Source organism: Mesoplodon bidens, assembly GCF_964165515.1.
Source record: "Mesoplodon bidens genome assembly, contig: HAP1_SCAFFOLD_144, whole genome shotgun sequence".
NCBI classification, from domain to species: Eukaryota; Metazoa; Chordata; class Mammalia; order Artiodactyla; family Ziphiidae; genus Mesoplodon; species Mesoplodon bidens.
In genome coordinates, this window is record NW_027671255.1 from 141,479 (window position 1) to 197,813 (window position 56,335).

The window sequence follows — 56,335 nt, forward strand, 5'->3', positions numbered from 1 at the left end:
TTTTGGAGTTGTATGGTTTCCTTTATTTGAGAAAGTAGGAATTGCCTCTCTAGGGAAGGATCCAAGCCAACCGGGGCTTTGTCTACCTCCCAGTGGTCATGTGTGAGCCTTGTTGCTGAATGGGGAATGACTGAAGCGCCTAAAGACGGAGAGGATCTCACTGGCGGTCTTACTTAGAGTCCCCGAACTGGTGGCGGGCTGGCTCTTCCTCCATCTGTGAGCTGTCCTCCCCTCCTTTGTCAACTTTGGGGTATTCATGGCCGCATGAGGGCCAGTGGGAGGATGCTTTCTGGGTCTTGTCCCCTCGTGTCCTGTGGTGACCTTCACCTGTCCTGCGGTGATGGGAACTTTTCCTCGATGAAGACGTGTCCTTCTTTCCTTTTTTTCCTTCCAGGCTTCATCCCTGGGGTGGGAGACCTTCTGGCTTCCATCCCGTTCAGACGTGTAGCCTTCGCTCTGCAAGGTGGAGACCATTGGGGCTGCGACCTTCCCTTCAGCTCTTCCAGCAGCAGGCTTGCTGGTTGTGACTGCAGCTGGCAACACCATGCTCATGCTGCTCTCTGGACCATCTGCCCCAGTCGAGGATGTGCTGGCAACACCCGCCGAGACCAGGTTCGTGTCCTGCAGGGATAGGCTGGCAGCACCTGCAGTGGCCTGGACGGATCCGCTTTCTCCTGGATCCTCGATGGTGGCTCCCGCCAGGCCCACGGTCATCCCTGCCGCCGATCCTTCGGCGCCTTTCAGGGCTGCAGGTGACCCACGGGGGGCATGATGGATTCCCTCTCCCCCCACATAAGCACAAGACGTGGCTCCAGTCACGTCACGAAGCTTGTGAAGCCCAACCTCATCCTGATCCCTTTCTCTGTGGATCTCTGTGGTCTGAGCCAAGGGGAGGAGAGACAGGTAAGATAGAGATGACAGAAAGTGAGCTCAGAACTGTCCGCTCCTCTCTCATCCTGGAGCTGAGCAACTCAAGGCCTTATACTTAGAATAACCTTTGAAATCACCCAGTCTAAGCTCCGATTGGATGCAAGACCCCATCTACTGCACCCCTGTCAAACAGCCACTCCACTTTACTTGAAGAGTCCCAGGGTCAGGGAGAGCACTGATACAATTCTCCATGATGATATACACTTTAACTTTATACCCTTGTGCTTCTCTCTCTGCAGGACAGATTCCTAGAAGTGGGGTTCCTGGGTCAAGGGATGCACACCTTGTACATTTTGGTGACTCCACGGGTTGGGCTGATTTGAGTCAGCGTGTCGGACTCCCGGGGAGACACAATGAAGGAAGGACTTCCTAACTGTGAATGATGTTCCCCACCTGCTGAGACTACCTGGGCTGGGGTAAGTGTTCAGGAAGAGACCAGACAGTCAGGATGCTGTAGAAGGGATTACAGCCCTGGTGATGAGACCAGTGCAGCCGAGATGATACCTAAGGTCTCTCTGAAATTCGGCCTCGTGGGACAAGGTGGAGAAGCCCTCGGAACCTCTCCAGTGTGGTGACTCCCGTAGTGATAGCTCGTTTGTCCCTGACCCTTTTCAACGGTAGAAGGTATTTCCCAGGCGAGTCTCAGAGAGCACCAAAGGCTATGAAGGACCAGCTTTGGCCTGCTCTCCCGAAGCGCCCTGCCCCATGTTCTTGAGTCCCTGTCGGTGCTTACCACTAGGATTTTGGCATCCTCTGTAGTCGCTGCGTCTCCAGGTTGGAGCATCGGGGTACTGCTGTAACTGTCTACCGGTGGTCTCAGGATATAGACAAGCTTTTCCCAATAGGAAAAGAGGTCTTCTTGTGCGTCGGAAGAGGGGCACAGCTGCAGATAGAAAGTCCGGCCGGTAGCAAGATTCAGGCACAGCTGCTGTTTCTCCCGGTTGTGGATGGAGATCTTGACAAACTTCAAGGGGAGCAGCTTGGTGAGCTCTAGGGTCTTCACGGGCTTGCAACCTCTCCCCTTGGTGATCCCGGCACAGGCTTTCCTTGGTCGGGCCAGCAGCATGACCTCAGGTAGTGGGAAGAGGGGGCTGGTGGATGCGATGCCCACAGTCACCGTTCGGACGCGGTTGTCTAGGTCAATCAGTTCTCCGTCCTTGCTGACCTGGATAAAGTCGCTCTGAAACATGCGAGCATACTTGAAAATGTCATACTCTCCTCCCTCGTACAGTTGTCGTTGCAGGACCCCCATGGAGGTCCTCGACACCCCCACTGAACAGTAGCTATTGGCCGTGTAATGAGGTAAACTCTCACTGCTCATGGCTCTCTTCGTTCAAGACAGAGCCACCAGCCACAAATTGAGTCTCGGAGACAGAGAGAGAGAGGGAACGAAAGCACCTCGTCACCTCCCTGCAGGACTCTGCCAGAGTCTCTTGACCCGACCCTATTTATACTGCAAGCCCTTTGTGACCCGTCACCATCGCACCACACACACCTTTGTTGAGCCTCCAAGCCCCCACCCCCTTGGGGCAGGCTCACCAGCCTCCCCCTAAACCAACCACCACGTCCATAGGGAACAGGCTGACCCTGCCAGGGTATAGGTGTGGGTAGGCTGGATAGTCTTTCTACTCAAAAGGCTGAGGAAACCCTCCTGCTTTTGTAAATATCTGGGTGGTTTCCAGTCTTGTTGTTGTTACAAATCTCCATCATCATGGCGCTTCTGCTGAATGATGTCCTGGGGATGAAATCCTGGAAGTGGACCGTGTACTTGCTAAGGGCAGGCATCCTATGGGGATTGCTGTTTACTGTGCCCCCAGCGTATATAGCACAGTGCTGGCAGGAACTTAGAAAGAGTGCTACCTGTCAGAGTCCCATTGGTACTGTCATTTCCAGGATATGGAGAATTTTCTCACCCATTTTCTCTTTTCAAGGAGGCTAACGTTTTATATTTATATTTTTTTACAGTTTTAGAAACTGTTTTTCTTGTGAAATATAACACACAATCATGAAAGTGCACAAACCATAAATATATAGCTTAATGAGTAACAAGAAAGTGAGCAGCCTTGTAGCTGTCACTCAGAGCAAGGAATAGAACCCTGCCAGCCCCTCTTCTGCGTGCTCCCTCCCCACAAAGGGAACCCAACCTTGGCTTCTATTTTTTTCCTTTCCCCCCTTCTTTTTTATTGACGTATAGTTGATTTACAATGTTGTGTTCCTTTCTCTTGTGTTAATTTCTTCTGTTAATTTCTGATTCAGTTTCGTGTGTATTCTTTGTATATTTCATGTATAGTCTTTTTCCTATTCTTTTCCATTATGGTTGATCACAGGATACTGACTATAGTTCTCTGTGCTCTACAGTAGCACCCTGCTGTTTATCCACCCTGTAGTTTGTATCTGCTAATCCCAAACTCCCAATCCTTCCCTGCCCCCAACCCCACTGAAAACCCCAAGTCTCTCTTCTATGTCTGGGAGTCTGTTTCTGTTTTGCAGATATGGTCATTTGCATCGTACTTTAGAGTCCATGTATAAGGGCTATCATATGGTGAGAAATGTTATTTTTTAAATAGGCTTCCCAGGTGATCCTTATGCATGTGAATGTTTGAGAACTACTGTCTTCCACTGTAAAGTTATGGCATACTGGGGCTGAAAGAGGCCCCCCAGACCTCCTAGCCCAGTGGTTTTCCAACTTGGCTGCTGCACAGTAGAATTATTGGGTGAGATTTTTAAAACTCCCAGTGCTGGAGGGCTTACCCCACTTAAATGTCATCAGAATCTCTGGGATTGGGGTCAGGCTATCAATGTTTTTTTTTTTGTTTGTTTGTTTGTTTTGAAGCTCCCCAGGGAACTCCCAACATACAACCAAGGGTAAGAATCACTGCAGCGGTCCAATCCATTGGTTTTACACTTGGGGACCCCGTGGCTGCCCACCGAGGTACCATTACAGAGAGGCAGAGTGACCCAAGAGAGTCAGTGGCCCAGACAGGATAGGAAGTCAGATTTCCTGACTCCTCGTGGGTGCTGCTTCTACCATAAAGATTGTGTCCCTTTGTTGAGCCAATGACAACCCTGATCCCCCCGTGTTCTGTTTTATCCTACACAAAGTAAAATAACTCCCAATGGTTTGATTTCCTTACAAGCCAGAGAGAGTTTCTGTTTTCATAAGGTGAACCTCTGACCCCAGCTATGGCCTGAAGCTCAGCCCCGGCTGCAGACTTGTCCTCCCTCCACCCTAAGTGCCCTGGAGAAGCCTTGCTGGGAAAGCAGGCTTCTCTTTCTGGCAGTGGCTATGCACGTGTGACCTTCGAGCAAGCGACGAAAACCTTTTTCTGTGCTTATTTCCTTGCCTTCTACAGAGTGCCCATAACCAAAGCAAAGTGCTTTGCTGAGAAAAGGATGGTTGTTCAATAACATAGCCTCGTGCTAGGCACAGAACGGACAGCCAATAAATACTTGATGAGTTAAGTAATTAATTCAGCAACGCAAGTATACACATCACACAGTCACTTCCCCCAGCTTGTCTTCTCCCCAAGCTATTTACATATTAAATCTTATTTCAAAAGATTCCCAACCTCGCAATGAAAATTTCTGTAGAGTGCATCTATTTCCAGCCCTAGTGTATGGCTTAATGATACTTAATACCTATCTTGTACAACAAAATTTTGATTCTGGGGTCTCAGGCCAAAGCACAATTCGCACCACAGAAGTCACTGTCAAGTCACTACCAGGCGAGGGGACATAGAAAACACAAGATAGCATTTCTTTCGGAGTTGTATGGTTTCCTTTATTAGAGAAAGTAGGAATTGCCTCTCTAGGGAAGGATCCCAGCCAACCGGGGCTTTGTCTACCTCCCAGTGGTCATGTGTGAGCCTTGTTGCTGAATGGGGAATGACTGAAGCGCCTAAAGACGGAGAGGATCTCACTGGCGGTCTTACTTAGAGTCCCCGAACTGGTGGCGGGCTGGCTCTTCCTCCGTCTGCGAGCTGTCCTCCCCTCCTTTGTCAACTTTGGGGTTTTCATGGCCGCATGAGGACCAGTGGGAGGATGCTTTCTGGGTCTTGTCCCCTCGTGTCCTGTGGTGACCTTCACCTGTCCTGCGGTGATGGGAACTTTTCCTCGATGAAGACGTGTCCTTCTTTCCTTTTTTTCCTTCCAGGCTTCATCCCTGGGGTGGGAGACCTTCTGGCTTCCATCCCGTTCAGACGTGTAGCCTTCGCTCTGCAAGGTGGAGACCATGGGGGCTGCGACCTTCCCTTCAGCTCTTCCAGCAGCAGGCTTGCTGGTTGTGACTGCAGCTGGCAACACCATGCTCATGCTGCTCTCTGGACCATCTGCCCCCGTCGAGGATATGCTGGCAACACCCGCCGAGACCAGGTTCGTGTCCTGCAGGGATAGGCTGGCAGCACCTGCAGTGGCCTGGACGGATCCGCTTTCTCCTGGATCCTCGATGGTGGCTCCCGCCAGGCCCACGGTCATCCCTGCCGCCGATCCTTCGGCGCCTTTCAGGGCTGCAGGTGACCCACGGGGGGCATGATGGATTCCCTCTCCCCCCCACATAAGCACAAGACGTGGCTCCAGTCACGTCACGAAGCTTGTGAAGCCCAACCTCATCCTGATCCCTTTCTCTGTGGAGCTCTGTGGTCTGAGCCAAGGGGAGGAGAGACAGGTAAGATAGAGATGACAGAAAGTGAGCTCAGAACTGTCCGCTCCTCTCTCATCCTGGAGCTGAGCAACTCAAGGCCTTATACTTAGAATAACCTTTGAAATCACCCAGTCTAAGCTCCCATTGGATGCAAGACCCCATCTACTGCACCCCTGTCAAACGGCCACTCCACTGTACTTGAACAGTCCCAGGGTCAGGGAGAGCACTGATACAATTCTCCATGATGATATACACTTTAACTTTATACCCTTGTGCTTCTCTCTCTGCAGGACAGATTCCTAGAAGTGGGGTTCCTGGGTCAAGGGATGCACACCTTGTACATTTCGGTGACTCCACGGGTGGGGCTGATTTGAGTCAGCGTGTCGGACTCCCGGGGAGACACAATGAAGGAAGGACTTCCTAACTGTGAATGATGTTCCCCACCTGCTGAGACTACCTGGGCTGGGGTAAGTGTTCTGGAAGAGACCAGACAGTCAGGATGCTGTAGAAGGGATTACAGCCCTGGTGATGAGGCCAGTGCAGCCGAGATGATACCTAAGGTCTCTCTGAAACTCGGCCTCGTGGGACAAGGTGGAGAAGCACTCAGAACCTCTCCAGTGTTGTGACTCCCGTAGTGATAGCTCGTTTGTCCCTGACCCTTTTCAACGGTAGAAGGTATTTCCCAGGCGAGTCTCAGAGAGCACCAAAGGCTATGAAGGACCAGCTTTGCCCTGCTCTCCCGAAGCACCCTGCCCCGTGTTCTTGAGTCCCTGTCGGTGCTTACCACTAGGATTTTGGCATCCTCTGTAGTCGCTGCATCTCCAGTTTGGAACATCGGGGTACTGCTGTAACTGTCTACCGGTGGTCTCAGGATATAGACAAGCTTTTCCCAATAGGAAAAGAGGTCTTCTTGTGCGTCGGAAGAGGGGCACAGCTGCAGATAGAAAGTCCGGCTGGTAGCAAGATTCAGCCACAGCTGCTGTTTCTCCCGGTTGTGGATGGAGATCTTGACAAACTTCAAGGGGAGCAGCTTGGTGAGCTCTAGGGTCTTCACGGGCTTGCAACCTCTCCCCTTGGTGATCCCGGCACAGACTTTCCTTGGTCGGGCCAGCAGCATGACGTCAGGTAGTGGGAAGAGGGGGCTGGTGGCTGCGACGCCCACAGTCACCGTTCGGACGCGGTTGTCTAGGTCAATCAGTTCTCCTTCCTTGCTGACCTGGATAAAGTCGCTCTCAAACATAGGAGCGTACTTGAAAATGTCATACTCTCCTCCCTCGTACAGTTGTCTTTGCAGGACCCCCATGGAGGTCCTCGACACCCCCACTGAACAGTAGCTATTGGCCGTGTAATGAGGTAAACTCTCACTGCTCATGGCTCTCTTCGTTCAAGACAGAGCCACCAGCCACAAATTGAGTCTCGGAGAGAGAGAGAGAGAGGGAACGAAAGCACCTCGTCACCTCCCTGCAGGACTCTGCCAGAGTCTCTTGACCCGACCCTATTTATACCGCAAGCCCTTTGGGACCCGTCACCATCGCATCACACACCCCTTTGTTGAGCCTCCAAGCCCCCACCCCCTTGGGGCAGGCTCACCAGCCTCCCCCTAAACCAACCACCACGTCCATAGGGAAGAGGCTGACCCTGCCAGGGTATACGTGTGGGTAGGCTGGATAGTCTTTCTACTCAAAAGGTTGAGAAAACCCTCCTGCTTTTGTAAATATCTGGGTGGTTTCCAGTCTTGTTGTTGTTACAAATCTCCATCATCTTGGCGCTTCTGCTGAATGATGTCCTGGGGATAAAATCCTGGAAGTGGACCGTGTACTTGCTAAGGGCAGGCATCCTATGGGGATTGCTGTTCTCTGTGCCCCCAGCATATATAGCACAGTGCTGGCAGGAACTTAGAAAGAGTGCTACCTGTCAGAGTCCCATTGGTACTGTCATTTCCAGGATATGGAGAATTTTCTCACCCATTTTCTCTTTTCAAGGAGGCTAACGTTTTATATTTATATTTTTTTACAGTTTTAGAAACTGTTTTTCTTGTGAAATATAACACACATTCATGAAAGTGCACAAACCATAAATATATACCTTAATGAGTAACAAGAAAGTGAGCAGCCTTGTAGCTGCCACCCAGAGCAAGGAATAGAACCCTGCCAGCCCCTCTTCTGCGTGCTCCCTCCCCACAAAGGGAACCCAACCTTGGCTTCTATTTTTTTCCTTTCCCCCCTTCTTTTTTATTGACGTATAGTTGATTTGCAATGTTGTGTTCCTTTCTGTTGTGTTAATTTCTTCTGTTAATTTCTGATTCAGTTTCATGTGTATTCTTTGTATATTTCATGTATAGTCTTTTTCCTATTCTTTTCCATTATGGTTGATCACAGGATACTGACTATAGCACTCTGTGCTCTACAGTAGGACCCTGCTGTTTATCCACCCTGTAGTTTGTATCTGCTAATCCCAAACTCCCAATCCTTCCCTGCCCCCAACCCCACTGAAAACCCCAAGTCTCTCTTCTATGTCTGGGAGTCTGTTTCTGTTTTGCAGATATGTTCATTTGCATCGTACTTTAGAGTTCATGTATAAGGGCTATCATATGGTGAGAAATGTTATTTTTTATATAGGCTTCCCAGGTCATCCTTATGCATGTGAATGTTTGAGAACTACTGTCTTCCACTGTAAAGTTATGGCATACTGGGGCTGAAAGAGGCCCCCCAGACCTCCTAGCCCAGTGGTTTTCCAACTTGGCTGCTGCACAGTAGAATTATTGGGTGAGATTTTTAAAACTCCCAGTGCTGGATGGCTTACCCCACTTAAATGTCATCAGAATCTCTGGGATTGGGGTCAGGCTATCAATGTTTTTTTGTTTGTTTGTTTGTTTGTTTTGAAGCTCCCCAGGGAACTCCCAACATACAACCAAGGGTAAGAATCACTGCAGCGGTCCAATCCATTGGTTTTACAGTTGGGGACCCCGTGGCTGCCCACCGAGGTACCATTACAGAGAGGCAGAGTGACCCAAGAGAGTCAGTGGCCCAGACAGGATAGGAACTCAGATTTCCTGACTCCTCGTTGGTGCTGCTTCTACCATAAAGATTGTGTCCCTTTGTTGAGCCAATGACAACCCTGATCCCCCCGTGTTCTGTTTTATCCTACACAAAGTAAAATAACTCCCAATGGTTTGATTTCCTTACAAGCCAGAGAGAGTTTCTGTTTTCATAAGGTGAACCTCTGACCCCAGCTATGGCCTGAAGCTCAGCCCCGGCTGCAGACTTGTCCTCCCTCCACCCTAAGTGCCCTGGAGAAGCCTTGCTGGGAAAGCAGGCTTCTCTTTCTGGCAGTGGCTATGCACGTGTGACCTTCGAGCAAGCGACGAAAACCTTTTTCTGTGCTTATTTCCTTGCCTTCTACAGAGTGCCCATAACCAAAGCAAAGTGCTTTGCTGAGAAAAGGATGGTTGTTCAATAACATAGCCTCGTGCTAGGCACAGAACGGACAGCCAATAAATACTTGATGAGTTAAGTAATTAATTCAGCAACGCAAGTATACACATCACACAGTCACTTCCCCCAGCTTGTCTTCTCCCCAAGCTATTTACATATTAAATCTTATTTCAAAAGATTTGCAACCTCGCAATGAAAATTTCTGTAGGGTGCATCTATTTCCAGCCCTAGTGAATGGCTTAATGATACTTAATACCTATCTTGTACAACAAAATTTTGATTCTGGGGTCTCAGGCCAAAGCACAATTCGCACCACAGAAGTCACTGTCAAGTCACTACCAGGCGAGGGGACATAGAAAACACAAGATCGCATTTCCTTCGGAGTTGTATGGTTTCCTTTATTAGAGAAAGTAGGAATTGCCTCTCTAGGGAAGGATCCAAGCCAACCGGGGCTTTGTCTACCTCCCAGTGGTCATGTGTGAGCCTTGGTGCTGAATGGGGAATGACTGAAGCGCCTAAAGACGGAGCGGATCTCACTGGCGGTCTTACTTAGAGTCCCCGAACTGGTGGCGGGCTGGCTCTTCCTCCGTCTGCGAGCTGTCCTCCCCTCCTTTGTCAACTTTGGGGTTTTCATGGCCGCATGAGGACCAGTGGGAGGATGCTTTCTGGGTCTTGTCCCCTCGTGTCCTGTGGTGACCTTCACCTGTCCTGCGGTGATGGGAACTTTTCCTCGATGAAGACGTGTCCTTCTTTCCTTTTTTTCCTTCCAGGCTTCATCCCTGGGGTGGGAGACCTTCTGGCTTCCATCCCGTTCAGACGTGTAGCCTTCCCTCTGCAAGGTGGAGACCATGGGGGCTGCGACCTTCCCTTCAGCTCTTCCAGCAGCAGGCTTGCTGGTTGTGACTGCAGCTGGCAACACCATGCTCATGCTGCTCTCTGGACCATCTGCCCCCGTCGAGGATATGCTGGCAACACCCGCCGAGACCAGGTTCGTGTCCTGCAGGGATAGGCTGGCAGCACCTGCAGTGGCCTGGACGGATCCGCTTTCTCCTGGATCCTCGATGGTGGCTCCCGCCAGGCCCACGGTCATCCCTGCCGCCGATCCTTCGGCGCCTTTCAGGGCTGCAGGTGACCCACGGGGGGCATGATGGATTCCCTCTCCCCCCACATAAGCACAAGACGTGGCTCCAGTCACGTCACGAAGCTTGTGAAGCCCAACCTCATCCTGATCCCTTTCTCTGTGGAGCTCTGTGGTCTGAGCCAAGGGGAGGAGAGACAGGTAAGATAGAGATGACAGAAAGTGAGCTCAGAACTGTCCGCTCCTCTCTCATCCTGGAGCTGAGCAACTCAAGGCCTTATACTTAGAATAACCTTTGAAATCACCCAGTCTAAGCTCCCATTGGATGCAAGACCCCATCTACTGCACCCCTGTCAAACGGCCACTCCACTGTACTTGAACAGTCCCAGGGTCAGGGAGAGCACTGATACAATTCTCCATGATGATATACACTTTAACTTTATACCCTTGTGCTTCTCTCTCTGCAGAACAGATTCCTAGAAGTGGGGTTCCTGGGTCAAGGGATGCACACCTTGTACATTTTGGTGACTCCACGGGTGGGGCTGATTTGAGTCAGCGTGTCGGACTCCCGGGGAGACACAATGAAGGAAGGACTTCCTAACTGTGAATGATGTTCCCCACCTGCTGAGACTACCTGGGCTGGGGTAAGTGTTCAGGAAGAGACCAGACAGTCAGGATGCTGTAGAAGGGATTACAGCCCTGGTGATGAGACCAGTGCAGCCGAGATGATACCTAAGGTCTCTCTGAAACTCGGCCTCGTGGGACAAGGTGGAGAAGCACTCAGAACCTCTCCAGTGTTGTGACTCCCGTAGTGATAGCTCGTTTGTCCCTGACCCTTTTCAACGGTAGAAGGTATTTCCCAGGCGAGTCTCAGAGAGCACCAAAGGCTATGAAGGACCAGCTTTGCCCTGCTCTCCCGAAGCGCCCTGCCCCGTGTTCTTGAGTCCCTGTCGGTGCTTACCACTAGGATTTTGGCATCCTCTGTAGTCGCTGCATCTCCAGTTTGGAGCATCGGGGTACTGCTGTAACTGTCTACCGGTGGTCTCAGGATATAGACAAGCTTTTCCCAATAGGAAAAGAGGTCTTCTTGTGCGTCGGAAGAGGGGCACAGCTGCAGATAGAAAGTCCGGCCGGTAGCAAGATTCAGGCACAGCTGCTGTTTCTCCCGGTTGTGGATGGAGATCTTGACAAACTTCAAGGGGAGCAGCTTGGTGAGCTCTAGGGTCTTCACGGGCTTGCAACCTCTCCCCTTGGTGATCCCGGCACAGACTTTCCTTGGTCGGGCCAGCAGCATGACGTCAGGTAGTGGGAAGAGGGGGCTGGTGGATGCGACGCCCACAGTCACCGTTCGGACGCGGTTGTCTAGGTCAATCAGTTCTCCTTCCTTGCTGACCTGGATAAAGTCGCTCTCAAACATGGGAGCGTACTTGAAAATGTCATACTCTCCTCCCTCGTACAGTTGTCGTTGCAGGACCCCCATGGAGGTCCTCGACACCCCCACTGAACAGTAGCTATTGGCCGTGTAATGAGGTAAACTCTCACTGCTCATGGCTCTCTTCGTTCAAGACAGAGCCACCAGCCACAAATTGAGTCTCGGAGAGAGAGAGAGAGAGAGGGAACGAAAGCACCTCGTCACCTCCCTGCAGGACTCTGCCAGAGTCTCTTGACCCGACCCTATTTATACCGCAAGCCCTTTGGGACCCGTCACCATCGCATCACACACCCCTTTGTTGAGCCTCCAAGCCCCCACCCCCTTGGGGCAGGCTCACCAGCCTCCCCCTAAACCAACCACCACGTCCATAGGGAACAGGCTGACCCTGCCAGGGTATACGTGTGGGTAGGCTGGATAGTCTTTCTACTCAAAAGGTTGAGAAAACCCTCCTGCTTTTGTAAATATCTGGGTGGTTTCCAGTCTTGTTGTTGTTACAAATCTCCATCATCTTGGCGCTTCTGCTGAATGATGTCCTGGGGATAAAATCCTGGAAGTGGACCGTGTACTTGCTAAGGGCAGGCATCCTATGGGGATTGCTGTTCTCTGTGCCCCCAGCATATATAGCACAGTGCTGGCAGGAACTTAGAAAGAGTGCTACCTGTCAGAGTCCCATTGGTACTGTCATTTCCAGGATATGGAGAATTTTCTCACCCATTTTCTCTTTTCAAGGAGGCTAACGTTTTATATTTATATTTTTTTACAGTTTTAGAAACTGTTTTTCTTGTGAAATATAACACACATTCATGAAAGTGCACAAACCATAAATATATACCTTAATGAGTAACAAGAAAGTGAGCAGCCTTGTAGCTGCCACCCAGAGCAAGGAATAGAACCCTGCCAGCCCCTCTTCTGCGTGCTCCCTCCCCACAAAGGGAACCCAACCTTGGCTTCTATTTTTTTCCTTTCCCCCCTTCTTTTTTATTGACGTATAGTTGATTTGCAATGTTGTGTTCCTTTCTGTTGTGTTAATTTCTTCTGTTAATTTCTGATTCAGTTTCATGTGTATTCTTTGTATATTTCATGTATAGTCTTTTTCCTATTCTTTTCCATTATGGTTGATCACAGGATACTGACTATAGCTCTCTGTGCTCTACAGTAGGACCCTGCTGTTTATCCACCCTGTAGTTTGTATCTGCTAATCCCAAACTCCCAATCCTTCCCTGCCCCCAACCCCACTGAAAACCCCAAGTCTCTCTTCTATGTCTGGGAGTCTGTTTCTGTTTTGCAGATATGTTCATTTGCATCGTACTTTAGAGTCCATGTATAAGGGCTATCATATGGTGAGAAATGTTATTTTTTATATAGGCTTCCCAGGTCATCCTTATGCATGTGAATGTTTGAGAACTACTGTCTTCCACTGTAAAGTTATGGCATACTGGGGCTGAAAGAGGCCCCCCAGACCTCCTAGCCCAGTGGTTTTCCAACTTGGCTGCTGCACAGTAGAATTATTGGGTGAGATTTTTAAAACTCCCAGTGCTGGAGGGCTTACCCCACTTAAATGTCATCAGAATCTCTGGGATTGGGGTCAGGCTATCAATGTTTTTTTTTTGTTTGTTTGTTTGTTTTGAAGCTCCCCAGGGAACTCCCAACATACAACCAAGGGTAAGAATCACTGCAGCGGTCCAATCCATTGGTTTTACAGTTGGGGACCCCATGGCTGCCCACCGAGGTACCATTACAGAGAGGCAGAGTGACCCAAGAGAGTCAGTGGCCCAGACAGGATAGGAACTCAGATTTCCTGACTCCTCGTTGGTGCTGCTTCTACCATAAAGATTGTGTCCCTTTGTTGAGCCAATGACAACCCTGATCCCCCCATGTTCTGTTTTATCCTACACAAAGTAAAATAGCTCCCAATGGTTTGATTTCCTTACAAGCCAGAGAGAGTTTCTGTTTTCATAAGGTGAACCTCTGACCCCAGCTATGGCCTGAAGCTCAGCCCCGGCTGCAGACTTGTCCGCCCTCCACCCTAAGTGCCCTGGAGAAGCCTTGCTGGGAAAGCAGGCTTCTCTTTCTGGCAGTGGCTATGCACGTGTGACCTTCGAGCAAGCGACGAAAACCTTTTTCTGTGCTTATTTCCTTGCCTTCTACAGAGTGCCCATAACCAAAGCAAAGTGCTTTGCTGAGAAAAGGATGGTTGTTCAATAACATAGCCTCGTGCTAGGCACAGAACGGACAGCCAATAAATACTTGATGAGTTAAGTAATTAATTCAGCAACGCAAGTATACACATCACACAGTCACTCCCCCCAGCTTGTCTTCTCCCCAAGCTATTTACATATTAAATCTTATTTCAAAAGATTCCCAACCTCGCAATGAAAATTTCTGTAGAGTGCATCTATTTCCAGCCCTAGTGAATGGCTTAATGATACTTAATACCTATCTTGTACAACAAAATTTTGATTCTGGGGTGTCAGGCCAAAGCACAATTCACACCACAGAAGTCACTGTCAAGTCCCTACCAGGCGAGGGGACATAGAAAACACAAGATCGCATTTCTTTCGGAGTTGTATTGTTTCCTTTATTAGAGAAAGTAGGAATTGCCTCTCTAGGGAAGGATCCCAGCCAACCGGGGCTTTGTCTACCTCCCAGTGGTCATGTGTGAGCCTTGGTTCTGAATGGGGAATGACTGAAGTGCCTAAAGACGGAGAGGATCTCACTGGCGGTCTTACTTAGAGTCCCCGAACTGGTGGCGGGCTGGCTCTTCCTCTGTCTGCGAGCTGTCCTCCCTTCCTTTGTCAACTTTGGGGTTTTCATGGCCGCATGAGGACCAGTGGGAGGATGCTTTCTGGGTCTTGTCCCCTCGTGTCCTGTGGTGACCTTCACCTGTCCTGCGGTGATGGGAACTTTTCCTCGATGAAGACGTGTCCTTCTTTCCTTTTTTTCCTTCCAGGCTTCATCCCTGGGGTGGGAGACCTTCTGGCTTCCATCCCGTTCAGACGTGTAGCCTTCGCTCTGCAAGGTGGAGACCATGGGGGCTGCGACCTTCCCTTCAGCTCTTCCAGCAGCAGGCTTGCTGGTTGTGACTGCAGCTGGCAACACCATGCTCATGCTGCTCTCTGGACCATCTGCCCCCGTCGAGGATATGCTGGCAACACCCGCCGAGACCAGGTTCGTGTCCTGCAGGGATAGGCTGGCAGCACCTGCAGTGGCCTGGACGGATCCGCTTTCTCCTGGATCCTCGATGGTGGCTCCCGCCAGGCCCACGGTCATCCCTGCCGCCGATCCTTCGGCGCCTTTCAGGGCTGCAGGTGACCCACGGGGGGCATGATGGATTCCCTCTCCCCCCACATAAGCACAAGACGTGGCTCCAGTCACGTCACGAAGCTTGTGAAGCCCAACCTCATCCTGATCCCTTTCTCTGTGGAGCTCTGTGGTCTGAGCCAAGGGGAGGAGAGACAGGTAAGATAGAGATGACAGAAAGTGAGCTCAGAACTGTCCGCTCCTCTCTCATCCTGGAGCTGAGCAACTCAAGGCCTTATACTTAGAATAACCTTTGAAATCACCCAGTCTAAGCTCCCATTGGATGCAAGACCCCATCTACTGCACCCCTGTCAAACGGCCACTCCACTGTACTTGAACAGTCCCAGGGTCAGGGAGAGCACTGATACAATTCTCCATGATGATATACACTTTAACTTTATACCCTTGTGCTTCTCTCTCTGCAGGACAGATTCCTAGAAGTGGGGTTCCTGGGTCAAGGGATGCACACCTTGTACATTTTGGTGACTCCACGGGTGGGGCTGATTTGAGTCAGCGTGTCGGACTCCCGGGGAGACACAATGAAGGAAGGACTTCCTAACTGTGAATGATGTTCCCCACCTGCTGAGACTACCTGGGCTGGGGTAAGTGTTCAGGAAGAGACCAGACAGTCAGGATGCTCTAGAAGGGATTACAGCCCTGGTGATGAGACCAGTGCAGCCGAGATGATACCTAAGGTCTCTCTGAAACTCGGCCTCGTGGGACAAGGTGGAGAAGCACTCAGAACCTCTCCAGTGTTGTGACTCCCGTAGTGATAGCTCGTTTGTCCCTGACCCTTTTCAACGGTAGAAGGTATTTCCCAGGCGAGTCTCAGAGAGCACCAAAGGCTATGAAGGACCAGCTTTGCCCTGCTCTCCCGAAGCGCCCTGCCCCGTGTTCTTGAGTCCCTGTCGGTGCTTACCACTAGGATTTTGGCATCCTCTGTAGTCGCTGCATCTCCAGTTTGGAGCATCGGGGTACTGCTGTAACTGTCTACCGGTGGTCTCAGGATATAGACAAGCTTTTCCCAATAGGAAAAGAGGTCTTCTTGTGCGTCGGAAGAGGGGCACAGCTGCAGATAGAAAGTCCGGCCGGTAGCAAGATTCAGGCACAGCTGCTGTTTCTCCCGGTTGTGGATGGAGATCTTGACAAACTTCAAGGGGAGCAGCTTGGTGAGCTCTAGGGTCTTCACGGGCTTGCAACCACTCCCCTTGGTGATCCCGGCACAGACTTTCCTTGGTCGGGCCAGCAGCATGACGTCAGGTAGTGGGAAGAGGGGGCTGGTGGATGCGACGCCCACAGTCACCGTTCGGACGCGGTTGTCTAGGTCAATCAGTTCTCCTTCCTTGCTGACCTGGATAAAGTCGCTCTCAAACATGGGAGCGTACTTGAAAATGTCATACTCTCCTCCCTCGTACAGTTGTCGTTGCAGGACCCCCATGGAGGTCCTCGACACCCCCACTGAACAGTAGCTATTGGCCGTGTAATGAGGTAAACTCTCACTGCTCATGGCTCTCTTCGTTCAAGACAGAGCCACCAGCCACAAATTGAGTCTCGGAGAGAGAGAGAGAGAGGGAACGAAAGCACCTCGTCACCTCCCTGCAGGACTCTGCCAGAGTCTCTTGACCCGACCCTATTTATACCGCAAGCCCTTTGTGACCCGTCACCATCGCATCACACACCCCTTTGTTGAGCCTCCAAGCCCCCACCCCCTTGGGGCAGGCTCACCTGCCTCCCCCTAAACCAACCACCACGTCCATAGGGAACAGGCTGACCCTGCCAGGGTATACGTGTGGGTAGGCTGGATAGTCTTTCTACTCAAAAGGTTGAGAAAACCCTCCTGCTTTTGTAAATATCTGGGTGGTTTCCAGTCTTGTTGTTGTTACAAATCTCCATCATCTTGGCGCTTCTGCTGAATGATGTCCTGGGGATAAAATCCTGGAAGTGGACCGTGTACTTGCTAAGGGCAGGCATCCTATGGGGATTGCTGTTCTCTGTGCCCCCAGCATATATAGCACAGTGCTGGCAGGAACTTAGAAAGAGTGCTACCTGTCAGAGTCCCATTGGTACTGTCATTTCCAGGATATGGAGAATTTTCTCACCCATTTTCTCTTTTCAAGGAGGCTAACGTTTTATATTTATATTTTTTTACAGTTTTAGAAACTGTTTTTCTTGTGAAATATAACACACATTCATGAAAGTGCACAAACCATAAATATATACCTTAATGAGTAACAAGAAAGTGAGCAGCCTTGTAGCTGCCACCCAGAGCAAGGAATAGAACCCTGCCAGCCCCTCTTCTGCGTGCTCCCTCCCCACAAAGGGAACCCAACCTTGGCTTCTATTTTTTTCCTTTCCCCCCTTCTTTTTTATTGACGTATAGTTGATTTGCAATGTTGTGTTCCTTTCTGTTGTGTTAATTTCTTCTGTTAATTTCTGATTCAGTTTCATGTGTATTCTTTGTATATTTCATGTATAGTCTTTTTCCTATTCTTTTCCATTATGGTTGATCACAGGATACTGACTATAGCTCTCTGTGCTCTACAGTAGGACCCTGCTGTTTATCCACCCTGTAGTTTGTATCTGCTAATCCCAAACTCCCAATCCTTCCCTGCCCCCAACCCCACTGAAAACCCCAAGTCTCTCTTCTATGTCTGGGAGTCTGTTTCTGTTTTGCAGATATGTTCATTTGCATCGTACTTTAGAGTCCATGTATAAGGGCTATCATATGGTGAGAAATGTTATTTTTTATATAGGCTTCCCAGGTCATCCTTATGCATGTGAATGTTTGAGAACTACTGTCTTCCACTGTAAAGTTATGGCATACTGGGGCTGAAAGAGGCCCCCCAGACCTCCTAGCCCAGTGGTTTTCCAACTTGGCTGCTGCACAGTAGAATTATTGGGTGAGATTTTTAAAACTCCCAGTGCTGGAGGGCTTACCCCACTTAAATGTCATCAGAATCTCTGGGATTGGGGTCAGGCTATCAATGTTTTTTTTTTGTTTGTTTGTTTGTTTTGAAGCTCCCCAGGGAACTCCCAACATACAACCAAGGGTAAGAATCACTGCAGCGGTCCAATCCATTGGTTTTACAGTTGGGGACCCCATGGCTGCCCACCGAGGTACCATTACAGAGAGGCAGAGTGACCCAAGAGAGTCAGTGGCCCAGACAGGATAGGAACTCAGATTTCCTGACTCCTCGTTGGTGCTGCTTCTACCATAAAGATTGTGTCCCTTTGTTGAGCCAATGACATCCCTGATCCCCCCGTGTTCTGTTTTATCCTACACAAAGTAAAATAGCTCCCAATGGTTTGATTTCCTTACAAGCCAGAGAGAGTTTCTGTTTTCATAAGGTGAACCTCTGACCCCAGCTATGGCCTGAAGCTCAGCCCCGGCTGCAGACTTGTCCGCCCTCCACCCTAAGTGCCCTGGAGAAGCCTTGCTGGGAAAGCAGGCTTCTCTTTCTGGCAGTGGCTATGCACGTGTGACCTTCGAGCAAGCGACGAAAACCTTTTTCTGTGCTTATTTCCTTGCCTTCTACAGAGTGCCCATAACCAAAGCAAAGTGCTTTGCTGAGAAAAGGATGGTTGTTCAATAACATAGCCTCGTGCTAGGCACAGAACGGACAGCCAATAAATACTTGATGAGTTAAGTAATTAATTCAGCAACGCAAGTATACACATCACACAGTCACTCCCCCCAGCTTGTCTTCTCCCCAAGCTATTTACATATTAAATCTTATTTCAAAAGATTCCCAACCTCGCAATGAAAATTTCTGTAGAGTGCATCTATTTCCAGCCCTAGTGAATGGCTTAATGATACTTAATACCTATCTTGTACAACAAAATTTTGATTCTGGGGTGTCAGGCCAAAGCACAATTCACACCACAGAAGTCACTGTCAAGTCCCTACCAGGCGAGGGGACATAGAAAACACAAGATCGCATTTCTTTCGGAGTTGTATTGTTTCCTTTATTAGAGAAAGTAGGAATTGCCTCTCTAGGGAAGGATCCCAGCCAACCGGGGCTTTGTCTACCTCCCAGTGGTCATGTGTGAGCCTTGGTTCTGAATGGGGAATGACTGAAGTGCCTAAAGACGGAGAGGATCTCACTGGCGGTCTTACTTAGAGTCCCCGAACTGGTGGCGGGCTGGCTCTTCCTCTGTCTGCGAGCTGTCCTCCCTTCCTTTGTCAACTTTGGGGTTTTCATGGCCGCATGAGGACCAGTGGGAGGATGCTTTCTGGGTCTTGTCCCCTCGTGTCCTGTGGTGACCTTCACCTGTCCTGCGGTGATGGGAACTTTTCCTCGATGAAGACGTGTCCTTCTTTCCTTTTTTTCCTTCCAGGCTTCATCCCTGGGGTGGGAGACCTTCTGGCTTCCATCCCGTTCAGACGTGTAGCCTTCGCTCTGCAAGGTGGAGACCATGGGGGCTGCGACCTTCCCTTCAGCTCTTCCAGCAGCAGGCTTGCTGGTTGTGACTGCAGCTGGCAACACCATGCTCATGCTGCTCTCTGGACCATCTGCCCCCGTCGAGGATATGCTGGCAACACCCGCCGAGACCAGGTTCGTGTCCTGCAGGGATAGGCTGGCAGCACCTGCAGTGGCCTGGACGGATCCGCTTTCTCCTGGATCCTCGATGGTGGCTCCCGCCAGGCCCACGGTCATCCCTGCCGCCGATCCTTCGGCGCCTTTCAGGGCTGCAGGTGACCCACGGGGGGCATGATGGATTCCCTCTCCCCCCACATAAGCACAAGACGTGGCTCCAGTCACGTCACGAAGCTTGTGAAGCCCAACCTCATCCTGATCCCTTTCTCTGTGGAGCTCTGTGGTCTGAGCCAAGGGGAGGAGAGACAGGTAAGATAGAGATGACAGAAAGTGAGCTCAGAACTGTCCGCTCCTCTCTCATCCTGGAGCTGAGCAACTCAAGGCCTTATACTTAGAATAACCTTTGAAATCACCCAGTCTAAGCTCCCATTGGATGCAAGACCCCATCTACTACACCCCTGTCAAACGGCCACTCCACTGTACTTGAACAGTCCCAGGGTCAGGGAGAGCACTGATACAATTCTCCATGATGATATACACTTTAACTTTATACCCTTGTGCTTCTCTCTCTGCAGGACAGATTCCTAGAAGTGGGGTTCCTGGGTCAAGGGATGCACACCTTGTACATTTTGGTGACTCCACGGGTGGGGCTGATTTGAGTCAGCGTGTCGGACTCCCGGGGAGACACAATGAAGGAAGGACTTCCTAACTGTGAATGATGTTCCCCACCTGCTGAGACTACCTGGGCTGGGGTAAGTGTTCAGGAAGAGACCAGACAGTCAGGATGCTCTAGAAGGGATTACAGCCCTGGTGATGAGACCAGTGCAGCCGAGATGATACCTAAGGTCTCTCTGAAACTCGGCCTCGTGGGACAAGGTGGAGAAGCACTCAGAACCTCTCCAGTGTTGTGACTCCCGTAGTGATAGCTCGTTTGTCCCTGACCCTTTTCAACGGTAGAAGGTATTTCCCAGGCGAGTCTCAGAGAGCACCAAAGGCTATGAAGGACCAGCTTTGCCCTGCTCTCCCGAAGCGCCCTGCCCCGTGTTCTTGAGTCCCTGTCGGTGCTTACCACTAGGATTTTGGCATCCTCTGTAGTCGCTGCATCTCCAGTTTGGAGCATCGGGGTACTGCTGTAACTGTCTACCGGTGGTCTCAGGATATAGACAAGCTTTTCCCAATAGGAAAAGAGGTCTTCTTGTGCGTCGGAAGAGGGGCACAGCTGCAGATAGAAAGTCCGGCCGGTAGCAAGATTCAGGCACAGCTGCTGTTTCTCCCGGTTGTGGATGGAGATCTTGACAAACTTCAAGGGGAGCAGCTTGGTGAGCTCTAGGGTCTTCACGGGCTTGCAACCACTCCCCTTGGTGATCCCGGCACAGACTTTCCTTGGTCGGGCCAGCAGCATGACGTCAGGTAGTGGGAAGAGGGGGCTGGTGGATGCGACGCCCACAGTCACCGTTCGGACGCGGTTGTCTAGGTCAATCAGTTCTCCTTCCTTGCTGACCTGGATAAAGTCGCTCTCAAACATGGGAGCGTACTTGAAAATGTCATACTCTCCTCCCTCGTACAGTTGTCGTTGCAGGACCCCCATGGAGGTCCTCGACACCCCCACTGAACAGTAGCTATTGGCCGTGTAATGAGGTAAACTCTCACTGCTCATGGCTCTCTTCGTTCAAGACAGAGCCACCAGCCACAAATTGAGTCTCGGAGAGAGAGAGAGAGAGGGAACGAAAGCACCTCGTCACCTCCCTGCAGGACTCTGCCAGAGTCTCTTGACCCGACCCTATTTATACCGCAAGCCCTTTGTGACCCGTCACCATCGCATCACACACCCCTTTGTTGAGCCTCCAAGCCCCCACCCCCTTGGGGCAGGCTCACCTGCCTCCCCCTAAACCAACCACCACGTCCATAGGGAAGAGGCTGACCCTGCCAGGGTATACGTGTGGGTAGGCTGGATAGTCTTTCTACTCAAAAGGTTGAGAAAACCCTCCTGCTTTTGTAAATATCTGGGTGGTTTCCAGTCTTGTTGTTGTTACAAATCTCCATCATCTTGGCGCTTCTGCTGAATGATGTCCTGGGGATAAAATCCTGGAAGTGGACCGTGTACTTGCTAAGGGCAGGCATCCTATGGGGATTGCTGTTCTCTGTGCCCCCAGCATATATAGCACAGTGCTGGCAGGAACTTAGAAAGAGTGCTACCTGTCAGAGTCCCATTGGCACTGTCATTTCCAGGATATGGAGAATTTTCTCACCCATTTTCTCTTTTCAAGGAGGCTAACGTTTTATATTTATATTTTTTTACAGTTTTAGAAACTGTTTTTCTTGTGAAATATAACACACATTCATGAAAGTGCACAAACCATAAATATATACCTTAATGAGTAACAAGAAAGTGAGCAGCCTTGTAGCTGCCACCCAGAGCAAGGAATAGAACCCTGCCAGCCCCTCTTCTGCGTGCTCCCTCCCCACAAAGGGAACCCAACCTTGGCTTCTATTTTTTTCCTTTCCCCCCGTCTTTTTTATTGACGTATAGTTGATTTGCAATGTTGTGTTCCTTTCTGTTGTGTTAATTTCTTCTGTTAATTTCTGATTCAGTTTCATGTGTATTCTTTGTATATTTCATGTATAGTCTTTTTCCTATTCTTTTCCATTATGGTTGATCACAGGATACTGACTATAGCTCTCTGTGCTCTACAGTAGGACCCTGCTGTTTATCCACCCTGTAGTTTGTATCTGCTAATCCCAAACTCCCAATCCTTCCCTGCCCCCAACCCCACTGAAAACCCCAAGTCTCTCTTCTATGTCTGGGAGTCTGTTTCTGTTTTGCAGATATGTTCATTTGCATCGTACTTTAGAGTCCATGTATAAGGGCTATCATATGGTGAGAAATGTTATTTTTTATATAGGCTTCCCAGGTCATCCTTATGCATGTGAATGTTTGAGAACTACTGTCTTCCACTGTAAAGTTATGGCATACTGGGGCTGAAAGAGGCCCCCCAGACCTCCTAGCCCAGTGGTTTTCCAACTTGGCTGCTGCACAGTAGAATTATTGGGTGAGATTTTTAAAACTCCCAGTGCTGGAGGGCTTACCCCACTTAAATGTCATCAGAATCTCTGGGATTGGGGTCAGGCTATCAATGTTTTTTTGTTTGTTTGTTTGTTTGTTTTGAAGCTCCCCAGGGAACTCCCAACATACAACCAAGGGTAAGAATCACTGCAGCGGTCCAATCCATTGGTTTTACACTTGGGGACCCCGTGGCTGCCCACCGAGGTACCATTACAGAGAGGCAGAGTGACCCAAGAGAGTCAGTGGCCCAGACAGGATAGGAACTCAGATTTCCTGACTCCTCGTTGGTGCTGCTTCTACCATAAAGATTGTGTCCCTTTGTTGAGCCAATGACAACCCTGATCCCCCCGTGTTCTGTTTTATCCTACACAAAGTAAAATAACTCCCAATGGTTTGATTTCCTTACAAGCCAGAGAGAGTTTCTGTTTTCATAAGGTGAACCTCTGACCCCAGCTATGGCCTGAAGCTCAGCCCCGGCTGCAGACTTGTCCTCCCTCCACCGTAAGTGCCCTGGAGAAGCCTTGCTGGGAAAACAGGCTTCTCTTTCTGGCAGTGGCTATGCACGTGTGACCTTTGAGCAAGCGACGAAAACCTTTTTCTGTGCTTATTTCCTTGCCTTCTACAGAGTGCCCATAACCAAAGCAAAGTGCTTTGCTGAGAAAAGGATGGTTGTTCAATAACATAGCCTCGTGCTAGGCACAGAACGGACAGCCAATAAATACTTGATGAGTTAAGTAATTAATTCAGCAACGCAAGTATACACATCACACAGTCACTCCCCCCAGCTTGTCTTCTCCCCAAGCTATTTACATATTAAATCTTATTTCAAAAGATTCCCAACCTCGCAATGAAAATTTCTGTAGAGTGCATCTATTTCCAGCCCTAGTGAATGGCTTAATGATACTTAATACCTATCTTGTACAACAAAATTTTGATTCTGGGGTGTCAGGCCAAAGCACAATTCGCACCACAGAAGTCACTGTCAAGTCCCTACCAGGCGAGGGGACATAGAAAACACAAGATCGCATTTCTTTCGGAGTTGTATTGTTTCCTTTATTAGAGAAAGTAGGAATTGCCTCTCTAGGGAAGGATCCCAGCCAACCGGGGCTTTGTCTACCTCCCAGTGGTCATGTGTGAGCCTTGGTTCTGAATGGGGAATGACTGAAGTGCCTAAAGACGGAGAGGATCTCACTGGCGGTCTTACTTAGAGTCCCCGAACTGGTGGCGGGCTGGCTCTTCCTCTGTCTGCGAGCTGTCCTCCCTTCCTTTGTCAACTTTGGGGTTTTCATGGCCGCATGAGGACCAGTGGGAGGATGCTTTCTGGGTCTTGTCCCCTCGTGTCCTGTGGTGACCTTCACCTGTCCTGCGGTGATGGGAACTTTTCCTCGATGAAGACGTGTCCTTCTTTCCTTTTTTTCCTTCCAGGCTTCATCCCTGGGGTGGGAGACCTTCTGGCTTCCATCCCGTTCAGACGTGTAGCCTTCCCTCTGCAAGGTGGAGACCATGGGGGCTGCGACCTTCCCTTCAGCTCTTCCAGCAGCAGGCTTGCTGGTTGTGACTGCAGCTGGCAACACCATGCTCATGCTGCTCTCTGGACCATCTGCCCCCGTCGAGGATATGCTGGCAACACCCGCCGAGACCAGGTTCGTGTCCTGCAGGGATAGGCTGGCAGCACCTGCAGTGGCCTGGACGGATCCGCTTTCTCCTGGATCCTCGATGGTGGCTCCCGCCAGGCCCACGGTCATCCCTGCCGCCGATCCTTCGGCGCCTTTCAGGGCTGCAGGTGACCCACGGGGGGCATGATGGATTCCCTCTCCCCCCACATAAGCACAAGACGTGGCTCCAGTCACGTCACGAAGCTTGTGAAGCCCAACCTCATCCTGATCCCTTTCTCTGTGGAGCTCTGTGGTCTGAGCCAAGGGGAGGAGAGACAGGTAAGATAGAGATGACAGAAAGTGAGCTCAGAACTGTCCGCTCCTCTCTCATCCTGGAGCTGAGCAACTCAAGGCCTTATACTTAGAATAACCTTTGAAATCACCCAGTCTAAGCTCCCATTGGATGCAAGACCCCATCTACTGCACCCCTGTCAAACGGCCACTCCACTGTACTTGAACAGTCCCAGGGTCAGGGAGAGCACTGATACAATTCTCCATGATGATATACACTTTAACTTTATACCCTTGTGCTTCTCTCTCTGCAGGACAGATTCCTAGAAGTGGGGTTCCTGGGTCAAGGGATGCACACCTTGTACATTTTGGTGACTCCACGGGTGGGGCTGATTTGAGTCAGCGTGTCGGACTCCCGGGGAGACACAATGAAGGAAGGACTTCCTAACTGTGAATGATGTTCCCCACCTGCTGAGACTACCTGGGCTGGGGTAAGTGTTCAGGAAGAGACCAGACAGTCAGGATGCTCTAGAAGGGATTACAGCCCTGGTGATGAGACCAGTGCAGCCGAGATGATACCTAAGGTCTCTCTGAAACTCGGCCTCGTGGGACAAGGTGGAGAAGCACTCAGAACCTCTCCAGTGTTGTGACTCCCGTAGTGATAGCTCGTTTGTCCCTGACCCTTTTCAACGGTAGAAGGTATTTCCCAGGCGAGTCTCAGAGAGCACCAAAGGCTATGAAGGACCAGCTTTGCCCTGCTCTCCCGAAGCGCCCTGCCCCGTGTTCTTGAGTCCCTGTCGGTGCTTACCACTAGGATTTTGGCATCCTCTGTAGTCGCTGCATCTCCAGTTTGGAGCATCGGGGTACTGCTGTAACTGTCTACCGGTGGTCTCAGGATATAGACAAGCTTTTCCCAATAGGAAAAGAGGTCTTCTTGTGCGTCGGAAGAGGGGCACAGCTGCAGATAGAAAGTCCGGCCGGTAGCAAGATTCAGGCACAGCTGCTGTTTCTCCCGGTTGTGGATGGAGATCTTGACAAACTTCAAGGGGAGCAGCTTGGTGAGCTCTAGGGTCTTCACGGGCTTGCAACCACTCCCCTTGGTGATCCCGGCACAGACTTTCCTTGGTCGGGCCAGCAGCATGACGTCAGGTAGTGGGAAGAGGGGGCTGGTGGATGCGACGCCCACAGTCACCGTTCGGACGCGGTTGTCTAGGTCAATCAGTTCTCCTTCCTTGCTGACCTGGATAAAGTCGCTCTCAAACATGGGAGCGTACTTGAAAATGTCATACTCTCCTCCCTCGTACAGTTGTCGTTGCAGGACCCCCATGGAGGTCCTCGACACCCCCACTGAACAGTAGCTATTGGCCGTGTAATGAGGTAAACTCTCACTGCTCATGGCTCTCTTCGTTCAAGACAGAGCCACCAGCCACAAATTGAGTCTCGGAGAGAGAGAGAGAGAGGGAACGAAAGCACCTCGTCACCTCCCTGCAGGACTCTGCCAGAGTCTCTTGACCCGACCCTATTTATACCGCAAGCCCTTTGTGACCCGTCACCATCGCATCACACACCCCTTTGTTGAGCCTCCAAGCCCCCACCCCCTTGGGGCAGGCTCACCTGCCTCCCCCTAAACCAACCACCACGTCCATAGGGAACAGGCTGACCCTGCCAGGGTATACGTGTGGGTAGGCTGGATAGTCTTTCTACTCAAAAGGTTGAGAAAACCCTCCTGCTTTTGTAAATATCTGGGTGGTTTCCAGTCTTGTTGTTGTTACAAATCTCCATCATCTTGGCGCTTCTGCTGAATGATGTCCTGGGGATAAAATCCTGGAAGTGGACCGTGTACTTGCTAAGGGCAGGCATCCTATGGGGATTGCTGTTCTCTGTGCCCCCAGCATATATAGCACAGTGCTGGCAGGAACTTAGAAAGAGTGCTACCTGTCAGAGTCCCATTGGTACTGTCATTTCCAGGATATGGAGAATTTTCTCACCCATTTTCTCTTTTCAAGGAGGCTAACGTTTTATATTTATATTTTTTTACAGTTTTAGAAACTGTTTTTCTTGTGAAATATAACACACATTCATGAAAGTGCACAAACCATAAATATATACCTTAATGAGTAACAAGAAAGTGAGCAGCCTTGTAGCTGCCACCCAGAGCAAGGAATAGAACCCTGCCAGCCCCTCTTCTGCGTGCTCCCTCCCCACAAAGGGAACCCAACCTTGGCTTCTATTTTTTTCCTTTCCCCCCTTCTTTTTTATTGACGTATAGTTGATTTGCAATGTTGTGTTCCTTTCTGTTGTGTTAATTTCTTCTGTTAATTTCTGATTCAGTTTCATGTGTATTCTTTGTATATTTCATGTATAGTCTTTTTCCTATTCTTTTCCATTATGGTTGATCACAGGATACTGACTATAGCTCTCTGTGCTCTACAGTAGGACCCTGCTGTTTATCCACCCTGTAGTTTGTATCTGCTAATCCCAAACTCCCAATCCTTCCCTGCCCCCAACCCCACTGAAAACCCCAAGTCTCTCTTCTATGTCTGGGAGTCTGTTTCTGTTTTGCAGATATGTTCATTTGCATCGTACTTTAGAGTCCATGTATAAGGGCTATCATATGGTGAGAAATGTTATTTTTTATATAGGCTTCCCAGGTCATCCTTATGCATGTGAATGTTTGAGAACTACTGTCTTCCACTGTAAAGTTATGGCATACTGGGGCTGAAAGAGGCCCCCCAGACCTCCTAGCCCAGTGGTTTTCCAACTTGGCTGCTGCACAGTAGAATTATTGGGTGAGATTTTTAAAACTCCCAGTGCTGGAGGGCTTACCCCACTTAAATGTCATCAGAATCTCTGGGATTGGGGTCAGGCTATCAATGTTTTTTTTTTGTTTGTTTGTTTGTTTTGAAGCTCCCCAGGGAACTCCCAACATACAACCAAGGGTAAGAATCACTGCAGCGGTCCAATCCATTGGTTTTACAGTTGGGGACCCCATGGCTGCCCACCGAGGTACCATTACAGAGAGGCAGAGTGACCCAAGAGAGTCAGTGGCCCAGACAGGATAGGAACTCAGATTTCCTGACTCCTCGTTGGTGCTGCTTCTACCATAAAGATTGTGTCCCTTTGTTGAGCCAATGACATCCCTGATCCCCCCGTGTTCTGTTTTATCCTACACAAAGTAAAATAGCTCCCAATGGTTTGATTTCCTTACAAGCCAGAGAGAGTTTCTGTTTTCATAAGGTGAACCTCTGACCCCAGCTATGGCCTGAAGCTCAGCCCCGGCTGCAGACTTGTCCGCCCTCCACCCTAAGTGCCCTGGAGAAGCCTTGCTGGGAAAGCAGGCTTCTCTTTCTGGCAGTGGCTATGCACGTGTGACCTTCGAGCAAGCGACGAAAACCTTTTTCTGTGCTTATTTCCTTGCCTTCTACAGAGTGCCCATAACCAAAGCAAAGTGCTTTGCTGAGAAAAGGATGGTTGTTCAATAACATAGCCTCGTGCTAGGCACAGAACGGACAGCCAATAAATACTTGATGAGTTAAGTAATTAATTCAGCAACGCAAGTATACACATCACACAGTCACTCCCCCCAGCTTGTCTTCTCCCCAAGCTATTTACATATTAAATCTTATTTCAAAAGATTCCCAACCTCGCAATGAAAATTTCTGTAGAGTGCATCTATTTCCAGCCCTAGTGAATGGCTTAATGATACTTAATACCTATCTTGTACAACAAAATTTTGATTCTGGGGTGTCAGGCCAAAGCACAATTCACACCACAGAAGTCACTGTCAAGTCCCTACCAGGCGAGGGGACATAGAAAACACAAGATCGCATTTCTTTCGGAGTTGTATTGTTTCCTTTATTAGAGAAAGTAGGAATTGCCTCTCTAGGGAAGGATCCCAGCCAACCGGGGCTTTGTCTACCTCCCAGTGGTCATGTGTGAGCCTTGGTTCTGAATGGGGAATGACTGAAGTGCCTAAAGACGGAGAGGATCTCACTGGCGGTCTTACTTAGAGTCCCCGAACTGGTGGCGGGCTGGCTCTTCCTCTGTCTGCGAGCTGTCCTCCCTTCCTTTGTCAACTTTGGGGTTTTCATGGCCGCATGAGGACCAGTGGGAGGATGCTTTCTGGGTCTTGTCCCCTCGTGTCCTGTGGTGACCTTCACCTGTCCTGCGGTGATGGGAACTTTTCCTCGATGAAGACGTGTCCTTCTTTCCTTTTTTTCCTTCCAGGCTTCATCCCTGGGGTGGGAGACCTTCTGGCTTCCATCCCGTTCAGACGTGTAGCCTTCGCTCTGCAAGGTGGAGACCATGGGGGCTGCGACCTTCCCTTCAGCTCTTCCAGCAGCAGGCTTGCTGGTTGTGACTGCAGCTGGCAACACCATGCTCATGCTGCTCTCTGGACCATCTGCCCCCGTCGAGGATATGCTGGCAACACCCGCCGAGACCAGGTTCGTGTCCTGCAGGGATAGGCTGGCAGCACCTGCAGTGGCCTGGACGGATCCGCTTTCTCCTGGATCCTCGATGGTGGCTCCCGCCAGGCCCACGGTCATCCCTGCCGCCGATCCTTCGGCGCCTTTCAGGGCTGCAGGTGACCCACGGGGGGCATGATGGATTCCCTCTCCCCCCACATAAGCACAAGACGTGGCTCCAGTCACGTCACGAAGCTTGTGAAGCCCAACCTCATCCTGATCCCTTTCTCTGTGGAGCTCTGTGGTCTGAGCCAAGGGGAGGAGAGACAGGTAAGATAGAGATGACAGAAAGTGAGCTCAGAACTGTCCGCTCCTCTCTCATCCTGGAGCTGAGCAACTCAAGGCCTTATACTTAGAATAACCTTTGAAATCACCCAGTCTAAGCTCCCATTGGATGCAAGACCCCATCTACTACACCCCTGTCAAACGGCCACTCCACTGTACTTGAACAGTCCCAGGGTCAGGGAGAGCACTGATACAATTCTCCATGATGATATACACTTTAACTTTATACCCTTGTGCTTCTCTCTCTGCAGGACAGATTCCTAGAAGTGGGGTTCCTGGGTCAAGGGATGCACACCTTGTACATTTTGGTGACTCCACGGGTGGGGCTGATTTGAGTCAGCGTGTCGGACTCCCGGGGAGACACAATGAAGGAAGGACTTCCTAACTGTGAATGATGTTCCCCACCTGCTGAGACTACCTGGGCTGGGGTAAGTGTTCAGGAAGAGACCAGACAGTCAGGATGCTCTAGAAGGGATTACAGCCCTGGTGATGAGACCAGTGCAGCCGAGATGATACCTAAGGTCTCTCTGAAACTCGGCCTCGTGGGACAAGGTGGAGAAGCACTCAGAACCTCTCCAGTGTTGTGACTCCCGTAGTGATAGCTCGTTTGTCCCTGACCCTTTTCAACGGTAGAAGGTATTTCCCAGGCGAGTCTCAGAGAGCACCAAAGGCTATGAAGGACCAGCTTTGCCCTGCTCTCCCGAAGCGCCCTGCCCCGTGTTCTTGAGTCCCTGTCGGTGCTTACCACTAGGATTTTGGCATCCTCTGTAGTCGCTGCATCTCCAGTTTGGAGCATCGGGGTACTGCTGTAACTGTCTACCGGTGGTCTCAGGATATAGACAAGCTTTTCCCAATAGGAAAAGAGGTCTTCTTGTGCGTCGGAAGAGGGGCACAGCTGCAGATAGAAAGTCCGGCCGGTAGCAAGATTCAGGCACAGCTGCTGTTTCTCCCGGTTGTGGATGGAGATCTTGACAAACTTCAAGGGGAGCAGCTTGGTGAGCTCTAGGGTCTTCACGGGCTTGCAACCACTCCCCTTGGTGATCCCGGCACAGACTTTCCTTGGTCGGGCCAGCAGCATGACGTCAGGTAGTGGGAAGAGGGGGCTGGTGGATGCGACGCCCACAGTCACCGTTCGGACGCGGTTGTCTAGGTCAATCAGTTCTCCTTCCTTGCTGACCTGGATAAAGTCGCTCTCAAACATGGGAGCGTACTTGAAAATGTCATACTCTCCTCCCTCGTACAGTTGTCGTTGCAGGACCCCCATGGAGGTCCTCGACACCCCCACTGAACAGTAGCTATTGGCCGTGTAATGAGGTAAACTCTCACTGCTCATGGCTCTCTTCGTTCAAGACAGAGCCACCAGCCACAAATTGAGTCTCGGAGAGAGAGAGAGAGAGGGAACGAAAGCACCTCGTCACCTCCCTGCAGGACTCTGCCAGAGTCTCTTGACCCGACCCTATTTATACCGCAAGCCCTTTGTGACCCGTCACCATCGCATCACACACCCCTTTGTTGAGCCTCCAAGCCCCCACCCCCTTGGGGCAGGCTCACCTGCCTCCCCCTAAACCAACCACCACGTCCATAGGGAAGAGGCTGACCCTGCCAGGGTATACGTGTGGGTAGGCTGGATAGTCTTTCTACTCAAAAGGTTGAGAAAACCCTCCTGCTTTTGTAAATATCTGGGTGGTTTCCAGTCTTGTTGTTGTTACAAATCTCCATCATCTTGGCGCTTCTGCTGAATGATGTCCTGGGGATAAAATCCTGGAAGTGGACCGTGTACTTGCTAAGGGCAGGCATCCTATGGGGATTGCTGTTCTCTGTGCCCCCAGCATATATAGCACAGTGCTGGCAGGAACTTAGAAAGAGTGCTACCTGTCAGAGTCCCATTGGCACTGTCATTTCCAGGATATGGAGAATTTTCTCACCCATTTTCTCTTTTCAAGGAGGCTAACGTTTTATATTTATATTTTTTTACAGTTTTAGAAACTGTTTTTCTTGTGAAATATAACACACATTCATGAAAGTGCACAAACCATAAATATATACCTTAATGAGTAACAAGAAAGTGAGCAGCCTTGTAGCTGCCACCCAGAGCAAGGAATAGAACCCTGCCAGCCCCTCTTCTGCGTGCTCCCTCCCCACAAAGGGAACCCAACCTTGGCTTCTATTTTTTTCCTTTCCCCCCGTCTTTTTTATTGACGTATAGTTGATTTGCAATGTTGTGTTCCTTTCTGTTGTGTTAATTTCTTCTGTTAATTTCTGATTCAGTTTCATGTGTATTCTTTGTATATTTCATGTATAGTCTTTTTCCTATTCTTTTCCATTATGGTTGATCACAGGATACTGACTATAGCTCTCTGTGCTCTACAGTAGGACCCTGCTGTTTATCCACCCTGTAGTTTGTATCTGCTAATCCCAAACTCCCAATCCTTCCCTGCCCCCAACCCCACTGAAAACCCCAAGTCTCTCTTCTATGTCTGGGAGTCTGTTTCTGTTTTGCAGATATGTTCATTTGCATCGTACTTTAGAGTCCATGTATAAGGGCTATCATATGGTGAGAAATGTTATTTTTTATATAGGCTTCCCAGGTCATCCTTATGCATGTGAATGTTTGAGAACTACTGTCTTCCACTGTAAAGTTATGGCATACTGGGGCTGAAAGAGGCCCCCCAGACCTCCTAGCCCAGTGGTTTTCCAACTTGGCTGCTGCACAGTAGAATTATTGGGTGAGATTTTTAAAACTCCCAGTGCTGGAGGGCTTACCCCACTTAAATGTCATCAGAATCTCTGGGATTGGGGTCAGGCTATCAATGTTTTTTTGTTTGTATGTTTGTTTGTTTTGAAGCTCCCCAGGGAACTCCCAACATACAACCAAGGGTAAGAATCACTGCAGCGGTCCAATCCATTGGTTTTACACTTGGGGACCCCGTGGCTGCCCACCGAGGTACCATTACAGAGAGGCAGAGTGACCCAAGAGAGTCAGTGGCCCAGACAGGATAGGAACTCAGATTTCCTGACTCCTCGTTGGTGCTGCTTCTACCATAAAGATTGTGTCCCTTTGTTGAGCCAATGACAACCCTGATCCCCCCGTGTTCTGTTTTATCCTACACAAAGTAAAATAACTCCCAATGGTTTGATTTCCTTACAAGCCAGAGAGAGTTTCTGTTTTCATAAGGTGAACCTCTGACCCCAGCTATGGCCTGAAGCTCAGCCCCGGCTGCAGACTTGTCCTCCCTCCACCGTAAGTGCCCTGGAGAAGCCTTGCTGGGAAAACAGGCTTCTCTTTCTGGCAGTGGCTATGCACGTGTGACCTTCGAGCAAGCGACGAAAACCTTTTTCTGTGCTTATTTCCTTGCCTTCTACAGAGTGCCCATAACCAAAGCAAAGTGCTTTGCTGAGAAAAGGATGGTTGTTCAATAACATAGCCTCGTGCTAGGCACAGAACGGACAGCCAATAAATACTTGATGAGTTAAGTAATTAATTCAGCAACGCAAGTATACACATCACACAGTCACTCCCCCCAGCTTGTCTTCTCCCCAAGCTATTTACATATTAAATCTTATTTCAAAAGATTCCCAACCTCGCAATGAAAATTTCTGTAGAGTGCATCTATTTCCAGCCCTAGTGAATGGCTTAATGATACTTAATACCTATCTTGTACAACAAAATTTTGATTCTGGGGTGTCAGGCCAAAGCACAATTCGCACCACAGAAGTCACTGTCAAGTCCCTACCAGGCGAGGGGACATAGAAAACACAAGATCGCATTTCTTTCGGAGTTGTATTGTTTCCTTTATTAGAGAAAGTAGGAATTGCCTCTCTAGGGAAGGATCCCAGCCAACCGGGGCTTTGTCTACCTCCCAGTGGTCATGTGTGAGCCTTGGTTCTGAATGGGGAATGACTGAAGTGCCTAAAGACGGAGAGGATCTCACTGGCGGTCTTACTTAGAGTCCCCGAACTGGTGGCGGGCTGGCTCTTCCTCTGTCTGCGAGCTGTCCTCCCTTCCTTTGTCAACTTTGGGGTTTTCATGGCCGCATGAGGACCAGTGGGAGGATGCTTTCTGGGTCTTGTCCCCTCGTGTCCTGTGGTGACCTTCACCTGTCCTGCGGTGATGGGAACTTTTCCTCGATGAAGACGTGTCCTTCTTTCCTTTTTTTCCTTCCAGGCTTCATCCCTGGGGTGGGAGACCTTCTGGCTTCCATCCCGTTCAGACGTGTAGCCTTCCCTCTGCAAGGTGGAGACCATGGGGGCTGCGACCTTCCCTTCAGCTCTTCCAGCAGCAGGCTTGCTGGTTGTGACTGCAGCTGGCAACACCATGCTCATGCTGCTCTCTGGACCATCTGCCCCCGTCGAGGATATGCTGGCAACACCCGCCGAGACCAGGTTCGTGTCCTGCAGGGATAGGCTGGCAGCACCTGCAGTGGCCTGGACGGATCCGCTTTCTCCTGGATCCTCGATGGTGGCTCCCGCCAGGCCCACGGTCATCCCTGCCGCCGATCCTTCGGCGCCTTTCAGGGCTGCAGGTGACCCACGGGGGGCATGATGGATTCCCTCTCCCCCCACATAAGCACAAGACGTGGCTCCAGTCACGTCACGAAGCTTGTGAAGCCCAACCTCATCCTGATCCCTTTCTCTGTGGAGCTCTGTGGTCTGAGCCAAGGGGAGGAGAGACAGGTAAGATAGAGATGACAGAAAGTGAGCTCAGAACTGTCCGCTCCTCTCTCATCCTGGAGCTGAGCAACTCAAGGCCTTATACTTAGAATAACCTTTGAAATCACCCAGTCTAAGCTCCCATTGGATGCAAGACCCCATCTACTGCACCCCTGTCAAACGGCCACTCCACTGTACTTGAACAGTCCCAGGGTCAGGGAGAGCACTGATACAATTCTCCATGATGATATACACTTTAACTTTATACCCTTGTGCTTCTCTCTCTGCAGGACAGATTCCTAGAAGTGGGGTTCCTGGGTCAAGGGATGCACACCTTGTACATTTTGGTGACTCCACGGGTGGGGCTGATTTGAGTCAGCGTGTCGGACTCCCGGGGAGACACAATGAAGGAAGGACTTCCTAACTGTGAATGATGTTCCCCACCTGCTGAGACTACCTGGGCTGGGGTAAGTGTTCAGGAAGAGACCAGACAGTCAGGATGCTCTAGAAGGGATTACAGCCCTGGTGATGAGACCAGTGCAGCCGAGATGATACCTAAGGTCTCTCTGAAACTCGGCCTCGTGGGACAAGGTGGAGAAGCACTCAGAACCTCTCCAGTGTTGTGACTCCCGTAGTGATAGCTCGTTTGTCCCTGACCCTTTTCAACGGTAGAAGGTATTTCCCAGGCGAGTCTCAGAGAGCACCAAAGGCTATGAAGGACCAGCTTTGCCCTGCTCTCCCGAAGCGCCCTGCCCCGTGTTCTTGAGTCCCTGTCGGTGCTTACCACTAGGATTTTGGCATCCTCTGTAGTCGCTGCATCTCCAGTTTGGAGCATCGGGGTACTGCTGTAACTGTCTACCGGTGGTCTCAGGATATAGACAAGCTTTTCCCAATAGGAAAAGAGGTCTTCTTGTGTGTCGGAAGAGGGGCACAGCTGCAGATAGAAAGTCCGGCCGGTAGCAAGATTCAGGCACAGCTGCTGTTTCTCCCGGTTGTGGATGGAGATCTTGACAAACTTCAAGGGGAGCAGCTTGGTGAGCTCTAGGGTCTTCACGGGCTTGCAACCTCTCCCCTTGGTGATCCCGGCACAGACTTTCCTTGGTCGGGCCAGCAGCATGACGTCAGGTAGTGGGAAGAGGGGGCTGGTGGATGCGACGCCCACAGTCACCGTTCGGACGCGGTTGTCTAGGTCAATCAGTTCTCCTTCCTTGCTGACCTGGATAAAGTCGCTCTCAAACATGGGAGCGTACTTGAAAATGTCATACTCTCCTCCCTCGTACAGTTGTCGTTGCAGGACCCCCATGGAGGTCCTCGACACCCCCACTGAACAGTAGCTATTGGCCGTGTAATGAGGTAAACTCTCACTGCTCATGGCTCTCTTCGTTCAAGACAGAGCCACCAGCCACAAATTGAGTCTCGGAGAGAGAGAGAGAGAGAGGGAACGAAAGCACCTCGTCACCTCCCTGCAGGACTCTGCCAGAGTCTCTTGACCCGACCCTATTTATACCGCAAGCCCTTTGGGACCCGTCACCATCGCATCACACACCCCTTTGTTGAGCCTCCAAGCCCCCACCCCCTTGGGGCAGGCTCACCAGCCTCCCCCTAAACCAACCACCACGTCCATAGGGAACAGGCTGACCCTGCCAGGGTATACGTGTGGGTAGGCTGGATAGTCTTTCTACTCAAAAGGTTGAGAAAACCCTCCTGCTTTTGTAAATATCTGGGTGGTTTCCAGTCTTGTTGTTGTTACAAATCTCCATCATCTTGGCGCTTCTGCTGAATGATGTCCTGGGGATAAAATCCTGGAAGTGGACCATGTACTTGCTAAGGGCAGGCATCCTATGGGGATTGCTGTTCTCTGTGCCCCCAGCATATATAGCACAGTGCTGGCAGGAACTTAGAAAGAGTGCTACCTGTCAGAGTCCCATTGGTACTGTCATTTCCAGGATATGGAGAATTTTCTCACCCATTTTCTCTTTTCAAGGAGGCTAACGTTTTATATTTATATTTTTTTACAGTTTTAGAAACTGTTTTTCTTGTGAAATATAACACACATTCATGAAAGTGCACAAACCATAAATATATACCTTAATGAGTAACAAGAAAGTGAGCAGCCTTGTAGCTGCCACCCAGAGCAAGGAATAGAACCCTGCCAGCCCCTCTTCTGCGTGCTCCCTCCCCACAAAGGGAACCCAACCTTGGCTTCTATTTTTTTCCTTTCCCCCCTTCTTTTTTATTGACGTATAGTTGATTTGCAATGTTGTGTTCCTTTCTGTTGTGTTAATTTCTTCTGTTAATTTCTGATTCAGTTTCATGTGTATTCTTTGTATATTTCATGTATAGTCTTTTTCCTATTCTTTTCCATTATGGTTGATCACAGGATACTGACTATAGCTCTCTGTGCTCTACAGTAGGACCCTGCTGTTTATCCACCCTGTAGTTTGTATCTGCTAATCCCAAACTCCCAATCCTTCCCTGCCCCCAACCCCACTGAAAACCCCAAGTCTCTCTTCTATGTCTGGGAGTCTGTTTCTGTTTTGCAGATATGTTCATTTGCATCGTACTTTAGAGTCCATGTATAAGGGCTATCATATGGTGAGAAATGTTATTTTTATATAGGCTTCCCAGGTCATCCTTATGCATGTGAATGTTTGAGAACTACTGTCTTCCACTGTAAAGTTATGGCATACTGGGGCTGAAAGAGGCCCCCCAGACCTCCTAGCCCAGTGGTTTTCCAACTTGGCTGCTGCACAGTAGAATTATTGGGTGAGATTTTTAAAACTCCCAGTGCTGGAGGGCTTACCCCACTTAAATGTCATCAGAATCTCTGGGATTGGGGTCAGGCTATCAATGTTTTTTTGTTTGTTTGTTTGTTTGTTTTGAAGCTCCCCAGGGAACTCCCAACATACAACCAAGGGTAAGAATCACTGCAGCGGTCCAATCCATTGGTTTTACAGTTGGGGACCCCGTGGCTGCCCACCGAGGTACCATTACAGAGAGGCAGAGTGACCCAAGAGAGTCAGTGGCCCAGACAGGATAGGAACTCAGATTTCCTGACTCCTCGTTGGTGCTGCTTCTACCATAAAGATTGTGTCCCTTTGTTGAGCCAATGACAACCCTGATCCCCCCGTGTTCTGTTTTATCCTACACAAAGTAAAATAGCTCCCAATGGTTTGATTTCCTTACAAGCCAGAGAGAGTTTCTGTTTTCATAAGGTGAACCTCTGACCCCAGCTATGGCCTGAAGCTCAGCCCCGGCTGCAGACTTGTCCGCCCTCCACCCTAAGTGCCCTGGAGAAGCCTTGCTGGGAAAGCAGGCTTCTCTTTCTGGCAGTGGCTATGCACGTGTGACCTTCGAGCAAGCGACGAAAACCTTTTTCTGTGCTTATTTCCTTGCCTTCTACAGAGTGCCCATAACCAAAGCAAAGTGCTTTGCTGAGAAAAGGATGGTTGTTCAATAACATAGCCTCGTGCTAGGCACAGAACGGACAGCCAATAAATACTTGATGAGTTAAGTAATTAATTCAGCAACGCAAGTATACACATCACACAGTCACTCCCCCCAGCTTGTCTTCTCCCCAAGCTATTTACATATTAAATCTTATTTCAAAAGATTCCCAACCTCGCAATGAAAATTTCTGTAGAGTGCATCTATTTCCAGCCCTAGTGAATGGCTTAATGATACTTAATACCTATCTTGTACAACAAAATTTTGATTCTGGGGTGTCAGGCCAAAGCACAATTCACACCACAGAAGTCACTGTCAAGTCCCTACCAGGCGAGGGGACATAGAAAACACAAGATCGCATTTCTTTCGGAGTTGTATTGTTTCCTTTATTAGAGAAAGTAGGAATTGCCTCTCTAGGGAAGGATCCAAGCCAACCGGGGCTTTGTCTACCTCCCAGTGGTCATGTGTGAGCCTTGGTTCTGAATGGGGAATGACTGAAGTGCCTAAAGACGGAGAGGATCTCACTGGCGGTCTTACTTAGAGTCCCCGAACTGGTGGCGGGCTGGCTCTTCCTCTGTCTGCGAGCTGTCCTCCCTTCCTTTGTCAACTTTGGGGTTTTCATGGCCGCATGAGGACCAGTGGGAGGATGCTTTCTGGGTCTTGTCCCCTCGTGTCCTGTGGTGACCTTCACCTGTCCTGCGGTGATGGGAACTTTTCCTCGATGAAGACGTGTCCTTCTTTCCTTTTTTTCCTTCCAGGCTTCATCCCTGGGGTGGGAGACCTTCTGGCTTCCATCCCGTTCAGACGTGTAGCCTTCGCTCTGCAAGGTGGAGACCATGGGGGCTGCGACCTTCCCTTCAGCTCTTCCAGCAGCAGGCTTGCTGGTTGTGACTGCAGCTGGCAACACCATGCTCATGCTGCTCTCTGGACCATCTGCCCCCGTCGAGGATATGCTGGCAACACCCGCCGAGACCAGGTTCGTGTCCTGCAGGGATAGGCTGGCAGCACCTGCAGTGGCCTGGACGGATCCGCTTTCTCCTGGATCCTCGATGGTGGCTCCCGCCAGGCCCACGGTCATCCCTGCCGCCGATCCTTCGGCGCCTTTCAGGGCTGCAGGTGACCCACGGGGGGCATGATGGATTCCCTCTCCCCCCACATAAGCACAAGACGTGGCTCCAGTCACGTCACGAAGCTTGTGAAGCCCAACCTCATCCTGATCCCTTTCTCTGTGGAGCTCTGTGGTCTGAGCCAAGGGGAGGAGAGACAGGTAAGATAGAGATGACAGAAAGTGAGCTCAGAACTGTCCGCTCCTCTCTCATCCTGGAGCTGAGCAACTCAAGGCCTTATACTTAGAATAACCTTTGAAATCACCCAGTCTAAGCTCCCATTGGATGCAAGACCCCATCTACTGCACCCCTGTCAAACGGCCACTCCACTGTACTTGAACAGTCCCAGGGTCAGGGAGAGCACTGATACAATTCTCCATGATGATATACACTTTAACTTTATACCCTTGTGCTTCTCTCTCTGCAGGACAGATTCCTAGAAGTGGGGTTCCTGGGTCAAGGGATGCACACCTTGTACATTTTGGTGACTCCACGGGTGGGGCTGATTTGAGTCAGCGTGTCGGACTCCCGGGGAGACACAATGAAGGAAGGACTTCCTAACTGTGAATGATGTTCCCCACCTGCTGAGACTACCTGGGCTGGGGTAAGTGTTCAGGAAGAGACCAGACAGTCAGGATGCTCTAGAAGGGATTACAGCCCTGGTGATGAGACCAGTGCAGCCGAGATGATACCTAAGGTCTCTCTGAAACTCGGCCTCGTGGGACAAGGTGGAGAAGCACTCAGAACCTCTCCAGTGTTGTGACTCCCGTAGTGATAGCTCGTTTGTCCCTGACCCTTTTCAACGGTAGAAGGTATTTCCCAGGCGAGTCTCAGAGAGCACCAAAGGCTATGAAGGACCAGCTTTGCCCTGCTCTCCCGAAGCGCCCTGCCCCGTGTTCTTGAGTCCCTGTCGGTGCTTACCACTAGGATTTTGGCATCCTCTGTAGTCGCTGCATCTCCAGTTTGGAGCATCGGGGTACTGCTGTAACTGTCTACCGGTGGTCTCAGGATATAGACAAGCTTTTCCCAATAGGAAAAGAGGTCTTCTTGTGCGTCGGAAGAGGGGCACAGCTGCAGATAGAAAGTCCGGCCGGTAGCAAGATTCAGGCACAGCTGCTGTTTCTCCCGGTTGTGGATGGAGATCTTGACAAACTTCAAGGGGAGCAGCTTGGTGAGCTCTAGGGTCTTCACGGGCTTGCAACCTCTCCCCTTGGTGATCCCGGCACAGACTTTCCTTGGTCGGGCCAGCAGCATGACGTCAGGTAGTGGGAAGAGGGGGCTGGTGGATGCGACGCCCACAGTCACCGTTCGGACGCGGTTGTCTAGGTCAATCAGTTCTCCTTCCTTGCTGACCTGGATAAAGTCGCTCTCAAACATGGGAGCGTACTTGAAAATGTCATACTCTCCTCCCTCGTACAGTTGTCGTTGCAGGACCCCCATGGAGGTCCTCGACACCCCCACTGAACAGTAGCTATTGGCCGTGTAATGAGGTAAACTCTCACTGCTCATGGCTCTCTTCGTTCAAGACAGAGCCACCAGCCACAAATTGAGTCTCGGAGAGAGAGAGAGAGAGGGAACGAAAGCACCTCGTCACCTCCCTGCAGGACTCTGCCAGAGTCTCTTGACCCGACCCTATTTATACCGCAAGCCCTTTGTGACCCGTCACCATCGCATCACACACCCCTTTGTTGAGCCTCCAAGCCCCCACCCCCTTGGGGCAGGCTCACCAGCCTCCCCCTAAACCAACCACCACGTCCATAGGGAAGAGGCTGACCCTGCCAGGGTATACGTGTGGGTAGGCTGGATAGTCTTTCTACTCAAAAGGTTGAGAAAACCCTCCTGCTTTTGTAAATATCTGGGTGGTTTCCAGTCTTGTTGTTGTTACAAATCTCCATCATCTTGGCGCTTCTGCTGAATGATGTCCTGGGGATAAAATCCTGGAAGTGGACCGTGTACTTGCTAAGGGCAGGCATCCTATGGGGATTGCTGTTCTCTGTGCCCCCAGCATATATAGCACAGTGCTGGCAGGAACTTAGAAAGAGTGCTACCTGTCAGAGTCCCATTGGTACTGTCATTTCCAGGATACGGAGAATTTTCTCACCCATTTTCTCTTTTCAAGGAGGCTAACGTTTTATATTTATATTTTTTTACAGTTTTAGAAACTGTTTTTCTTGTGAAATATAACACACATTCATGAAAGTGCACAAACCATAAATATATAGCTTAATGAGTAACAAGAAAGTGAGCAGCCTTGTAGCTGCCACCCAGAGCAAGGAATAGAAACCTGCCAGCCCCTCTTCTGCGTGCTCCCTCCCCACAAAGGGAACCCAACCTTGGCTTCTATTTTTTTCCTTTCCCCCCTTCTTTTTTATTGACGTATAGTTGATTTGCAATGTTGTGTTCCTTTCTGTTGTGTTAATTTCTTCTGTTAATTTCTGATTCAGTTTCATGTGTATTCTTTGTATATTTCATGTATAGTCTTTTTCCTATTCTTTTCCATTATGGTTGATCACAGGATACTGACTATAGCTCTCTGTGCTCTACAGTAGGACCCTGCTGTTTATCCACCCTGTAGTTTGTATCCGCTAATCCCAAACTCCCAATCCTTCCCTGCCCCCAACCCCACTGAAAACCCCAAGTCTCTCTTCTATGTCTGGGAGTCTGTTTCTGTTTTGCAGATATGTTCATTTGCATCGTACTTTAGAGTCCATGTATAAGGGCTATCATATGGTGAGAAATGTTATTTTTTATATAGGCTTCCCAGGTCATCCTTATGCATGTGAATGTTTGAGAACTACTGTCTTCCACTGTAAAGTTATGGCATACTGGGGCTGAAAGAGGCCCCCCAGACCTCCTAGCCCAGTGGTTTTCCAACTTGGCTGCTGCACAGTAGAATTATTGGGTGAGATTTTTAAAACTCCCAGTGCTGGAGGGCTTACCCCACTTAAATGTCATCAGAATCTCTGGGATTGGGGTCAGGCTATCAATGTTTTTTTGTTTGTTTGTTTGTTTGTTTTGAAGCTCCCCAGGGAACTCCCAACATACAACCAAGGGTAAGAATCACTGCAGCGGTCCAATCCATTGGTTTTACACTTGGGGACCCCGTGGCTGCCCACCGAGGTACCATTACAGAGAGGCAGAGTGACCCAAGAGAGTCAGTGGCCCAGACAGGATAGGAACTCAGATTTCCTGACTCCTCGTTGGTGCTGCTTCTACCATAAAGATTGTGTCCCTTTGTTGAGCCAATGAAAACCCTGATCCCCCCGTGTTCTGTTTTATCCTACACAAAGTAAAATAACTCCCAATGGTTTGATTTCCTTACAAGCCAGAGAGAGTTTCTGTTTTCATAAGGTGAACCTCTGACCCCAGCTATGGCCTGAAGCTCAGCCCCGGCTGCAGACTTGTCCTCCCTCCACCCTAAGTGCCCTGGGGAAGCCTTGCTGGGAAAGCAGGCTTCTCTTTCTGGCAGTGGCTATGCACGTGTGACCTTCGAGCAAGCGACGAAAACCTTTTTCTGTGCTTATTTCCTTGCCTTCTACAGAGTGCCCATAACCAAAGCAAAGTGCTTTGCTGAGAAAAGGATGGTTGTTCAATAACATAGCCTCATGCTAGGCACAGAACGGACAGCCAATAAATACTTGATGAGTTAAGTAATTAATTCAGCAACGCAAGTATACACATCACACAGTCACTTCCCCCAGCTTGTCTTCTCCCCAAGCTATTTACATATTAAATCTTATTTCAAAAGATTCCCAACCTCGCAATGAAAATTTCTGTAGAGTGCATCTATTTCCAGCCCTAGTGTATGGCTTAATGATACTTAATACCTATCTTGTACAACAAAATTTTGATTCTGGGGTCTCAGGCCAAAGCACAATTCGCACCACAGAAGTCACTGTCAAGTCCCTACCAGGCGAGGGGACATAGAAAACACAAGATCGCATTTCTTTCGGAGTTGTATGGTTTCCTTTATTAGAGAAAGTAGGAATTGCCTCTCCAGGGAAGGATCCAAGCCAACCGGGGCTTTGTCTACCTCCCAGTGGTCATGTGTGAGCCTTGTTGCTGAATGGGGAATGACTGAAGCGCCTAAAGACGGAGAGGATCTCACTGGCGGTCTTACTTAGAGTCCCCGAACTGGTGGCGGGCTGGCTCTTCCTCCGTCTGCGAGCTGTCCTCCCCTCCTTTGTCAACTTTGGGGTTTTCATGGCCGCATGAGGACCAGTGGGAGGATGCTTTCTGGGTCTTGTCCCCTCGTGTCCTGTGGTGACCTTCACCTGTCCTGCGGTGATGGGAACTTTTCCTCGATGAAGACGTGTCCTTCTTTCCTTTTTTTCCTTCCAGGCTTCATCCCTGGGGTGGGAGACCTTCTGGCTTCCATCCCGTTCAGACGTGTAGCCTTCGCTCTGCAAGGTGGAGACCATGGGGGCTGCGACCTTCCCTTCAGCTCTTCCAGCAGCAGGCTTGCTGGTTGTGACTGCAGCTGGCAACACCATGCTCATGCTGCTCTCTGGACCATCTGCCCCCATCGAGGATATGCTGGCAACACCCGCCGAGACCAGGTTCGTGTCCTGCAGGGATAGGCTGGCAGCACCTGCAGTGGCCTGGACGGATCCGCTTTCTCCTGGATCCTCGATGGTGGCTCCCGCCAGGCCCACGGTCATCCCTGCCGCCGATCCTTCGGTGCCTTTCAGGGCTGCAGGTGACCCACGGGGGGCATGATGGATTCCCTCTCCCCCCACATAAGCACAAGACGTGGCTCCAGTCACGTCACGAAGCTTGTGAAGCCCAACCTCATCCTGATCCCTTTCTCTGTGGAGCTCTGTGGTCTGAGCCAAGGGGAGGAGAGACAGGTAAGATAGAGATGACAGAAAGTGAGCTCAGAACTGTCCGCTCCTCTCTCATCCTGGAGCTGAGCAACTCAAGGCCTTATACTTAGAATAACCTTTGAAATCACCCAGTCTAAGCTCCCATTGGATGCAAGACCCCATCTACTGCACCCCTGTCAAACGGCCACTCCACTGTACTTGAACAGTCCCAGGGTCAGGGAGAGCACTGATACAATTCTCCATGATGATATACACTTTAACTTTATACCCTTGTGCTTCTCTCTCTGCAGGACAGATTCCTAGAAGTGGGGTTCCTGGGTCAAGGGATGCACACCTTGTACATTTTGGTGACTCCACGGGTGGGGCTGATTTGAGTCAGCGTGTCGGACTCCCGGGGAGACACAATGAAGGAAGGACTTCCTAACTGTGAATGATGTTCCCCACCTGCTGAGACTACCTGGGCTGGGGTAAGTGTTCAGGAAGAGACCAGACAGTCAGGATGCTGTAGAAGGGATTACAGCCCTGGTGATGAGGCCAGTGCAGCCGAGATGATACCTAAGTTCTCTCTGAAACTCGGCCTCGTGGGACAAGGTGGAGAAGCACTCAGAACCTCTCCAGTGTTGTGACTCCCGTAGTGATAGCTCATTTGTCCCTGACCCTTTTCAACGGTAGAAGGTATTTCCCAGGCGAGTCTCAGAGAGCACCAAAGGCTATGAAGGACCAGCTTTGCCCTGCTCTCCCGAAGCACCCTGCCCCGTGTTCTTGAGTCCCTGTCTGTGCTTACCACTAGGATTTTGGCATCCTCTGTAGTCGCTGCATCTCCAGTTTGGAGCATCGGGGTACTGCTGTAACTGTCTACCGGTGGTCTCAGGATATAGACAAGCTTTTCCCAATAGGAAAAGAGGTCTTCTTGTGCGTCGGAAGAGGGGCACAGCTGCAGATAGAAAGTCCGGCCGGTAGCAAGATTCAGGCACAGCTGCTGTTTCTCCCGGTTGTGGATGGAGATCTTGACAAACTTCAAGGGGAGCAGCTTGGTGAGCTCTAGGGTCTTCACGGGCTTGCAACCACTCCCCTTGGTGATCCCGGCACAGACTTTCCTTGGTCGGGCCAGCAGCATGACGTCAGGTAGTGGGAAGAGGGGGCTGGTGGATGCGACGCCCACAGTCACCGTTCGGACGCGGTTGTCTAGGTCAATCAGTTCTCCTTCCTTGCTGACCTGGATAAAGTCGCTCTCAAACATGGGAGCGTACTTGAAAATGTCATACTCTCCTCCCTCGTACAGTTGTCGTTGCAGGACCCCCATGGAGGTCCTCGACACCCCCACTGAACAGTAGCTATTGGCCGTGTAATGAGGTAAACTCTCACTGCTCATGGCTCTCTTCGTTCAAGACAGAGCCACCAGCCACAAATTGAGTCTCGGAGAGAGAGAGAGAGAGGGAACGAAAGCACCTCGTCACCTCCCTGCAGGACTCTGCCAGAGTCTCTTGACCCGACCCTATTTATACCGCAAGCCCTTTGTGACCCGTCACCATCGCATCACACACCCCTTTGTTGAGCCTCCAAGCCCCCACCCCCTTGGGGCAGGCTCACCTGCCTCCCCCTAAACCAACCACCACGTCCATAGGGAACAGGCTGACCCTGCCAGGGTATACGTGTGGGTAGGCTGGATAGTCTTTCTACTCAAAAGGTTGAGAAAACCCTCCTGCTTTTGTAAATATCTGGGTGGTTTCCAGTCTTGTTGTTGTTACAAATCTCCATCATCTTGGCGCTTCTGCTGAATGATGTCCTGGGGATAAAATCCTGGAAGTGGACCGTGTACTTGCTAAGGGCAGGCATCCTATGGGGATTGCTGTTCTCTGTGCCCCCAGCATATATAGCACAGTGCTGGCAGGAACTTAGAAAGAGTGCTACCTGTCAGAGTCCCATTGGTACTGTCATTTCCAGGATATGGAGAATTTTCTCACCCATTTTCTCTTTTCAAGGAGGCTAACGTTTTATATTTATATTTTTTTACAGTTTTAGAAACTGTTTTTCTTGTGAAATATAACACACATTCATGAAAGTGCACAAACCATAAATATATACCTTAATGAGTAACAAGAAAGTGAGCAGCCTTGTAGCTGCCACCCAGAGCAAGGAATAGAACCCTGCCAGCCCCTCTTCTGCGTGCTCCCTCCCCACAAAGGGAACCCAACCTTGGCTTCTATTTTTTTCCTTTCCCCCCTTCTTTTTTATTGACGTATAGTTGATTTGCAATGTTGTGTTCCTTTCTGTTGTGTTAATTTCTTCTGTTAATTTCTGATTCAGTTTCATGTGTATTCTTTGTATATTTCATGTATAGTCTTTTTCCTATTCTTTTCCATTATGGTTGATCACAGGATACTGACTATAGCTCTCTGTGCTCTACAGTAGGACCCTGCTGTTTATCCACCCTGTAGTTTGTATCTGCTAATCCCAAACTCCCAATCCTTCCCGGCCCCCAACCCCACTGAAAACCCCAAGTCTCTCTTCTATGTCTGGGAGTCTGTTTCTGTTTTGCAGATATGTTCATTTGCATCGTACTTTAGAGTCCATGTATAAGGGCTATCATATGGTGAGAAATGTTATTTTTTATATAGGCTTCCCAGGTCATCCTTATGCATGTGAATGTTTGAGAACTACTGTCTTCCACTGTAAAGTTATGGCATACTGGGGCTGAAAGAGGCCCCCCAGACCTCCTAGCCCAGTGGTTTTCCAACTTGGCTGCTGCACAGTAGAATTATTGGGTGAGATTTTTAAAACTCCCAGTGCTGGAGGGCTTACCCCACTTAAATGTCATCAGAATCTCTGGGATTGGGGTCAGGCTATCAATGTTTTTTTGTTTGTTTGTTTGTTTGTTTTGAAGCTCCCCAGGGAACTCCCAACATACAACCAAGGGTAAGAATCACTGCAGCGGTCCAATCCATTGGTTTTACACTTGGGGACCCCGTGGCTGCCCACCGAGGTACCATTACAGAGAGGCAGAGTGACCCAAGAGAGTCAGTGGCCCAGACAGGATAGGAACTCAGATTTCCTGACTCCTCGTTGGTGCTGCTTCTACCATAAAGATTGTGTCCCTTTGTTGAGCCAATGACAACCCTGATCCCCCCGTGTTCTGTTTTATCCTACACAAAGTAAAATAACTCCCAATGGTTTGATTTCCTTACAAGCCAGAGAGAGTTTCTGTTTTCATAAGGTGAACCTCTGACCCCAGCTATGGCCTGAAGCTCAGCCCCGGCTGCAGACTTGTCCTCCCTCCACCGTAAGTGCCCTGGAGAAGCCTTGCTGGGAAAACAGGCTTCTCTTTCTGGCAGTGGCTATGCACGTGTGACCTTCGAGCAAGCGACGAAAACCTTTTTCTGTGCTTATTTCCTTGCCTTCTACAGAGTGCCCATAACCAAAGCAAAGTGCTTTGCTGAGAAAAGGATGGTTGTTCAATAACATAGCCTCGTGCTAGGCACAGAACGGACAGCCAATAAATACTTGATGAGTTAAGTAATTAATTCAGCAACGCAAGTATACACATCACACAGTCACTTCCCCCAGCTTGTCTTCTCCCCAAGCTATTTACATATTAAATCTTATTTCAAAAGATTCCCAACCTCGCAATGAAAATTTCTGTAGAGTGCATCTATTTCCAGCCCTAGTGAATGGCTTAATGATACTTAATACCTATCTTGTACAACAAAATTTTGATTCTGGGGTCTCAGGCCAAAGCACAATTCGCACCACAGAAGTCACTGTCAAGTCCCTACCAGGCGAGGGGACATAGAAAACACAAGATCGCATTTCTTTCGGAGTTGTATGGTTTCCTTTATTAGAGAAAGTAGGAATTGCCTCTCTAGGGAAGGATCCAAGCCAACCGGGGCTTTGTCTACCTCCCATTGGTCATGTGTGAGCCTTGTTGCTGAATGGGGAATGACTGATGCGCCTAAAGACGGAGAGGATCTCACTGGCGGTCTTACTTAGAGTCCCCGAACTGGTGGCGGGCTGGCTCTTCCTCCGTCTGCGAGCTGTCCTCCCCTCCTTTGTCAACTTCGGGGTTTTCATGGCCGCATGAGGACCAGTGGGAGGATGCTTTCTGGGTCTTGTCCCCTCGTGTCCTGTGGTGACCTTCACCTGTCCTGCTGTGATGGGAACTTTTCCTCGATGAAGACGTGTCCTTCTTTCCTTTTTTTCCTTCCAGGCTTCATCCCTGGGGTGGGAGACCTTCTGGCTTCCATCCCGTTCAGACGTGTAGCCTTCCCTCTGCAAGGTGGAGACCATGGGGGCTGCGACCTTCCCTTCAGCTCTTCCAGCAGCAGGCTTGCTGGTTGTGACTGCAGCTGGCAACACCATGCTCATGCTGCTCTCTGGACCATCTGCCCCCGTCGAGGATATGCTGGCAACACCCGCCGAGACCAGGTTCGTGTCCTGCAGGGATAGGCTGGCAGCACCTGCAGTGGCCTGGACGGATCCGCTTTCTCCTGGATCCTCGATGGTGGCTCCCGCCAGGCCCACGGTCATCCCTGCTGCCGATCCTTCGGCGCCTTTCAGGGCTGCAGGTGACCCACGGGGGGCATGATGGATTCCCTCTCCCCCCACATAAGCACAAGACGTGGCTCCAGTCACGTCACGAAGCTTGTGAAGCCCAACCTCATCCTGATCCCTTTCTCTGTGGAGCTCTGTGGTCTGAGCCAAGGGGAGGAGAGACAGGTAAGATAGAGATGACAGAAAGTGAGCTCAGAACTGTCCGCTCCTCTCTCATCCTGGAGCTGAGCAACTCAAGGCCTTATACTTAGAATAACCTTTGAAATCACCCAGTCTAAGCTCCCATTGGATGCAAGACCCCATCTACTGCACCCCTGTCAAACGGCCACTCCACTGTACTTGAACAGTCCCAGGGTCAGGGAGAGCACTGATACAATTCTCCATGATGATATACACTTTAACTTTATACCCTTGTGCTTCTCTCTCTGCAGAACAGATTCCTAGAAGTGGGGTTCCTGGGTCAAGGGATGCACACCTTGTACATTTTGGTGACTCCACGGGTGGGGCTGATTTGAGTCAGCGTGTCGGACTCCCGGGGAGACACAATGAAGGAAGGACTTCCTAACTGTGAATGATGTTCCCCACCTGCTGAGACTACCTGGGCTGGGGTAAGTGTTCAGGAAGAGACCAGACAGTCAGGATGCTGTAGAAGGGATTACAGCCCTGGAGATGAGACCAGTGCAGCCGAGATGATACCTAAGGTCTCTCTGAAACTCGGCCTCGTGGGACAAGGTGGAGAAGCACTCAGAACCTCTCCAGTGTTGTGACTCCCGTAGTGATAGCTCGTTTGTCCCTGACCCTTTTCAACGGTAGAAGGTATTTCCCAGGCGAGTCTCAGAGAGCACCAAAGGCTATGAAGGACCAGCTTTGCCCTGCTCTCCCGAAGCGCCCTGCCCCGTGTTCTTGAGTCCCTGTCGGTGCTTACCACTAGGATTTTGGCATCCTCTGTAGTCGCTGCATCTCCAGTTTGGAGCATCGGGGTACTGCTGTAACTGTCTACCGGTGGTCTCAGGATATAGACAAGCTTTTCCCAATAGGAAAAGAGGTCTTCTTGTGCGTCGGAAGAGGGGCACAGCTGCAGATAGAAAGTCCGGCCGGTAGCAAGATTCAGGCACAGCTGCTGTTTCTCCCGGTTGTGGATGGAGATCTTGACAAACTTCAAGGGGAGCAGCTTGGTGAGCTCTAGGGTCTTCACGGGCTTGCAACCTCTCCCCTTGGTGATCCCGGCACAGACTTTCCTTGGTCGGGCCAGCAGCATGACGTCAGGTAGTGGGAAGAGGGGGCTGGTGGATGCGACGCCCACAGTCACCGTTCGGACGCGGTTGTCTAGGTCAATCAGTTCTCCTTCCTTGCTGACCTGGATAAAGTCGCTCTCAAACATGGGAGCGTACTTGAAAATGTCATACTCTCCTCCCTCGTACAGTTGTCATTGCAGGACCCCCATGGAGGTCCTCGACACCCCCACTGAACAGTAGCTATTGGCCGTGTAATGAGGTAAACTCTCACTGCTCATGGCTCTCTTCGTTCAAGACAGAGCCACCAGCCACAAATTGAGTCTCGGAGAGAGAGAGAGAGAGGGAACGAAAGCACCTCGTCACCTCCCTGCAGGACTCTGCCAGAGTCTCTTGACCCGACCCTATTTATACCGCTAGCCCTTTGTGACCCGTCACCATCGCATCACACACCCCTTTGTTGAGCCTCCAAGCCCCCACCCCCTTGGGGCAGGCTCACCAGCCTCCCCCTAAACCAACCACCACGTCCATAGGGAAGAGGCTGACCCTGCCAGGGTATACGTGTGGGTAGGCTGGATAGTCTTTCTACTCAAAAGGTTGAGAAAACCCTCCTGCTTTTGTAAATATCTGGGTGGTTTCCAGTCTTGTTGTTGTTACAAATCTCCATCATCTTGGCGCTTCTGCTGAATGATGTCCTGGGGATAAAATCCTGGAAGTGGACCGTGTACTTGCTAAGGGCAGGCATCCTATGGGGATTGCTGTTCTCTGTGCCCCCAGAATATATAGCACAGTGCTGGCAGGAACTTAGAAAGAGTGCTACCTGTCAGAGTCCCATTGGCACTGTCATTTCCAGGATATGGAGAATTTTCTCACCCATTTTCTCTTTTCAAGGAGGCTAACGTTTTATATTTATATTTTTTTACAGTTTTAGAAACTGTTTTTCTTGTGAAATATAACACACATTCATGAAAGTGCACAAACCATAAATATATAGCTTAATGAGTAACAAGAAAGTGAGCAGCCTTGTAGCTGCCACCCAGAGCAAGGAATAGAACCCTGCCAGCCCCTCTTCTGCGTGCTCCCTCCCCACAAAGGGAACCCATCCTTGGCTTCTATTTTTTTCCTTTCCCCCCTTCTTTTTTATTGACGTATAGTTGATTTGCAATGTTGTGTTCCTTTCTGTTGTGTTAATTTCTTCTGTTAATTTCTGATTCAGTTTCATGTGTATTCTTTGTATATTTCATGTATAGTCTTTTTCCTATTTTCCATTATGGTTGATCACAGGATACTATAGCTCTCTGTGCTCTACAGTAGGACCCTGCTGTTTATCCACCCTGTAGTTTGTATCTGCTAATCCCAAACTCCCAATCCTTCCCTGCCCCCAACCCCACTGAAAACCCCAAGTCTCTCTTCTATGTCTGGGAGTCTGTTTCTGTTTTGCAGATATGTTCATTTGCATCGTACTTTAGAGTCCATGTATAAGGGCTATCATATGGTGAGAAATGTTATTTTTTATATAGGCTTCCCAGGTCATCCTTATGCATGTGAATGTTTGAGAACTACTGTCTTCCACTGTAAAGTTATGGCATACTGGGGCTGAAAGAGGCCCCCCAGACCTCCTAGCCCAGTGGTTTTCCAACTTGGCTTCTGCACAGTAGAATTATTGGGTGAGATTTTTAAAACTCCCAGTGCTGGAGGGCTTACCCCACTTAAATGTCATCAGAATCTCTGGGATTGGGGTCAGGCTATCAATGTTTTTTTTTTGTTTGTTTGTTTGTTTTGAAGCTCCCCAGGGAACTCCCAACATACAACCAAGGGTAAGAATCACTGCAGCGGTCCAATCCATTGGTTTTACAGTTGGGGACCCCGTGGCTGCCCACCGAGGTACCATTACAGAGAGGCAGAGTGACCCAAGAGAGTCAGTGGCCCAGACAGGATAGGAACTCAGATTTCCTGACTCCTCGTTGGTGCTGCTTCTACCATAAAGATTGTGTCCCTTTGTTGAGCCAATGACAACCCTGATCCCCCCGTGTTCTGTTTTATCCTACACAAAGTAAAATAACTCCCAATGGTTTGATTTCCTTACAAGCCAGAGAGAGTTTCTGTTTTCATAAGGTGAACCTCTGACCCCAGCTATGGCCTGAAGCTCAGCCCCGGCTGCAGACTTGTCCTCCCTCCACCCTAAGTGCCCTGGAGAAGCCTTGCTGGGAAAGCAGGCTTCTCTTTCTGGCAGTGGCTATGCACGTGTGACCTTCGAGCAAGCGACGAAAACCTTTTTCTGTGCTTATTTCCTTGCCTTCTACAGAGTGCCCATAACCAAAGCAAAGTGCTTTGCTGAGAAAAGGATGGTTGTTCAATAACATAGCCTCGTGCTAGGCACAGAACGGACAGCCAATAAATACTTGATGAGTTAAGTAATTAATTCAGCAACGCAAGTATACACATCACACAGTCACTCCCCCCAGCTTGTCTTCTCCCCAAGCTATTTACATATTAAATCTTATTTCAAAAGATTCCCAACCTCGCAATGAAAATTTCTGTAGAGTGCATCTATTTCCAGCCCTAGTGAATGGCTTAATGATACTTAATACCTATCTTGTACAACAAAATTTTGATTCTGGGGTGTCAGGCCAAAGCACAATTCACACCACAGAAGTCACTGTCAAGTCCCTACCAGGCGAGGGGACATAGAAAACACAAGATCGCATTTCTTTCGGAGTTGTATTGTTTCCTTTATTAGAGAAAGTAGGAATTGCCTCTCTAGGGAAGGATCCCAGCCAACCGGGGCTTTGTCTACCTCCCAGTGGTCATGTGTGAGCCTTGGTTCTGAATGGGGAATGACTGAAGTGCCTAAAGACGGAGAGGATCTCACTGGCGGTCTTACTTAGAGTCCCCGAACTGGTGGCGGGCTGGCTCTTCCTCTGTCTGCGAGCTGTCCTCCCTTCCTTTGTCAACTTTGGGGTTTTCATGGCCGCATGAGGACCAGTGGGAGGATGCTTTCTGGGTCTTGTCCCCTCGTGTCCTGTGGTGACCTTCACCTGTCCTGCGGTGATGGGAACTTTTCCTCGATGAAGACGTGTCCTTCTTTCCTTTTTTTCCTTCCAGGCTTCATCCCTGGGGTGGGAGACCTTCTGGCTTCCATCCCGTTCAGACGTGTAGCCTTCGCTCTGCAAGGTGGAGACCATGGGGGCTGCGACCTTCCCTTCAGCTCTTCCAGCAGCAGGCTTGCTGGTTGTGACTGCAGCTGGCAACACCATGCTCATGCTGCTCTCTGGACCATCTGCCCCCGTCGAGGATATGCTGGCAACACCCGCCGAGACCAGGTTCGTGTCCTGCAGGGATAGGCTGGCAGCACCTGCAGTGGCCTGGACGGATCCGCTTTCTCCTGGATCCTCGATGGTGGCTCCCGCCAGGCCCACGGTCATCCCTGCCGCCGATCCTTCGGCGCCTTTCAGGGCTGCAGGTGACCCACGGGGGGCATGATGGATTCCCTCTCCCCCCACATAAGCACAAGACGTGGCTCCAGTCACGTCACGAAGCTTGTGAAGCCCAACCTCATCCTGATCCCTTTCTCTGTGGAGCTCTGTGGTCTGAGCCAAGGGGAGGAGAGACAGGTAAGATAGAGATGACAGAAAGTGAGCTCAGAACTGTCCGCTCCTCTCTCATCCTGGAGCTGAGCAACTCAAGGCCTTATACTTAGAATAACCTTTGAAATCACCCAGTCTAAGCTCCCATTGGATGCAAGACCCCATCTACTGCACCCCTGTCAAACGGCCACTCCACTGTACTTGAACAGTCCCAGGGTCAGGGAGAGCACTGATACAATTCTCCATGATGATATACACTTTAACTTTATACCCTTGTGCTTCTCTCTCTGCAGGACAGATTCCTAGAAGTGGGGTTCCTGGGTCAAGGGATGCACACCTTGTACATTTTGGTGACTCCACGGGTGGGGCTGATTTGAGTCAGCGTGTCGGACTCCCGGGGAGACACAATGAAGGAAGGACTTCCTAACTGTGAATGATGTTCCCCACCTGCTGAGACTACCTGGGCTGGGGTAAGTGTTCAGGAAGAGACCAGACAGTCAGGATGCTCTAGAAGGGATTACAGCCCTGGTGATGAGACCAGTGCAGCCGAGATGATACCTAAGGTCTCTCTGAAACTCGGCCTCGTGGGACAAGGTGGAGAAGCACTCAGAACCTCTCCAGTGTTGTGACTCCCGTAGTGATAGCTCGTTTGTCCCTGACCCTTTTCAACGGTAGAAGGTATTTCCCAGGCGAGTCTCAGAGAGCACCAAAGGCTATGAAGGACCAGCTTTGCCCTGCTCTCCCGAAGCGCCCTGCCCCGTGTTCTTGAGTCCCTGTCGGTGCTTACCACTAGGATTTTGGCATCCTCTGTAGTCGCTGCATCTCCAGTTTGGAGCATCGGGGTACTGCTGTAACTGTCTACCGGTGGTCTCAGGATATAGACAAGCTTTTCCCAATAGGAAAAGAGGTCTTCTTGTGCGTCGGAAGAGGGGCACAGCTGCAGATAGAAAGTCCGGCCGGTAGCAAGATTCAGGCACAGCTGCTGTTTCTCCCGGTTGTGGATGGAGATCTTGACAAACTTCAAGGGGAGCAGCTTGGTGAGCTCTAGGGTCTTCACGGGCTTGCAACCACTCCCCTTGGTGATCCCGGCACAGACTTTCCTTGGTCGGGCCAGCAGCATGACGTCAGGTAGTGGGAAGAGGGGGCTGGTGGATGCGACGCCCACAGTCACCGTTCGGACGCGGTTGTCTAGGTCAATCAGTTCTCCTTCCTTGCTGACCTGGATAAAGTCGCTCTCAAACATGGGAGCGTACTTGAAAATGTCATACTCTCCTCCCTCGTACAGTTGTCGTTGCAGGACCCCCATGGAGGTCCTCGACACCCCCACTGAACAGTAGCTATTGGCCGTGTAATGAGGTAAACTCTCACTGCTCATGGCTCTCTTCGTTCAAGACAGAGCCACCAGCCACAAATTGAGTCTCGGAGAGAGAGAGAGAGAGGGAACGAAAGCACCTCGTCACCTCCCTGCAGGACTCTGCCAGAGTCTCTTGACCCGACCCTATTTATACCGCAAGCCCTTTGTGACCCGTCACCATCGCATCACACACCCCTTTGTTGAGCCTCCAAGCCCCCACCCCCTTGGGGCAGGCTCACCTGCCTCCCCCTAAACCAACCACCACGTCCATAGGGAACAGGCTGACCCTGCCAGGGTATACGTGTGGGTAGGCTGGATAGTCTTTCTACTCAAAAGGTTGAGAAAACCCTCCTGCTTTTGTAAATATCTGGGTGGTTTCCAGTCTTGTTGTTGTTACAAATCTCCATCATCTTGGCGCTTCTGCTGAATGATGTCCTGGGGATAAAATCCTGGAAGTGGACCGTGTACTTGCTAAGGGCAGGCATCCTATGGGGATTGCTGTTCTCTGTGCCCCCAGCATATATAGCACAGTGCTGGCAGGAACTTAGAAAGAGTGCTACCTGTCAGAGTCCCATTGGTACTGTCATTTCCAGGATATGGAGAATTTTCTCACCCATTTTCTCTTTTCAAGGAGGCTAACGTTTTATATTTATATTTTTTTACAGTTTTAGAAACTGTTTTTCTTGTGAAATATAACACACATTCATGAAAGTGCACAAACCATAAATATATACCTTAATGAGTAACAAGAAAGTGAGCAGCCTTGTAGCTGCCACCCAGAGCAAGGAATAGAACCCTGCCAGCCCCTCTTCTGCGTGCTCCCTCCCCACAAAGGGAACCCAACCTTGGCTTCTATTTTTTTCCTTTCCCCCCTTCTTTTTTATTGACGTATAGTTGATTTGCAATGTTGTGTTCCTTTCTGTTGTGTTAATTTCTTCTGTTAATTTCTGATTCAGTTTCATGTGTATTCTTTGTATATTTCATGTATAGTCTTTTTCCTATTCTTTTCCATTATGGTTGATCACAGGATACTGACTATAGCTCTCTGTGCTCTACAGTAGGACCCTGCTGTTTATCCACCCTGTAGTTTGTATCTGCTAATCCCAAACTCCCAATCCTTCCCTGCCCCCAACCCCACTGAAAACCCCAAGTCTCTCTTCTATGTCTGGGAGTCTGTTTCTGTTTTGCAGATATGTTCATTTGCATCGTACTTTAGAGTCCATGTATAAGGGCTATCATATGGTGAGAAATGTTATTTTTTATATAGGCTTCCCAGGTCATCCTTATGCATGTGAATGTTTGAGAACTACTGTCTTCCACTGTAAAGTTATGGCATACTGGGGCTGAAAGAGGCCCCCCAGACCTCCTAGCCCAGTGGTTTTCCAACTTGGCTGCTGCACAGTAGAATTATTGGGTGAGATTTTTAAAACTCCCAGTGCTGGAGGGCTTACCCCACTTAAATGTCATCAGAATCTCTGGGATTGGGGTCAGGCTATCAATGTTTTTTTGTTTGTTTGTTTGTTTGTTTTGAAGCTCCCCAGGGAACTCCCAACATACAACCAAGGGTAAGAATCACTGCAGCGGTCCAATCCATTGGTTTTACACTTGGGGACCCCGTGGCTGCCCACCGAGGTACCATTACAGAGAGGCAGAGTGACCCAAGAGAGTCAGTGGCCCAGACAGGATAGGAACTCAGATTTCCTGACTCCTCGTTGGTGCTGCTTCTACCATAAAGATTGTGTCCCTTTGTTGAGCCAATGACAACCCTGATCCCCCCGTGTTCTGTTTTATCCTACACAAAGTAAAATAACTCCCAATGGTTTGATTTCCTTACAAGCCAGAGAGAGTTTCTGTTTTCATAAGGTGAACCTCTGACCCCAGCTATGGCCTGAAGCTCAGCCCCGGCTGCAGACTTGTCCTCCCTCCACCGTAAGTGCCCTGGAGAAGCCTTGCTGGGAAAACAGGCTTCTCTTTCTGGCAGTGGCTATGCACGTGTGACCTTCGAGCAAGCGACGAAAACCTTTTTCTGTGCTTATTTCCTTGCCTTCTACAGAGTGCCCATAACCAAAGCAAAGTGCTTTGCTGAGAAAAGGATGGTTGTTCAATAACATAGCCTCGTGCTAGGCACAGAACGGACAGCCAATAAATACTTGATGAGTTAAGTAATTAATTCAGCAACGCAAGTATACACATCACACAGTCACTTCCCCCAGCTTGTCTTCTCCCCAAGCTATTTACATATTAAATCTTATTTCAAAAGATTCCCAACCTCGCAATGAAAATTTCTGTAGAGTGCATCTATTTCCAGCCCTAGTGAATGGCTTAATGATACTTAATACCTATCTTGTACAACAAAATTTTGATTCTGGGGTCTCAGGCCAAAGCACAATTCGCACCACAGAAGTCACTGTCAAGTCACTACCAGGCGAGGGGACATAGAAAACACAAGATCGCATTTCTTTCGGAGTTGTATGGTTTCCTTTATTAGAGAAAGTAGGAATTGCCTCTCTAGGGAAGGATCCAAGCCAACCGG

At 49.9% G+C, this 56,335-nt stretch overlaps 1 protein-coding gene across 1 annotated transcript; it reads right to left on the reverse strand.

The window, feature by feature from the left end:
* Positions 1 to 14,713: 14,713 nt before the first annotated feature.
* LOC308611661 (uncharacterized protein) lies at positions 14,714 to 53,754 on the reverse strand (the record flags this gene model as incomplete). Its single annotated transcript, XM_081260366.1, has 10 exons — positions 14,714 to 14,948; positions 15,733 to 16,326; positions 19,406 to 19,636; positions 20,421 to 21,014; positions 28,783 to 29,013; positions 29,798 to 30,391; positions 42,911 to 43,081; positions 43,866 to 44,459; positions 48,555 to 48,809; positions 53,557 to 53,754. Coding segments are annotated over 10 exons (3,697 nt in total), but the record flags the coding sequence as incomplete, so codon positions are not given.
* Between the last annotated feature and the right edge of the window lie 2,581 nt (positions 53,755 to 56,335).